This window comes from Tenrec ecaudatus, chromosome 13 (assembly GCF_050624435.1).
Source record: "Tenrec ecaudatus isolate mTenEca1 chromosome 13, mTenEca1.hap1, whole genome shotgun sequence".
NCBI lineage: Eukaryota > Metazoa > Chordata > Mammalia > Afrosoricida > Tenrecidae > Tenrec > Tenrec ecaudatus.
The window spans coordinates 60069747-60125657 of NC_134542.1; the positions used below are offsets into that span (position 1 = coordinate 60069747).

The 55911-nt window shown below is 42.1% G+C and overlaps 2 protein-coding genes across 3 annotated transcripts; one reads left to right on the forward strand and one right to left on the reverse strand.

Moving 5' to 3' along the window:
• Nucleotides 1–7481: 7481 nt before the first annotated feature.
• PJVK (pejvakin) lies at nt 7482–13986 on the reverse strand. The gene is made up of 6 exons (XM_075530005.1): nt 13776–13986; nt 12921–13116; nt 11652–11793; nt 10397–10514; nt 8701–8799; nt 7482–7871 (listed from the first exon to the last, which is right to left on the reverse strand). Exons 1-6 carry the CDS (start codon nt 13984–13986, stop codon nt 7579–7581), a joined length of 1059 nt encoding a protein of 352 aa, XP_075386120.1. The 3' UTR covers nt 7482–7578.
• A 2704-nt stretch (nt 13987–16690) lies between these two features.
• PRKRA (protein activator of interferon induced protein kinase EIF2AK2) lies at nt 16691–35104 on the forward strand. 2 transcript variants are annotated; one of them, XM_075529198.1, is made up of 8 exons: nt 16691–16904; nt 17448–17611; nt 21896–21977; nt 28951–29029; nt 30469–30586; nt 31819–31913; nt 32666–32840; nt 34447–35104. In XM_075529198.1, exons 1-8 carry the CDS (start codon nt 16840–16842, stop codon nt 34602–34604), a joined length of 936 nt encoding a protein of 311 aa, XP_075385313.1. In that variant the 5' UTR covers nt 16691–16839; the 3' UTR covers nt 34605–35104. The 2 variants fall into 2 exon arrangements, with proteins under 2 accessions (XP_075385313.1, XP_075385314.1); XM_075529199.1 differs by lacking the exons at nt 16691–16904; nt 21896–21977 and having other exon boundaries at nt 17475–17611.
• The last annotated feature ends 20807 nt before the right edge of the window (nt 35105–55911 follow it).

The following is a 55911-nucleotide window of genomic DNA, read 5'->3' on the forward strand; positions in this document are numbered from 1 at the left end:
CGGTGCCTGCCTTGGGTATTGGTTCCAGAGGGGAATGCTGAAAAGGTATTTGGCCAAAGACCTGGAGCCCTGTATCTTCTAAGAGGTACACATCTACACTGCTCTGGTCTTAAACTCATTCAAGCATTTTTATAATTGCCCCTACTCCTCTCATTCTGTAGGCATTGGTAAGAAACCTGCCACTACTAACATTGCTGTTGTGGTACCTTTAAAGTGATGCTGTGGAATTTGCTTAGTTTCTAGCTTCCTTTATCTAATCTTCCTACATCATTCCATTTCATAACACTCTTACAATAATGAGTGATCATTACAAACTGGTATGCCATTGAGCATTTTGATGAGTGTGTCATTTCTCATTTCTGTATACTATAGATGAGCAAACTAGTGCCATGGCAATTTTATGACCGAGTTGTGAAATCATGGCCCGGTCTAATTTGCCAAGAAAAGGAGATAAAAGATCCTGTAGAAGTTCAAGTTGGTACCAAAGAAAAGGTATTTATTGGAATAGGACAGATTTTGCCTACTTCATATGACAGTATGGTCAGGTAAAAAGTAGCTTTGTTCAAAGCAATTGAGTTCAAAATTAGTAAAAATTTTTCAATTAGTAACTTTTTTCCTGCTGTCTGAAATTTGCTCTTTCAAAACCATTAATCTTTTCAACCTTTTTAGATACACTTTCAGTACTTCCATTTGACGTAGATATTACATATGTGTAGCACAAAATTTTAAACTTAGGGAAACAAAAACCTCTTACTCTTCCCCCAGCCTTTTCTATATTTCTATACCCCAATTTTATAACATCTCATTCGCATAATCAATTTCATCCCTGTTACTTCCCTTTGAAAAAATCTGCCCAGTTGAAGTAGAGTAAGCAGATAATAATGCAATCTTGTTATATTTTGGTTTGAAAATTGTTGACCAATGACTTTTTTTAATCAATACACTCCTAAACAGAAGTATATTAATTGAAAGTACACTCTGACCAGAATAATGCAAAAATACAGTAAAAGAATATATGGAAATTACTCTATAATGTAAACCATATTTTCTACAATAAAGTATACTTTTAAAGATCTTTTTATTGGGGCTCATAAGGCTCTTATCACAGTCTGTACATACATCAATTGAGGAAAGCACCCTTATACATTCGTTGCACTCGTCATTCACATAATTCACCTTCCACTTGGGTTCCTGGAATCAGCTCGGTTTCCCTTTTTTTCCTCCGTCCCCCTCCCTCCCCGATCCCGCCCCTGGTCCCTTGATAGTTTATAAATAATTATTATATCTTATCTTACACTCCCCGGCGTCTCCCCTCACCCGCCTCCCCATTGCCCATCTCCCAGAGAGGAGGTTACACATAGATCTCCGAGATCTGTTCTCCCTAAAGTATACTTTTAAACTTTCTGTCCCATTGCTTTTTATACAAAGTACATCTTTTTTTAAATTATGATTTAGATCAATAGGGAAAAGATTTCCACTGTTTGCATTTAAGTAATTAAAATAAATGAACTGTTCTATACACATATTCAAAGAGGCATTTTGTAACTACCTTATTGCTTTATGCATTCATGTGCACATATGAGAGTATGTAAGAAAACATTGCTACAAAATCATAGAAACACTATTAAAAATAGCAAAATGTGAAGCTGCTGATTCTTGCCAGCATGTCCTTCGTCTAGGTCTCTACCCTTCTGAAGGTGGTATTTCCATCTCTCTAGCCCTTCCTCAAAGAGCTCTGCACGCTTCAGTTCCCACAACAGCAATACAGCAGTTTCTGTGTCCCTGGAGGACTTAAATCATGTTCCTTGAGCTGTAGGGTATCTGGGGCAAGGTTTCCCAATGAAATTCTCGTCGGAGAGCCTTCAGCTACCTTCCAGGAATGAGCAGCTATTTTGTCAGGATGCAAAAAAAACCCGACATACCCTTGGTCCAACTTTTCTAGCCACCTTCTCTCTTCAAGCAGTTTTCAATTTTCTTAAAACTTCTTCATAATAAGTTCCCATAATCATCCTGTATCCTTCACAAAACTTATCAAGATTACCCCTTGAGAATTCCCCACAATAGTTGCCCTAACCTCAGTTGATCTGCCTTCAATGTAACTGACTCAGCTGATCCTTGCACATGGTATTCTTCTGACTGCACTTTTTTTTTTTTTTGGAGCACATCCTAATGAGCACATCCGCTTATTGAGACTTGTCTGCAGCCAGCCACTCATGTTAGGTATGTTTAAAAACATTTTGTTTGGAATGTGTCATGTGTGTTAGGTTGGGTTCTCTGGAGAAAACCAGTGACGTGTGTGTGTGTGTGTGTGTGTGTCTGTGTCTGTGTGTGTGTGTCTGTGTGTGTGTGTCTGTGTCTGTGTGTGTGTGGGTGTGTGTGGGGGTGGGTGTGAAGAGAGATTTATGTCTAGAAATGGCTTATATTGCTTTAGAAGCAGTAAGTACAGTCCCGTTTCAAGTCCTTAGCTCAGATGTAAGCAGAAGGCTCTTCTGACTTGCAGCAATGGAAACTGGTGAATAGGAAGCAGGATGATGAAGCAGGAGGGTCACAGGCTGGCGGATGCAAAGGTAAATTTATCAACAGTCAGCTAAATAAAGACTGGCAGTCCACAGACAGCTCCAGGGATTGGCAAGTGACATGACAGGAGATCAAACCAGATGTAGGATCCAGATCCAGCAAAAGGCAAAGGGGCAAAAATGCTCAGCTTGGCTCCACTCAAGCTCTCCGCTTCACCAAAGACCCCACACCCTCAAGAACATCACCCCCTGCAGTCTGATTAACAGACGGGGCTCCCCCACTTTCACGAAGTATGTCTACCTGCCAAACTCACCCTCATGCATGCATGATGAACTGGAACAATAGTAGCGATAAATTTTAACATGTGGTAATGTGTACTGTTTTGAGTTTTAGAATTTCATTATTTAGTTATTTTGATGTGTATAGTAAATTAATCGTTTAGCTTGTTTTGTGTATGAATATTCAAAGGTTCTACAGAGTAGATGACAAAGATCTTTCAGAACTAAATATGTTTTAAAAAATGCTTTACCCATATTCAGAAAAGAAAGGATATGGACACGTCCTGCCTGCCATGCCTTTAAAATGGCAGCAGTCTGCAACTGGGAAGGGTACACACACAGGTGAACTGGAAATTGAAAAATGGGATCTAATAAGAATAAAGCAACTGTACACCTCGAAGGACTTCACCAAGTGGGTGACAAGACAACCCACAGACTGGGAGAAGATTTTTAGTAATGACACATCAGACAAAGGGCTCATTACTAAAATCTACAACACCATCATGACCTGCAAAAAGAGGAAAACAGTTAACCCCCTAAGGAAGTGGGCAAAAGAACTGAAAAGAACTTTCACTAGAGGGGAGACCCATATGGCCAATAAGCATATGAGAAAATGCTCGAAGTCCTTAGCCACAAGAGAAATGCAAATCAAAACAACTATGAGATACCACCTAACACCCCTGAGGCTAGCCCAGATCAGCACACCAGAGAGCAACAAGTGTTGGAGGGGCTGTGGTGAAATAGGAACCCTCCTCCACTTCTGGTGGTCATGCAGATTTGTACAGCCACTGTGGAAAGCAATCTGGCGATACTTAAAGAAAATGGAAATTTGATCTACCTTATGACCCAGCCATCCCTCTACTGGGCATATACCCGGTGGAAGCAACAAATAAAATATGACAAGTCATATGTGCTCCAATGTTTATTGCAGCACAAATCACAATCGCAAAGACTTGGAAACAGCCTAAGTTTCCATCAATAGACGAGTGGATTAGTAAACTTTGACACATACACACAGTGGAGTACTATGCAGCACTGAAAAGCACAGAGGAGCACATGAAACATGTTATTTCATGGGAAGAGCTGGAAGGAATTATGTTAAGCGAGGTAAGCCAGACTCAAAGGGACAGGTACAACATGAGTCCCCTGAGGTAAGTACAATCAGCATGACAGAAATAGAAGACTAAACATCCATCTCACAATAAACAGGGGAAGCATAGATAGTTGGAGGGAGGGCAGGCCACACTTAGGGAAGTACATGGGAGCCCAGCATAAAGAAGGAGAAGTGGGGCAGGGGGAGGGAGAACCGGGAGGGGGAGAATCCGAGTGGATGGTATGGGGGGGGAACAGGGTACTAACCCACCTGGGGGAGAGTATTGGTGTGTCCCCACAGAACTGGAACATGCATACGGACAGCCACCATGACACACCAAACAAGGAGGGCAACGTAAAGTACGGAGGTCTACACAGAGTCTGGACCATACACTGGCCCAATCCAGAATTAACCCGACCCCCACATTTGAAGGGAATACCACAGAAAAGTAAAATAGATCGTCTGGTATGGGAAAGGAACTGACCCACCACACCACATCCAGAAGGAAGCTGAAACGAAGGAGAAAGGACGTAGTGGAGTACACCTGGGCCCACCAAGCCCACAGAATGATAGCCCAGCTCGAAGGACCCATCGTACAGAGAGGACCATACAGCTGGCCACACTGCGAGATGCGACATCCTGCACCAACCCATGGCCCTACACAAGACAGCACCTGAGACACAGTGGGGGATGTGCGACTGAGCTGACCCCACCACACTGAGATAAACACTGGGGGCATGCAATGGAGCAGCGGGGGAAGCAGAGCAAAGAGATCCCGAGGGAGTATAAAGGATGGACTTTGGGGCCAGGACGTGGCACCACACAATTTTCAACTGGAAAACACTCTTAAAGGCCAACAAACAGATCTTGAACTACTAGCAATTTTTTTTTGCTATCTTTTTGTCTTTTTTTTTAACCTAAATTTTGTATGTTAGTGGCTTTTCTGCTTATCAGCGTGTCGGTGTTGCTGCTGTCGAAGCCATGTTCATATGTGCCACTTGGGTGCTGTCAAAGTCATCTGCATTTGTATGCACATATTGCTATATCAGCAGGTCCACCTAGACAAGATAGGCTAGACAAACAGTGAGAGAAGAAAATAACGGGACCAATGGTCCTGGAGGGACATGAGAGTGTGGGAGGTAGGGGAAGGGAGGAGGTGTTGGCCAACACAGGGACAAGGGAACAGCGAGTGGTTCAAAACCAGAGCAGGGAGGGGATGGGAGGACTGGTAGGGAGTGACCAAGGGCAAGGTAACTGAGAGGAATTACTGAAACAAGAATGAAGGCTGAACATGGTAGTGGGACGGGAGGAAAGCGTAAGGAAATAGAGGAAAGGAGTAGGAGGCAAAGGGCATACACAGAAGCCCAAATACAGACATGTACATATGTAAATATATTTATGATTATGGGGAAAATAGACTTATGTGCATATATTTATAGGTTCAGGAGTAGGGTAGCAGATGGACACTGGGCCTCCTCACGTACCTCGCCCAGATAAACAGTCATTGCATGATACCCACCTTCCCGACATGATCACTGAAGACAGACGTGTGCATAAGCAAACGTGAAGAAAGCTGATGGTGCCCGGCTACCAAAAAGATATAGCGTCTGGGGTCTTAAAGGCTTGAAGGCAAACAAGTAGCCATCTAGCTCAGAAGCACCAAATCCCACAGAGAAGAAGCACACGGCCTAAGTGAATACAAGGTGTTGAATGGACCAGGTAGCAGACACCAAGGAACAAAAACAATCATTGGGTGATCACCTTCCTCACGTAAAAGCTGAAGACGAAGTTGTGCATAAGCAAGTGTGGTGAAGAAGGCTGATGGTGCCCGGCTACTGAGAGATATAGCGTCTGGGGACTTAAAGGCTTGTAAGCAAACAAGCGGCCATCTAGCCCAGAAGCAACAAAGCCCACACGGAAGCAGCACACAAACATGGATGATCATGAAGGGCCGAGGGGACCAGATTTCAAACAACAAAGGTGGGGGGTGGGGGGGAATTACATCACCATGAATGAGGGGGAGTGCGTGATGGGGACCCAATGCCCATCTGTAGACAGCTGGACATCCCTTGCAGAGGGTTAGTGGGGATGAGTCACTCAGGGTTCAGTGTAGCAACAATGAAACTCAAAACCTTCCTCTAGTTCTTGAACACTTCCTCCCCTCCCAACTATCATGACCCTAATTTCTACCTTGCGGACCTGGTTATACCAGAGGATGCAAAGTGATGCAGTAGGGATCTGGAAACACAGGGAATCTAGGACGGATGGACTCCTCGGGGCCAGTGGTGGGAGTGGCGACACCTGGAGGGAAGGGGGTGTAGAAAGGGAGAACCGATCTTGGAGATCTATGTGTAACCTCCTCTCTGGGAGACGGGCAATGGGAAGGTGGGTGAGGGGAGACGCCAGGCAGTGTAAGATAAGATAAAATAATTATTTATAAACTATCAAGGGAGCAGGGGGAAAGGGGAAGCAGGGAGGGAGGGGGAGGGGAAAAAAAGGGAAGCCGAGCTGATTCCAGGAACCCAAGTGGAAGGCGAATTTTGAGAATGACGAGTGCAACGAATGTATAAGGGTGCTTTGCTCAATTGATGTATGTATGGATTATGATAAGAGTTGTATGAGCCCCAATAAAAAGATTTATTAAATTAAAAAAAACTGAAAAAATAAATGGCAGCAGTGAGTTTCACGGAGACTGGAGCACATCGTGACCTCACAGAGCAGCAGCCCGTTGCTGTCAGTCATCCTGTGACTGCACACAAGCCTCAGGCTGCCTTCCATGCGCTTTTAATTTGACACTGCAATTAAACATTTAGGATTACATTAAATTTTTAACACATTTTTCTCATTTTACCAGACCACAGGGCAAAAGTTAAAGAGCCATAAAGTCATCACCTTGGCATTTAAGTCATCTTTCAATGTTGATTTTAAGCCATTTCTCAAAAGTGTTTGGCCAACTTCCCGCTTTTCAGGAATTTTTTTTTACTCAGTATCCCCCTGGAAATTAAAAACTTTGGTCCAGGATAAAGTGTAAGGATCTGCTTTGCAGTCCCCCTTGGCTCATTCCTGAAGGAACCGTGCTGGTGGAGTGGACACACAGTTCAGAAACCAGCCACTCAGGGGAAAGAGGCGGCTGTCTACTCCTGTAAACAGCTACAGTCTTGGAAGCCCACAGAGACAGTTCCACCCTGTCCTATCGGGTTGCTATGAGTTGGAACTGATCGAATGGCAGTGGTTTTTTATTTTATCATTCCACCCCCCACAGTGGGTGGTATCATCCACTCTGGGAAATGCTGAATTAAAAACTGATTAGGTAATAAATGAGTTGGAACAACATGATGAAAATCATGGTCACTGGACTGTATGTACATATGAAGACTTGACAAATGGTTTGTATAAGTCACAATAAAATATATCACGTTTATCACAATAAAAAACTGATACCCAGGTAAAATCTCATACAAGTCATTGTTGAAATTGATAGACCCAATCCCCCCAAAATGTTTCTAAAGTGATTGTCACATGTTATAAATTCCATGCTTTGAACGTTATACTTAAAATAGTTTAAAGTAAGTATTATTGACGTTGCTTTTCAATTTGCCACAGTTCAGTAACATGAACCTCCACAGTTTGGAAAAGGTTTATGGTACAACTTGCATTTTAAACACCAGCAGGGCATAGTAATTTTTCATTTTATTTCATTCTCTTATGCCAAATGTCAAAGCAGGGAACTGCGTGAAGTCTCACATATTTCTGTCCATCAACAGAACACTGAAAGCACCCGTAAACTGTCTCTCTCTTAAAGTTCCCCATTCCACAGAGGATGCACGGCCCTTTTGGGATGTTGTGATTGAGCAAGTTGACTCGGATATGAGTCCCTTCTTTGAGTGAAATATCAGTCATACTGAGAGGTTTGTCATAGAAGTCTGAAACGAGATCATCCAAGTAAAGTTGTGAATGAGAAATGACATCCATCACTCTTCTGTCTAAAAGGACAAAGGCAGAAATATGTTGGTCAAAAATTAAAAAGCTTGATTCTGATTTCACTCCTAAATGAATAATAATTTGACGAGGATACTGACTTTTAGGTTTAAATTCTTCACTCAGTCACGGCCATGGAGTTGATTCCAATTCAAAGTGATCCTATAGGCCAGAGTAAAACTGTTCCTGGGGGTTTCTGAGACTAACTGTTGGGGGAGTACAAAGCCGCATCTTTCTCCTAGTTGGCTGTTTTGAACTGATGACCTGCAGTTATCAGCACAACTCGTAACCCCGAGGTCCACTGTCAGAGGTAGGTCCACTTTGTCACCAAACTCACTGCATTGAGTCAATACTGACTCATAGTGACTGTAGGAAAGGGTAGAACTGCCCTTGTGAGTTTGCAAAACCATTTCCGGGAGTAGAAAGGCCCAGTCTCTCCCACGGGGGCGCTGGTGGTTTTGAGCTCCTGATCTTGTGAATCACAGTCCAGCGCATAAGCACTATGCCACTAGGGCCCCTTAAATTCTTTCTTAAAAAAAATAAAATAAAATAAATGGAATTCTGCGTCCGGATGGTGCTGTCAGGTGACAGACTGCTAACCACAAGGTCAGTGGTGCGTTCACCCTACCAGCCCCTCTGTTAAAGAAAGATGAAGCTCTCGGCTGTGGAAAAGATTTACAGTCTTGGAAACCCTAAGTAAGGTCACTATGAGTTAGAACTGACACCATGGTTATGGGCTTAAGGGAGTTCTAAGAAAAGGGATTACTGACTAGGAAACTTTATGCATAAGTTCAGGGAGAAAAATATATTCAAAGCACTCTTCACTTGACGTACTTCTTTCAAACAGGATGTTTCTCAGTCTGTAGAGCAGGGCAAACGTTGCTGTCTCTTCCCTTTCAAAGCCTCCTCTTGACACAGACGTGACACAAAGGTCTGAAAGGAAAAGGTACTGTAAGACAGTATGATCTGAACAACTTGCTTTACTGAGGAGTTTAGTTGTGTGAGGTAAATGCTGGTACATGCTGCCATTACATTTTTAAAATTAAATTTTATACAATGTCTTAAACATAATATTCACACATTACAGAGAATATGAAAAGGGGATATGTGGTTTTTCTTTATATGAAAGACAGGATAGGCCAACCTATAGAGACAGTAACTGGATTCATAGTTTCTTGGGGGTCGGGCAGGGGAGGCAGGGAGGAAATGGGGAGCTAATAATAATGAGTAGAAGAAAATGCTCTAAAACTGTTGGAGTTTTTAAAAGGAGGACACACAAAACACTTGGTATCCGCACAGCTGGTGTGCAAAGTGAAGGCCCGTCTCTCCGCATCTGTCACCGTGATGGCCAGGCAAGCCCTGTGGAGCGGCTCTGCTCTGGAACACACGGCATCACCATGCACTGAAATTGTTGGCAAGTTTGGTTTGGCACGCACTCTTATGTACGTAGTGTAGAAAATTATTTATACCCAAATAGCTGCGTGGTGTGCACTAATCACATTTCTTTAATATAATGACTTTATTTCATGACTACACGATATCCTATTGTGTAGATGTATCATTACTTAACTAGTCCTGGACAATAGATCTTTGATTTTTTTTATAAGTGATCTTTAAAGTAATTTACAATCTTTTGCTATTAAAAGTTGAATATCCTTACATCCATGTCCGTTCTTGTATGTTTAAGTGTACGGAGGATAAATTCCTAGACGTGCAAAGTTAAAATACAAGTACATTTAAATTTTTCATGGATATACTTTATAGCAACCCTGTATAGAGCAGAGTAAAACTGCTCCTGTGGGTTTCCAAGCCTGTAATTCTTCACCGGCATAGAAAGCCTCGTCTGTCTTCTGTGCAGTGATGGGTGGTTCTGAACTGTAACCTGGTGACACAGTGGTTACATGAAGGCCTGTTAATTGCAACATCGGCCATTGGAAAACATGAACTGCTCTGCGGCGGGAGAAGGAGGAAGCTTTCTGTCCCCGTAAATAGTCAGTCGTAGAAACCCACAAGGTCAGTCCTACCCAGTGCTACAGGGTTGTTGTGAATCGAAATCAACTAGACACCAAAGAGACTGGTGTGGTTTTCTACTGTTAAGGTTATTTGAAGGGATACGAAAATGGGATTTGGGTCAATGAGAGGCAAAACTAAAGAAAATATTTTCAGATTAAGACATTCTAGTTTGGGTTCTTGACACCTCCATACATCTGTTAATGACTTCTCTATTTGCCCCAAGGGAAAGACTACCTATTAATAGGACATTGATTATCCCCTGGTAAGTCAAGGAACACGGTGTCCGAGGACTGTATCTCAGGTGGCAGTGGTGGGAGTCCACAGAAAACACCGCTTGGGAAGGAAAGCAAAGGTGTTTCCCGGGTGCTTCACCCATGCAGGAGACTGGCAAGGCTGAAGGCAACACTCTTGTTATTGCATACACTTAGAGACAGAAAGTGGGTGGGGCAGAGAAACAGGGTCCGTTTAAATTTAAAAATATGTAATTTTCAGTGTTTCATGCAAATCATTTACTCACCAAAGACACCATCCAGGTAGATGAAAAGTTCAAAAACACTGAAAGCTATGGTTGTGTGTGCTGGAAACACAATAGCTTTGTCTCTTCCTCGGGGATTCTGTTCATCCATAAAATGAAACTGTAATAAATAAATAAATAAAGAGTAAGGACCATCACGTGTAAGGTTTAAAAAGAAGCAAAACATCGCCTACAAGTCTACCAAAACAAACAACTAAATTAAAATTCAATCAAAGTGTCTATAAGAGAAACTCAGTTGGGACTCATGATCTACATTAAAGGAATTCCTCACTACTGTCTCACTTACTTTGATAGTGGAAGCAGTGGTATGAGTGCTCTTGGGATGGAAAGTAACTGCACTAGGAGCTACAGTAGTAGTTTTCCAGCACTACCATTCCCAACTCAACTCACTGCCATCAAGTGGATTCCAACACAGTGAGCTTGTCGGGCTGAGAATAGCGCCACCTTTGAGGGAGGCAGCCGCCTCTTCAAGGTAGAGCAGCTGCTGGGTTTGAATCACGATTACGGTTAGCAGCTCAATGCACGGCCCACTCGGTTACCAGGAATCTTAAAGAAGACCATATCTAACGCTCTTTCAGCAGCTTCCCAAAGCAACCACCAACTTATTTTCAACTAAATTTCAATTCATGCCGCTCAGAAGTTGGTGGGTTGCTGAATGTAGCGACTGTCCAAAAATATTTATCTGTAGAGACTTGGAGAAATTATCATTGAGCCCAATTTTTCTATTGCTTTTAATAAAAATCAAGACATTATTAGGTGTCATGGGCTGACAGAGGCAAACAATATAAACATTGAGTTGAAAGTTACACACAATATTTTAAGATTTTAAAAAACTTAACATTAAATGAAAGATGTTTGACCACTGGCAATATTATTTTAGAATAATTGTTTAATGTAAAAATAAAAATTCACCTTAACAGGATTTAAAGTATGTACCCCATCACTTAAAAATAAAATAATTCAACTAAAGCACTCAACAGGGGCCTCAAGTACACACATTATTTCACATTGCAAGGATTGGTGGTTTGCTGCAGTATATCACATAGTCTGAACCCAAGCTTTTTGGACCCATGTTTCATAATCTGATACAAAACCACTACTGGGGAAAACGCTGTACTGTTGCGGCTCTTTAATCTCAACATTTGTCAAAATACATGCAGTTGCACGTGTCATTAGAAACTGAAGAGCAGTCTGAAATGTTCTCCTCGTTAGCCGAGAGCCTGCAGAGTGGGATTACCCTCATTGAGTCCCCTCGAATCCCAGCATGCACGGACAGAGAGCATTGTCGTGTGGTTCGAATACTTTCCATGACCACACACAGTACTGCCTTTCTGCTGCTCCTTGACTGACGTATTAAGCTGTGGTCACAATTAATTTTCCTAAAACAAAGAAGAAAGACGTTCACAAGAATCTGTAATGTGTAAGTACAGAGGCTCAAGTCCAGTGTTTGCTGTCATGTGCTACTTACACAGTCTACTTTTATATTATTTTATTCATAGTCTACTTTAACCAAAAGTAAATTGAGGCAGAGAAGGGAAAGCAAAGACAGACGTGTACACCTAGGTTGATTGCAGCACTTTTTACCATAGCTAACAGGTAGAAACAACCGAAATGTCCATCAATCGGTGGACAGATCAACAGAATGTGGTACCTACAAACAATGGATCACCCTTCAGCTATAGAGAGAACTGGAGTCCTGATACACACCTGACCAGGGAACAACCACCCTGACAGCATAGGAAACCAAGCACAGCAGTCACAAAGGAACAAACTTGCGTGGTCTCATTGTATGAGAAAGACTGGACTTTCTACTCCCATCAACACGAGTCGACATTGACTCAATGGTAGTAAGTTTGGTGGTGGGTTTTTGTACACAGAAATCAAAATGTATTAGTCGTTACCAGGGGAGGGAGGGAGGGAAAAGGAAAAGGAAGTTTTTGTTTTGTTTTCCCATGGAGAGCGCTGAGTTTGCATTAATGGTGACAGAATTAGGAAAAAGGCAGGGAGAAGGTTCCACAAGGTGATAAGTTTCATTGACTTGTTTGTTGTAGACTGATTGCTGTATTCTTTCAATCACATGATTAAACAAATCAGTGTAGAGGAGCGGTTCTCAACCTGTGGGTTGTGACCCCTTTGGGGGTTGAATGACCCTTTCACAGGGGTCGCCCGATTCATAACACTAGCAAAATGACAGTTACGGAGTGGCAGCAAAAATAATTTTATGATTGGGGGTCACCACAATATGAGAAACTGTATTAAAAGGTCACGGCATTAGGAAGGTTGAGAACCATGGGTGTAAAGCCAATGCAATTTTGAGGAACATTTGAAAACTTGACAAGTGAAACCATTTTAAAAATCCTACCTTTATCCAAAGTTTGGGTATGCTATGAATCTGGAGTCTTTTTTTTTTTTTAAGATCTTCTAAATACATCCAAAAATTTTAAATCTTTTATAGTTAAACAAGTTCATGGAAACATTCAAATATATGAAGGAGTATTGTACTGACCGTGTGGTAATTTCCTTGAGTAATGCGGACACTTCCACTTCATGTTTGGTTACTACACCAAAGGAAGCTTTTACAGCAATAGAATCGGATCCGGCAACATTGATCCCAACATCATTCACAATATGGTTGCCTCGCCGTCCATAGAGGGAAACGTCCGACTCGTCTTCATAATTCAGTAAATGATAAGAGGAAATACCTTCCGAGAATGGAAATCGGTATATGTTAAATATCTTCACAATTGTAAGACTCAAATACCCAGTGTTAATAACAATGTAAACCAAGATTAAAAATAGAAATCTAATTAATCTGGCAGCCAAAAAGAATAAACAGCCAAAATGCCCAAGATGAACTTTAATTCCCTTTACAGTCAACAGCAACTCATAAGCATAAAGATTCACTGGGTGGTTAAAAGAAAAACAGGGATTCCAGAGAAATAACTTCTCAAGATGTCAACATCCAGTTATTTACCAATCTAGCCCATAAGATAGATTTCAGTTAACCAGTGGTAAATAAATGAATTGCAACAATCACCGATTACTATATCACCAATACTTCATTTGACCTGGTGAGCTAGGTAGACCAAATAATACCATTCAATAGAGTGTGTCACATTTTACATTAACTGATTAAAACAACTTAGAAAATAATTGATAGACTAGAAGTTTATCCAACAAATACGAGATTTGATATTTCTATTAAACTCAGACATTACTAGTGTGAAGATTACTACTATTGTTATAATAAAAGTTGCTTTTATCATTGACAATAGATGTCAGTAATACATATACAACCTAAGTTTAGGTTACCAGCAAGACAGTTGAGGGAGCAGTCACTCCCAAACACATGCAAACTTACCAGCCGAAATTTCTCTGTCACCTAGGAGAATATCTTTCAAGGTAAAAGGCGTTGAGGTAAATTTATATCTAGGAAACAGAAAGCATCGCTTTTTTTTTACCACCAGACTTAGGGGCTGATATTTGTCAGCTTCACTGAGGCTCGGAACAGGAACTAATCTCCCTCCATCTCCAACTTGCTTGACGAAGCTCTTGGTAGCAGCAGCAAACATATTAATAGCAAAATGTCATCAGCTGCAACCTTTAGATAACAAATCCATATTTTCAAGGAAGAAAATTAGGCACAAGGCCAAGCCTGGCCTGATTTAAAATATAACTATATACAGACGGAATCCAAAGCATGGTTTTCACCCAGTAGTTGGCCAGCACAGAATTCACAACTCTGCCTCGCCTCCCAGCATGTGCTCAGGTCATGAATTATAGAGCAACAGTGTAAAGTGAGACACTAAAAGCAAGTCTAATTTGGAATGGCAGTCTGTAGCTCTAAAATATATAGGGGAAGACTCGTCGTTTTAAAACGCTACCGATGTTCTTGGCCGGGGTCACAGCTAATAAGGATTTAGCAGTGGGTCAGTTTGGAGAAGAACACACAGCTCTGTGGAACACAAAGGATGTCAGCGCTAACTTTAGCCCCCGGAACACTTACAGTGTGCCTCCTTCAAAAGGAATTCCTTTATTCAGTTTTGACCACAGTAAATTACTGTTTTGCATTCTTTTGATATATAGCCTGTTGTTTCAGCAATTCATTCATTTTCTTTCCCTTTTCAGTGGTTAAGCCCCAGGCTACTAACTGAAAGCTCTGCACCTTGAACCCACCTACAGATGGGGGAGGTGAGAGGGAGGATGGGGAGGGTGGTTTGAGAAAGGGTGGCAGCAGGCTTTCCATAAACATGATTGCCTTGGAAACCCCATTGGGCAGTCCCACTGGGTCCTGTGAGATTTCTCTGAGTCAGCAGGTTTATACCTTCAAAACCATGTACTTGTTACTAAATATAAGTTCACAGTATATAGGCAAACGATTGTATTTCAGTCTTTTTAAAAATATTGAATTAAAGCTACAAAGCATATATGTACTTGTATATACACACACCAGTATTTATACTTCTAAGTACACATGAAATACATGTGGACTACATCTCTTGATAATACTGTATGGTCCTGCATTCCTTTCTCTGTGCCCTCTTACTACCCCACTTTCTTTAAAGAGAGAACTAGGTGAGGTTTGGGTAGGGTTCTCTGTGGGGTGAGGGTCCTTGGAGCAACTTTGAGATTGTGGGAAATAATAGGCAGACAGCGAGCCACAGGGACTTCTTGTCCCTATGTCAGGACTAAGCAAGGGAATGTATTTTCCAATGAGTACATATTATGGGGCTTACAGATCTTTCAAAAGGCATGCGCATCATACAGCAGACATATTACATAGTCGATGAGTAATATAATCGGGTAGCAAAATAAACCAGCAGTGAGGTGAATCATCTTGACCTAGTGCTAGTTGACCTCAAAAAACCCTGAGCCCTCCCCAGGGGTTTGCTGTATTTTGCAGTGGATTCGCCTATAGAACCTGATTGCTCTTATCTACAGATAACCTCCAGGCACAGCCAGACACGGGAATGACTCATCTCCTATGGTAGCTCCCTCATTTATGACAGTTCCTTTATGGGGGGTTATTGGAGGGACTGTGCCCAGTCATGAGAATGAAGGCTGAGATTTGTTTATGTCTCATAACCATGAGGGTCTTCCCCCACTGGAGTCGGCTTTCCAGACCTGTAATTATGAGCAGAGAGGATTTAGCTGCATTGCACTCTCATCCGGTCCCTCAGTTTACCACTGTTCTCAAGGAATCTTGAGGCTACAGATTTTATAAACTATAAACTGGTTGTTGAAATATTGCATCACTATGGTTGTTATGTGGATGGTAATGCATTTTGAAATAGTGGCTTTTAATATTGTTTATAAATTCAAGAAAGCATATCTTTAGTGAATAGCAATTAGTACATACATAATAACGAGGAGGGGGTAGAACAGGCTTAATTCAAGCCTGAAATAAGGAAAAATCCGTCTGACAAGATTCTGGTCATTGCATGTTTTTAAGTGTCCGGGACTCGAATGCGACCTGAAAAGTAGACGGCTTTTCTTGATGCCGCGCTTTGTGAGGGCAGTGTTGTCCAAAGCAATCTTCCGAATACAAAGTAAGCACGGGGAGTGATTTCGGCAAGTGGCTAACGAACAACTAGAGAAGCAACGCTTCTAACGTGATTGTCTGGCCCTCATCAAGACTGGCAAACAAAATTACAAACTGAAAGGTTGGTAGAAAATGCGTTTAATTGGAATCTGGTCTATAGAATAGCCTACAGTGGCGCCAAACATGGCTCACTGCGGTCCCGCGCACCAGCATCACCACCCGAACCTGAAGACAAAGGAGACGGCGAAGTGACGGGTGGGTGGGCAGAGGGGTGGTCTCGGGGCGACCCTGCTGCCCCTAAAGACATGATGTGGGAACCAAGAGAACGTCTTCCGTGAATCTGACGCCGGGCTCGAGTCCCGGGGTTTGGGGCCTTGGCAATTGTGCACTCCGGGACAGGCACTTTCTTAAAGTGCGCTAGCGCCAATGCTGCGGTGGGGGCGGGAGTGGAGGGTGTGCTTCAAGCGCCCAGATCTGAGCCCACCAGCCTAGGCTCCGAGCAGGACCTGGCCTCCGGGTAAGGACAAAGCCCTGGGCCAGTGCGGATGCAGGCGGGCGGAGGTGCGCAGCCCAGGTGAGGAGGCACCGGGCGAGGGGCGGGCCGACGGGAGGGGCGCGGACCGTGTGCAGCCGCGGGGCGGGGCCTGGCCGGAAGAAGGGCCAGGAGTGGGGAGGCTTTTCGGGAGGCGTGGCCGGGGGGGCCGGCCCTGAGCCGAGGCTCCGCCTCCGCCCGTGTCCGCCCATCGCCACAGGGCTACCGGCCAGGCAGGGCGGAGGCGTGGGGGACCCGGAGGAGGAGGAGGGCGGCGGCGCCGGGACGCGGCTCTCGGGTACCGGCGGACCCTCGGGTCGAGGACGTCGTTGAGGGGCGCTCTTTCTCGTCATGTCCCAGAGCAGGCACCGCGCTGCGGCCCCGCCGCTGGAGCGCGAGGACAGCGGGACCTTCAGGTCAGCTCCAGCACCGCCGGGGCCTGAACGGGAGAGAGGGAGTTGAGGGAGGGGGGGGCATCCGGCTCTCCCGCGGCATTCTGGGAGAAGCCCCTGGGGCGCTCGCCCCTGCGTGGCCTGCTCGCGCGCTCGGCCCCGCCCTCTCACAGGCCCCGCCCCCTTGCGGTTGTGGACCACCTGGGCGGGGCTGGAGGCCAGAGGTGGCGCGCGGCCGCCTTACCTGAAGGCCCCAGCTCCGAGCCAGCCAAGGATTGCAGGCTTGGTCCTCAGTCTGAGCACCGGCCTCCGTCAGGTTCCCATGAGCACCCCGTACTGGCACTGAAGCTACCGCCCTAAATACCTCCCGCGCCCGCCCTGCCCCTGCGTGCGTGCCGCCGCGGGACCGGGAGCCTAGAGCATCCGAGCCAACTCTGGCTGCCAGGAAGCAGAGGCCCCGCCCCGGCCACTCTTGGTGGCTGTCAGGCTGGCCTCTGTGCTTATGCTACCCTCTCTTTCGCTGTCGCCGTCGTAAACAAAGCACACCTTTCCCCCTGTGTTTTGCAGTTCGGGGAAGATGGTTACAGCTAAGCCGGGGAAAACACCGATTCAGGTATTACATGAATACGGCATGAAGACCAAGAACGTCCCGGTTTATGAATGTGAACGATCCGACGCACAAGTGCCCACTTTCACCTTCAGAGTAACCGTTGGCGACATAGTCTGCACAGGTCTGTATGCACAGTTCACCCCATGCCCATGCTGGCTGGCAGTCTCAAGGCTTGGTATTGCTTTTCAGGTCGGAAAGGGGCGGTTTTTGCCAGAAACGGCCATGAGGATAAGGCACTTTTGAAACTGACACCTCGTTTCAGGTCACTGAAACATTCCAACTTTATCTGATTTTGTCCTTGATATGCTTTTCTTTAGGATTCCAAGGAAAGCTTATAAATGAAATTATGTTATCCAGGTCTTTGCAAGGCACTTCCTACCTTTGTTTTAGGGAGCAGCAGGAAGGGTTCTTGGGGCAGCCGTAGCTGGGTGATAGGTGTATTTGAGGCAATTTCCGATTAGAGGCGTAACTCTGGAATGTTCTGAGCATCTCACCCTCTCTGTTGTTCCTTTGCTATTTTGGACTACGTACATCTGATTTTGTATCCAACCTGAATGAGGAAGGCCACAAATGAATGAGAAGCTTCACAAATTCAGCAACTTCTAGTTGGGTATAGGTGTTTTACATGTTATCATTTTCATATATGAGGAAGCCAATTAAAGAGTTGATGAGTAATATATCCAAGTTCACAAAGCAATGAAATTTCAAGAGTTTAGACATACACTTTATAATAGTCTGTGAACCTGAGCAAATGATAACTGAAGTTACCCATCTATAGGTGTGAACATGATCTATTACAAACAAAACATTTCATCGAAATTTCGATTTGGACAAATCCCAAGAAAAGAATTTTTCAGTAAGAAGGCTGAAATTCTACCATCTGGTAATGGGTAGGCATCATTTGCTTTTGTCACTGTGGAAGTCCTGTTAAAATGTAGACGCTTTCTTGTCTGCGTGAGGTAGGTGGATTGTCGGCGCTGGCTGGAAGGTACCTTGTGTGAACTGGAGAGTCAACATGTTATTACTGCTTCATCTAGTCTTTGTTTAAATACCCACACCCACTGCTGTGTGATAGCGACACTATAGGATAGTAGCAGTACTCTATATGGATTCTGAGGCTGTCAGTCTTTATGGGAGCAGAAAGCCTCTTCTTTCTCCAGTGGAGCAGGCTGGTGGATTTGAACCTCCAATCTTATGTTTAGCAGCTTGACACAACCTAGCGTGTCACTAGGGCTTGTTTTACATACTGCACTGACTTCCTTTACAAGCTTATCTGCCTACAAGGCTTCTTATACTATCTAAAGCATGATAATTGTGAACTCTCTTTCTTTGGTGTAGGCCCAGTTACAGTGTTGGCTAATGCTTGATAGACACTGTCACATGGATACATCAAGGGCACCTCAAAATCACATTCTCCCAAATTGAACCTCTCTTTTTTTCCCCAAAAAACTTATGGTCCCAGCATTCCTTATCTCAACATAAGCAACTCCACCACCTGGTTGCTCATACTAGAAATAGGGGTTTTATCTTCTTAACCCTTTCCTTTACCGCTTGTCCAGTCAGTAACCAAATCCTACCATCTAAATATCTCCTGAAGTTGGTTTCTGTTTTTTGGATTATCTTCTGCCTACATCAGAGCTATGGTCTCAAAGATTTCTATCTGGTCTTGTAATATCCATTTCATTCTCCATACTACATTCAGTGTTTATTTTAGAATTCTAAGCTGTTCTTAGTTTCTCTGCTTAAAATCCTGTCACAGGTTTCCCTGTGGATAAATACAAATTTCATAACATGGCTTCCATACCTTGTTTTCTCCACGTGTGGTCAGCAGCGGCACTGACAGCAGGTGATGAACATGCAAGACGATCAGGCCCCATCCCTGAACTTCAGAATCAGAGTGCGCAGTTGAACTAAATTTCCAGGTGGTTCCTATGTACATGAAGGCACAAATTCACAAGATCTTTCTCTTCTCCAGGTGTCTAGCCTTTTCCCTCAAAATCTTGTCTCTCAGCCTGTTAGTCTTAAACTGTGCCCCAGGACTTAAGACTCCTGAGTACACTGTTTTGTGTTGCCTTTAAACTTTTGCAAGTGGTCTTTTCTCTGCTTAAACTGCTCTTTCTAAATCTCCACTCTCATCACCTTACTCCTTTCTACTAATCTTTTCAGTTTCTGATAGTTATCTCTTCCTCCTTGAGACCTTCTGTGTCCGTCCAAGAGGAGAGAAGCTGCATGCTTCACATGCTGTTTACAGGTGGAGCTCCAGCCTAGGCTGTAGTCTCTGTGCAGGAGCCTCAGTCCCGGATGACTTTGATAGTGGACTCACAGACATGGTCTGTGTGTGCCCTGACTTGGGCTACTCCTCTACTGTGCCCGCTCTCCTTCCACAGTAGAACTCATGTCAGCACCCTGAAACCACCTGGAAAGGTTCTCACTATCCAGTTGGAACTCAGCAGGGAAAAGATTACACTGATAATTCACAAGGTGCGATTGGTGACTGAAATTTAGACATGAACCTTAATGATTAGTGAGTTTTGTCTGTCCTCATCTATCCGCGAAAGGGATAGAGATGATATAGGATATATATATATATAAGTTGTCACCTTCTGTAGGAGTCCTGGTGGCGTAACGGTTATGTTTTGGGCTCCTAACCACGAGACTAGTCATTTGAAGCCACCAGGTAGCCCTTGAAAGAAAGACGAGGTTTTCTGCTCCCTTAGAGAGTGACAGTCTTGGAAACCTACAGGGGCAGTTCTCCCCTGTCCTGTAGGGTTACTGTGAGTCAGAATCGATGGCACTGAAGTTGGTTTCTGTTTTTTGGATTATCTTCTGTATATGACCTTCCCAGCAACCTGCCCCGTGTGCAGGCATGAGTGCTGAGAGGTTTGCTCCAGCCCAGGATGGGCCGTCAAAATAATTCGGCCCATTTTGCTGTCAAACAGCTTTGCTTAAAGTGACTCCTTTAAAATGAGCCCTTTGTTGCCGTCCAGAAAGTCAGTACTTACTCAGAGGAAGGAAACAATCACTCCCTCTACAGGAATAAAAGAATGAAATACTAACTTGTATTCTAAGAAAAGGTGACGTGGTCTGCTTTATCACAATTTTATTGTGTGTGTATGTATATATGTAGGGACAATAAAGATTTTATATAGGTAGGCAGAGAACCAAACGTGTAACTTTAAGATGTTTTTCCTGTGAGCAGCATTTTATTATAATGAGAACTGCATGCTGTATATGCTTCTATCACCGGATGTGTGTGTATGTGTGTGTGTCTGTGTGTGTATGCAGTCCCTAGGCTATGAACATCCAACTTAAAAACAAATTGCCCTTTATGGAGTATATCCTGGATGTAGGCTCTGTTTCAAGGGTTTCTCCTAATCCTGATAGCCATTTATCAGTCTGCCTCAAGCAAAGTAAGCATCGGTGCATATAAAAGCCAAAATATCATGGTAGCTGAGTTTTTCCAGAAGGAAATTTGGGCAGGACCACATTTTAATGCTTCCAGTTGGCACTAAGTCCATGACTAGCTCTAATTCTGTAAATTTTCCCTGACTTTGAAACAACTGAACCAACCACTCCAAAAAGCAACCTCACTACCAGCCTGAGATTCCCACTCATAGCAACCATATAGGACAGGGTAGAACTGCGCTCTGTGAGTTTCTGAGACTGTAACTCTTGGTGGGTTCGAGCTGGTGGTTTTAAGTGGGTTATAAATAGCAACCCAGCAAGCCACCTACACCACCAGAGCTTCTCATATCAGCCATTACTCCCAACCAATTCTTTTCTTGCCACACATGGCAGCCTAATCTTGCACTTCTACAAGAAAGACTCATTGCTACTGAGTTGATTCCAACTCTTAGCGAGTCTGTAGGACAAGGTAGCACTGCCCCTGTTTCAGAGACAAAAGTCTATGGAAATAGAAAGCCTTGTAACAGGTGTTGTTTCAAACTGTTGACCTCCTGGTTAGCAGCCCAATGCGTAAGCCCTACCACCAGGACTCGTCTCAGATTACAGTAAGGCAAGTAAGAACCCTAGGGATCTGCCCACCTCAGCAGCCTATCTAGCACCTGGCGAAACTAAAGCGATGTCCCTCTCCAAACATTCTCGCAGACTCCTGTTTGGCTTTTTATATGCATTGGTGTCTACCCGGCTTGAGGAAGGATGGGCTCTTCTACCACATCAAGAGAAACTGCTCGCTTGGGGAGTGAAGCGACTTAAGCTGTACCAGGGCATATGCCCCGCCCGCCACACTCATCACTGGCGGGCCATCAAATACAGCTCCATTCGAAACCAGGGACTGCCTGTGTGTATGTAGATCCTCTGGTGATTTTGTTTTGTGTTAAAAAAAAACAAACCATCTTTTTTATAATGGTTTTTCTGATTGTTTGCTTTTGTAACCATAATTCAGGTGAAGGTACAAGTAAGAAGCTGGCGAAACATAGAGCTGCAGAGGCTGCCATAAACATTTTGAAAGCCAATGCAAGTATTTGGTGAGCTCAATTTCTTTGTTCTGCAGCTCAAAAATATGGCTGAGGCAAGATCGAGAGTGTGAACATACCCACAGAAGCAGCAAAGTAAACTGTTGTTAAGTGTCTTAGCCCAGACATCCTGTTTCCCTATGAGAATCTGCGATACATTTGAAGACAGTTTAATCTTTAAGAAAGCAGGTCCAGCAAGCAGCTATTAAATGAAGAGTCTCAGGAACTAGGCTGTACTTATTTTTAAACCAAATAGAAGTTAGCTATAGAAAATTAGAGTTTATCTGGCTAATGTCTTTATTAAGATCTTGATCATTTCTACACCAAAGAAAGCAAGGCACGGGACAGAGAAAAGATCAGCTAAAAGCAGTGTTGTAGCTAAAAGTATAATTCATAAATACAGAAGAAATGAGGGAAATAAAAAAATCATCCTTAGCCAAGAAACAAAGTAAAAACATGGGCAAGAATCACCGGTGCATGTTAAAATTGGACCAAAGTATGATGAAACCAAAGATATTTGCACAGTCTCCAAATATATTCCCTACAAAATATTTATTTACTGCAATGCCAACAGTAATAATTTTCCAGTGTAAAAATCTGACAGGCACCGCCGTAACCATGTGGTCAGAGCCAATAGCACCAGTAAGGAAACACCGGTGTCACCCTCCCCTTGACGTGACAGGCTGAAAACTGTCCCATGGACTCCTGCCAGAAGTACACAACCTCAGACATGTCCCAAATTGGAGACCATTCTTCAAGATAGCTGGCTGGTGTTTTTTAAAATGTCAGGGAAATCACTGAATTGCAATTCCCTTCAATAAATCATGGCTGAATCTGGTACCAGTTGAAAACGGAAAAAAAAGTCATTGATTTATAAATTCAGACATCAGTATTTTTTTATACTAATATCATGCTTTATGCCTTACTATAATGCCAGTCTTCACTGCTTAATTAATATTCAAAGTGTTTTAGTCATATAGCAATACTGTGGGCGTTAGGTCCTCTTTCAGCGCTCCTCTTTCTAAGTCATTCTAAAGCTTTTGGATAGTTTAGATCAGCCCTTACCAGGGCTGCTGTTGCTGCTGCCTAGTCCGTTCTACCTTGTAGAGACCCTGTGCACAGCAGAAGGAAACACTGCCTGGTCCTGCACCATGGTTCTGATGTCTGAGCCCATTGCAGCCACCCAGTCGATCTGTCTTGTCTAGGGGCCTTTCTCTTCTTTTGGCTGCCCCTCCATAAAGCCCGCCTATAGGGACTAGTCTCTCCTGATAACATGTCCAGAATGCATGAGACCAAGTCTTACCATCTTGCTCGTAAGGAGTGTTCTGGCTGTTGTTCTTTCAAGACAGGTTTGTTGTTATTTGGCAGTTCGTGGTACTTTCAATATTCTCCACCAGCAATGCATAGTTCAAATGCATTGATTCTTCACAGTTTTCCTTACTCGATGTCCAAATTTCATATGCATATGAGGTGATTGAAAACACAAAGGCTTACGTCAGACACATATTAGTCTTCAAAGTAACATCCTTGTTTTTCAGCACATTAGAGGGGTCTTGTGTGGCAGATTTACTTGATGCAATGCATTGTTTGATCTCTTGACAGCTGCTACCAGGAGCATTGATTGTAGATTCAAGAAAGACAGAATCTTTTCAGTCTTAATCTTTTCTCCGTTTATCATGATGTTACCTGGATGGCCCAGTTGTCAGGATTTGGGTTTTCTTTACATTGAGTTGTAATCTGTGCTGAAGGCTTCAATCCTTGATCTTTATCAGCAGATACTTCAAATCCTCACTTTCAGCAAGCAAGGTTGTGACCTCTGCATATCACAGGTTGTTAATAAGCTTCCTCCAACCAATCCTGATGCCACATTCTTCTTCAGATAATCCATTTTCTCTGATGATTTGCTCAGCCTACAGATAGAATTAGTGAGAGGAGACAACCTTGGTGCCACCTTTCCTGATTGAAACCATGCAGTGTTGCCTTGTTCTCTCTGCACAACTGCCTCCTGATCTATGCACAGGTTCCACAAGAGCACAATTAGGTGTTGGTATTCCCTTTCTGCTCAAGGCTGTCTGTAGTTTGTTATGATCCACATAGTTGAATGCCATGGCATAGTCAATAAAACACAAGTAAACATCTTTCTGGTATTCTCTACTTCCAGCCAAGATCCAGCTGATGTCAGCAATGACATCCTTTGTTCACATCCTCTTCTGAACCTGACCTGAAACTCTTGCAGGTCACTGCCAATGTACTGCTGCAAACATTGTTTGGATTATTTTCAGCAGATTGTACTTGCATGTGATATCAATGACACTGTTCTATACTTTGGACATTGTTGGGTCACACTCTTTACAATGGGCACAAATACAGAGCTCTTCCAATCAGTTGGCCATGCAGCCGTCTTTCAAATTTCTTGGCATAGATGAATGAGTATTTCCAGTGCTTCATCAGTTGGTATACCATCAATTCCTGGAGCCTCATTTTTGCCTCTTTCTTCCGTCACTTCCATTGTTTCTTGCTTATGTGCTGCCTCTTGAAACTGTAATGTAGACTAGTGATTTTGAGTAGAGTGATTCTGTGTATTTCCATCTTTTGGTGCTTCCTACATCATTCAGTATTTTGTCTGTAGAATCTTTCAGTGTTGCAACTTGAGGTTTGAAAATTTTCTTTAGTTCTTTTAATTTAAGATGAAATTTGGTTTTTGGTTTTCTAACTCTAGGTCTTTGCACATTTCATTATAATAATTTACTTTGCCTTCTCGAGCTTCCCCTTGAAATTTTATATTCAGCTCTTTAGATTTATCATTTATTCCATTTGCCTTAGCTATTCCAGGACTGAAAATGAATTTCACAGTCTTTTCTGACATGCACGCTGATCTCTTCTTTCTTTTCGGTCTTTTTCAGGGCCTTTGCTTTCTTCATGTATGAGGTTCTTGATGTTGGACCACAGCTCCTCAGGTCCTGAGATGTTGTCTAAATGTGTGTGATATATTTTCAAGGTCGTATTTTAGCTCTTGTGGGTTGGTTTTAATTTTCTTCAGCTTCAACTTGAACTTACATTTGAATAATTGATGGTCTCTTCCATAGGGAGACCCTGGCCTGGTTTTATCTGCTGATAGGCTTCTCCATATTGGTCTTACAAAATTCTATCTATTGGATCTCCTACTTCATGTCTGTCACCAAGACCCTATTTTCCATCTACTCATCCTTGCTCTCTGTGTACAACTTTTGCATTCTAAATCACCAAAAATTCTCAATACATCTTGATCACGCATTTTCAGTTTCATTTCTTTTATCACAAACTTTCATGGTCAGTGCATAAATTTGAATAGTAGTTATATTAATTGCATTTCCTTGAATTCAGATAGATATAGTGCTATCACAGGTTGTGGGGGTACGGTTCCCCACACTCAAATGGGTCCTCAGGAGCAACTTCGTGATTATGGAAAATAAGAAAAACAGACTGCAGGGCACAGGGGCTCCTTGTCCCTATGTCAGGAGCAAGAGCATGAATGTATTCTTCAGTGGGTATATATAATGGGGATTACTGGTCTTTCAGAAGGCATCCACATCATACAGTGAACATATTACAGTCAACGGGTAATATAAGCTGGTAACGTAATAAATTAGCAGTGAAGTGAGTCATCATCGTGACGTAGTGCCAGTTGACCTTGAATGCCCTTGATCCCTCCGGGGGAGGGGTGTGTGTGACATATTGTGGTAGGTTCGCCTATAGAACTGGATTGCTCTTCTCTACAGAAAACTTTCAAGCATAGCAACTAGCTAGGCGCTAGATGTAGGACTGAGGCATCTTTTATGGGATCTCCTATGACTGTTCCATAATAAGGCCTATTGGGGGCGGGGGGGGGCACACGTTCAGCCTGGAGAATGTGTATTTGAAGGCATTGCTATTTCGGAACAGTGGAGCTCTTTCTCTAAATAGGACCAGTTTTCTAGGCCCGTGGTTGTGAGTTACGGAGTAAGGCCAGATACACTCGTCCAAGTCCTCAGTTTACCACAGCAGACGACATCGTATGTCAAGATAGTTCTTGAAACGTCCTTTTTTATTAAGAAGGCAATGCCATTCTTGATTGTGTCATTCCTGGCACAGTACCCTGATCTACAGTGGCTTATACCAGTCCGCTTCACTCACTAAGGCCTAGAAGATCCATCTTTATACATTTCATTTCATTTTTAATGCCTTTCCATTTTCTTAAGTTCATACTTCCTAATTTTATATTTGTAGCTCATCAGCAAATGAAGTTTGCAAAGGCTCACTGCATCATGTCATTGTGACTGACTCGACTTTGAGCAGGGGCTTCTCCTCAGCCAGATGTTCCACACCTTCTGCCCCGAGGGGCTCACCGTCTGGCTCTGTGTCTGCTGCTGTTCGCGAGTGCCTGACAGTGTCTCCATGCTGTCCATAGGGTTTTCTGTGGCTAATTCCTCTGAAGTGCACAGCCTAGTCCTCCCGCTGTCTGTCCTTCATCGGGGAGTGCTTCTGAGATGTGTTCGCTCTGGGTGACCCTGCTGCGATTTGAAACGCCAGTGAGATCGCTTCCAGGACCACAGCAACACTCAAGCCCCCAGGAGACAAGCTGACGGACAGGAGGTGGCCTCTGTGTGTGTGTAGCATGGTAACCCTATAGATAGGCCCTTGGCTGAGACAAGCCTGATCCGCCGCATGTGATGTTTGATTCCCTAGGGTCATGCATTGTAATTAGTAGCTTTCAAGATGTGCCAAATGACATAACAGGTATTGGGTTCTCTACTCTCCCACCCCTTCCTTTCCTCAGTGATGGTCACACTGTGGGTGTGTCCATACAAAGTGTTGGGTACATTTGTGAAAATGAGCAGATGATCTGAATGTTCTTTTCACACATGAGCAATTAATTTTGTCAGCAAAAAGATTTATAGACCTTGCAAATATATTTGCTTCTCGCAGGTAAGATGGGGATTACTAAGCTGTAATCAGGCCTAGGGTGATTGAATACAGAGGCTTTCTCACTTCTCCATCACAGTTACTTGGGTAGCTTCGGCATGCAGCGGAGTAAATGAATGCTCAAATAAGGTCCGCCTATGTGTAAAGCTTGGCATTCTGGCAGTTAAAAAAGGACTTGAGGAAGTGGCAAAAACTAAACTTCATTTGTCACGGATAAATGGTTTTCCAGTTACCTCAGAGGTAGTAGCTTGGAATGTAGCTTTCTCGTGTCAGGCACTGAATTCCATAATAGCTAGTAATTTCAAACCACCTAGTAGAAATGGTCTCTTTCCTTTAACCAGAATATCTACATGATGACACCTGATTCATGCAGGCCATCTGTTTGTAGCTTACTATAAATCTTAGTGGATTATCCCAGAACTACCACACGGTAGATCAAAGTTACCTTCCCCCATGGTTATTTAGATGGAAAAGCATTTATGATCCATGTTATCCCCTTACCAGGCTAAACTTAGGCTTCCTGGATAGTTATTGGTCTTCTCCTGGTGCAGTTAGAACAATAGTATAGTTTAAATACATTTTTATTGAACATCTGTGGTACAGCTCCCCACAGTGCTTATGAAGCTAAGTAACGCACAGTCCCTACCATCAATGAGCTTACAGTATGGACAGTAGAGGGGAGATGATGGTGGACAAATATTCATAAGCGTGTATAATTTGTGATCAAATAATTTCCTTGAGAACCACTGATTCAAAGAAGAGAAGCTTTCTTCCACTGGGGTATAAAAAGAGAAGCTGCGTTTTTTTCTGTTATTTTTTGGTTTTTGTGAAGATACACAGTATACGAGGTACTCCCCCACTGCCACCAAAAAAAAAAAAAAAAACTGGAATTGCACTGGACAGAGCAGAGCTTTCATAGTACACATTTTTTTCCTGCTAGGAAAACATCGAGCAACTCGCTCTGAGTTAGTGCACCCAGTAGTGTCACTTGGGAAGGTGTGCTACAAATTTTTTAGTACAAGTTTTAAGATAACAGCGTGAGACTGAAATTTTGTTTCCTGCTCAAGAAAAATGCTGCAGAAACTTGTGATGTTGAATACAGCTGACAAGGACACTGCTATGGAAAAAAGTCATGTGTACAAGTGGTTTTCTCATTTGAAAAAAGGTGAAATATCTATTGATGACAAATCTTATTCTGGACATCCGTCAGCTTCCCGAACGGATGAGAATATCGACCCATAGTGCATTTGAAGTTCATTCCACCAGGTCAGACTATTTAGAGATTCTGAAAAGATTGCATGACAACGTGTGACAAGAAAGGCCTGATTTGTGGCCGATGGGGCCGGGGGACTGGTTTTGCCACCATGGCAATGCACCTGCTCATGCAGTAATCTCAGTGCATCCGTTTTTGGCAAAAAACAACATTCTTCATTTGCCCCACACCCCTTACTCACCTGACCCCGCTCCATAAGACTTCTCTTTGTTTCTGGGAATAAAGGGGCCGTGAAAGGACGGCGATAGGAGGACATGGAAGAGGTGAAGGAGAAAACGAGGGAGGTGCTGTCAGCCATCCAAACAGATGTTTGAAAAGTGTTTCCAAAATTGGAATTGCAGATTTGATAAATGTTATTAAGTGATGGAGAATACTTTGAAGGTGATGAGTTTGTTTTGTTAAAAAAGAAAAAATTTAAATACATAGCTTTGAAAAAATTCCAGGTTTTTTGGGGTACCCACTCATACACCGATTTCTACGTGTGCCATTCTGGATACTGGTCCCATTCTTCAAGTGCATCCATTCCCACCCTCCTTTAGCAAATTGGCCTTCCTTTACTAACACACTCACTGCCCTCTTAAGTTTCATAGGGGCCTGAGGTACTGTTTGGATGATGAGCAGATTGGATGCCCAGGGAAGAGGTTTGCGAAGAGGGGATTCCCAATAGAAGGAATGGCAAGAGTCAAAATGCCACTTTAAAATACGCATCATTTATATAATAATTTGTTTATAACAAACTATTTTGTTTTGTAACCTTAAACAAATGTTTAGCTTTGCAGTTCCTGACCCGTTAATGCCTGATCCTTCAAAACAACCAAAGAGCCAGCTTAATCCTATTGGATCCTTACAGGTAAGTCATGCAATTTTTCCATGTGGAACATTTTTCTACTGATCAGAGATTTTATTACAGGAGTTACGACAGAGAATTAATATTTTAAAGATAAGATGGTGAACTATTTTGTTTTCCAAGTTAAAATCATTCAATATTAAAGAACTAACTTTAAATTATATTTCTATTTACATACGTTTTGGATTTTCATCCATATATAATATTTGCTTTGGGTTTGTGGAATTCTCATTTGAGATCAACAGGACCTCAGTGCACCCAAGTGTTTTATACATTAAGAATATATATTTTTTTAATTTTTATTAACATTTTTAGAATTTTTTATTATCTTTATACTGGGGGCTCTTACAGCTCTTTAACAATCCATACTTCAATTGTATCACATTTGTACATATGTTGCTATCATTTTTTAATTAATCATTTTATTGGGGGCCTCTTACAAATCTTATAACAATCCATCATTCAATAGTATTAAGCATACTTGTACATATGTTGCCATCATCATTTTCAAAACAATTTTTTTCCTGCTTGAGCTGTTTGTATCAGCTCCTCTTTTCTCCCCCCCTCCCAACCTTCCACCCTTGTAGACCCTTGATAAATGATAATTATTATTTTCCATATTTTACACCATCCGCTGTCTCCCTTCGTCCACGTTTCTGTTGTTCGTCCCTTAGTGGGGAAGTGTTTATACCTCGATTATTATAATTGGTTCCCTGTTTCTCCCCCATTTACCCCCAACCTTTCCCCTACCCTCATGGTATTGCTACTCCCAGTACTGTTCCTGAGGGGTTTATCTGTGCTGGATTCCGGGTGTCGAGAGCTCAGAATATTAGTACTTCTGTTGTGACAGAAGACTTTGTAAGGAACTCATTTTGGGTAACCTAACTCAAAACAAAGGCTGCTCATTTGCTTATTACAGATACATTTTTTTCCAGCTGTGAACTTCTGCGTACAGAATCGCCTTCCTTGCAGATTTTCCACATGCTTTGTTATCCAGCTAGTCCGTTGGTCTCTTTCCTGCTTTGTTTTTCTATGTTTTCTTTACCTTCCTCAACCTAATCCGAGTCTCTGCAGTCCCTGCTCCTCATAGTTAGCCAGCTGTGGGCATGGACGTCTTTAGCAGAGGGAAGGCCTTGAGCAATGACACCTACAGATGTCCTTTCTGGTGCTCCTGAAGGGGGTAATGGCAGCCTGCCATTTGAGCTCTGTGATGTCAGCTTACTGTGGCCTCCTGGAGCAGTGCCATTCTTCACTTGGCATTGTGGACTGATAAAACACAAACATTTCTGGAGCGTCTCTGAACACTGTAGGGTCTTTCCTCACTTTTCCACTGTCTAAAAGCAGTATAATAGAAATGCATTAACACTCAGGAGAGAGTATCATGTCTGCTTGGGCCATTACATAGTTAAAATCATTACTGAAGCCTTATGTTGATTTTATAGGAATTGGCTATTCATCATGGCTGGAGACTGCCTGAGTATACACTTTCCCAAGAGGGAGGACCTGTTCATAAGAGAGAATATACCACAATTTGCAGGCTAGAGTCATTTATGGAAACTGGTACTTTTTTTTTTTCCCTCACCTTCCTACAGTTAGAGGCATTTGAAATGTTTTCAGATGAGGAATGACTCCGGAAATTTCTTTTGTAATAACTTTTCAATTCTGTGGATGAAAATTTTATATATTCCTGTTTTAATAACTAACATTGAATTTAAAAATAAGTATTTAGCTTAAGCATATTTATATGCTTTTAATATGCTATTAAAAAATAAGAGTTTATTAATGGAAAGATAAGTAATTGACCAAACTTAGAAGGAATCTTTGCTGTATTAGTGATTAAAAAAACAAAACTCATTTTGGACAACTAAGTCCTTAGGAGTTTAAACATCTTTTGTTCTGGAAGATAAGAAAACCAGAGAGAAAATGCGGTTGAGAAGAAGGTGACTTAATAAAAACTAGATGGCAAAAATTAGCACTGAATGAAAATAAAGTGGAATTGCCCTTTTGTATTACAGCCACTTCAGGTTTGGTTGGTTTGGTTTGGTTTGGTGTGGCAAAGGCCCTAAGCTGAGAAAGAGTAGTCACGTAGAAAAGTACTATGAATGACAGTTCCTGTTTACTCTCTGGCATGTTGTTTTTACTCTTTTAAAAGTGCACTAGGAGAAAAATTTTACCATTGGCCAAATCGTTTCAAGTAATAAATTACATGCCTGTGAGAAGAGCTTGTAGCACAGGCTAGTGCAGAGAACACTGGGCCAACAGCAGGCTCTGCACTTCCATTCTTGAAAGAGTCCTGCGTTGTAAATTTAGGCAGAGATTTCTTAAATCTCCCTATACCTCAGTTTTAATGCATAAAAGAAAAACATTGAAGTAGATTATATTTGTGGTGTATTTAAATCCCAGCATCCTCTGTAGCCTTATTAGTGCTTTAGAAAAGAAGTCCCACCTCGTTGTCTGTTTATAGAAGACAATAAGCAAAAAATCAGCATTGAAAGATAAGGGGTTGTTATTCAGTTGTACCTGGACACATTTGAGTATTTGGCCAAAATTAACACAAAAGTGATTCTTTAAAGTGAATATAACTGTGTTGTTGTTTGTTTTTTTTTAAAAAAGTATAGCTATTTCCAAAAAATAGTGAGGACATAGCTTCAAAATCCTAAGAATGCCAGGTTAAGAAGTGTGTTAACACCATGAGGTTATTATCTGATCTGACACAATACTTTAAATATGAAATCACCCTTTGTGAGCATTCATTTCTCTTCTAACATCCACCATTTCTTTCTCTTCGTTAGGAAAGGGGGCGTCAAAAAAACAAGCCAAGAGAAATGCTGCGGAGAAATGTCTTGCCAAATTCAGTAATATTTCTCCCGACAACCACATTTCTTTAGTAAGTAATGCTCAAAAGTTCTATTGGTGTAATTAAACATCTTTCCTCCAGGAAACCATCTGTAATTTCTTGTTGTCTGGGTCCTCCCAGTGTCATTTTAAACATTTCTTCATGTTCAGTGTCCACTACTACAGCTTTATCTGGCTTCCAAATGTCAGTTTGGGCCACAAGGCTGACAAGGTAGGGGAGGCTTTGGGAAGATGAAAGACCTCTCCCTTTGAAAAAAGCCACCTGGCACCCTGCCATTCATTTGAGTGGTGATAGCTACGCATTCTTCCCAAACAGCACGTTTCAGCTTTTCGACAGTTTCACTGTTTTCTTTCTAAATGTCGGTTGATTGATAGGGAACACAGGACCTATTAAGATATTGAAGTTATTTTATATTTTGATTTATAATTGCTCCAATAGGCAAATTCAATTGTTTTCAGATCTGCATATGATGATCTTAAATAGATTGTACTTCTTACATGACCATCAGGAAATTTCACTGAGACACCATTGTATTAAGAGTATCCCTAAATACTTCTATTTTACTGCAAGTACTTCATTTAATAAAAACAAAAACAAAAAATGTGTGGTATGTTTTTAATGAATATCCTTGTTAATGTTGTCTAGTTTAAATTGAAAAGTTAACCAAATGGTATCCATTTAGCCATGTTTTAGAGAGTTCTAGATGTGCATGTACTTTTAATGATAATAGTGTTGGAACTCAGTGGGAGCTAAGAGTGGAGGTCTTAATCTGTGTTTTCCAGACAAACCTCGTGGAGCACACTCTAGGTTGTACTTGGCATTCCTTAAGGAATTCTCCTGGTGAGAAGATCAACTTCCTGAAAAGAACCCTTCTCAGTATTCCCAACATGGATTATATCCAGCTACTTAGTGAGATCGCCAGGGAACAAGGTTTTAATATAACATATTTGGATATAGGTATGATTTTTCCCTCTTTCGCTTATCTCAAGAAATGTTGTTTCTTTAAAGATAATTGAGAATCAGAAATTTGTATTCTAATATATCTTTTTGCTCTGGAGTGCTGACTATATGTAATTATCAGAGTATATATTTACAGAGTTATTAATGCCCTATTATTTTGAAAAATAATAGTTAATGTCTATACTGTTACAGTAGCAAATATAATAATAGCTAAGATTGACGGGCATAGTTCTAAGGACCCTCACAGATCAACTTACAGAGTCCTCAAACGAACCTCGGTGCCTCAGAGGCTCAGTGATCCTCATGAAGGAGCCCTGGTGACATAGTGGGAACACTTTAGGCTGCTAGCCACAAGGTCAGCAGTTCAAACTCACCAACCACTCCAAGGGAGGGAGATGAGGCTTTCTACTCCCAAAAAGGGTTACAGCCTTAGAAACCCAAAAGGGCATTTTTGCTGTGTCCTGTAAGGTAGGTAGCTGTGAGTCAAGTGACGCAGTAACAGTGGATGAAGAAAGTAAGGTAGAGAAAGGCTGAGAAATGTCTCCCAAGATTATATAGTTAGTCAGTGTGGTAGCGATGGTGAAGCTAGGTTACAGAAGAGCCCTAATTAAATACACTGCTACCCTAGTCCTCATGTCTAGGTTGGTAAATGAGAAAGCGTTCTACAGCAAGGGCCAAGTGTACGGAGGCCAACCCTCTTCTCTGCTCTGCCACTGTCCCAGTGCTGGGAGAAGGCGAATGCAGACAAGTTCATTCATGGCTTTTCTGCCATTATCTGCCATCGCCTAGATTCTCTCACCTCTGCTCATAGAGACAAATGGCTCACAGATTGAAAATCAGATCCATGTGCATCTTACATTACTTTAGTTGTAAAGCTGACTGATTGGATGGGGTTTGGTTTGGGTTGTTAATTGTTTTGGTGTACCTCCACCATGAAATGCAAAGTGTTGGGCAGCTGTATTTTAGCCCTGATGAGAAGAGAAGTAAGGGTCTCAAGTGTCAAAGCCATTAGCACTGGGAGAAAGGGGTATTTTAATAGCTGGAAGAGTTGCTTGTTTTTTGAATTTTCTCTACTCTTGGGGATTGGATATTGGATCAAGGGTACTATTTTAATATATTAAGAGTGATGCAGCACCTGAGAATTTACTGCAGGTCGACAGAAAGGATGACTGGAGGGAGACTCCTTGTCAGTAAGTAACTACAAAAGGGACATGTGTTGAATGCTTGGGAGGCAGACATAAGTCACAAATATTGACTTTGAAGAAACTTCCTGTGGTCCAGGAACTTGCCAACGCTTTCAACTAGCCACATTAGAACTGCCGCCTTGGGAGTTTTTAAGAAAAGTTTAGACTCCCACCAGCTCTGACCCCCTCAACCCCGTGTTTCAGGTGGAATAGGTTAGGGTGTGGTTTGCGCAGCTGTATTTTTAACGTCCCTCGAGGGACAGTTCTGGAATCACTGCCATAGCTAGACACGAAGTTTTGTTTCTGTTTGTGGTCACGTGCATGACAAAGCGGATGAGTAAGTAGACTAGTCTTGCTTTCACAAAAGACCTGCCTATTGATGCTTGGCATTAACTGTCATGTTTGCTCTGTCATTACAGAAGAGCTGAGTGCCAATGGACAGTATCAATGTCTGGCTGAACTGTCAACTAGTCCTATCACAGTCTGTCATGGCACTGGGATCTCCTTCAGCAATGCCCAGAGCGACGCAGCGCACAATGCCTTACAGTACTTAAAGATAGTGTCTGAAAAAAAGTGAATTGGGGGCAACTTAGAAAACCCGCCAGTAGCGCATAGAAAGCCCTTGCCCCCTTCCAAGTGAAGTGTTTACTGTGCTGTATGAGTTTGTGAGCTGTTTTTAAATGTCTCCATAGATTCCACCAGCATCCCAGACTTAATTACCCCAGCAGTTGTCCCTAGCTCTTTTTAATGGCTTCAACTTTGTATGGGTGTATTGTATTTATAAACGCTGTACCACACGGCAAAAAGCTCCCATTTTACAACGCCATGCACACAGGAGGATGAAAATACATGTGTTTTGTTTCTGAGGTTGGTGACAATGATCAAAAGAAACTACAGATAGCAACAGTTTCTTACTGTTTGTACCCGGTTTTGTAAAGGGAATTCAAAGGACGCCTTTCAGAATTAAGTGTTGAGATGCCGTCCATAACAGGATTGTATTGACTGCAAATTTTCTGGAAAATGACTCGTCTACTGTGTATTTGAATCCATGTAATAAAAAGCTGTTGTTTTACTGAAGTTTTGTGAATTTTATTAAAGACTTCATGGTGGGCCCTTTGTATTTTGTATTTTTTAACAGTTTTCTTGGCACATAATCCACATATCATACAATTCAATAATTCAGTCATATCAAGAAGAATCATACAACCATTACCACAGTCAATTTTGGAATTCTTTTTTCATGGTTAAATCACTTAAAAAATCATTTTATTGGAGGACTCTTACAAATCTTATAACAATCCATCATTCTATAGTACTTGTACAACACATACTTGTACATGTGTTGCCATCATCATTTCCAAAACAATTTCTTTCTAATTGTCCCTTGGTATCAACTCTTCTTTTTTATCCCTCCCCCCATCACTTTTAAAATGAGTTGTATAATCACAATAAGTTATAGTGCTCTCTCCCCGTTCCCACATACATTACTCCCCATATCCCCGCATCCTCCTTATTGCCCACCCTAGGTTAGTCCTGGTAGACTAAGGAAACACATTCCAAGAGCAATTAAATATTGAGAAAACAGCCCAGTCCAGGTCAAGTCCATTATGAGCCCATATGGCCAATACCAATCTATAAATTCCTCTTCAGGCTCAAGAAACACATGCAATGATGCTGAATGCAGGATGATCCCAGGCCACTGCATGGAAAGTCTTGTGGATCCAGTGGCGGTAGAAGCATGTCAGCACTGACAGAGGTCTCTACAGAGTTCCTCCAGCTCAGGGCACTAGCATAGCTCCATGTGTCTTGTCACCCGCAATGTCTCCCAGGGGTGATCCTGTGTACTGCCTCCAGTCAGCTATTTATCTCCTTTGTGCCTCCAAATGAGGTCATCAAGCTGAGACCTGATTGACAGGCTAAACTTGATCCTTTCACTCCTAAGTCTCAAATTGACAACAAATTATGGAACTGACACACACACACACACACACACACCCCTATAAATCCTTGCATCAGTTACCTCTATGCATCTACTGTGCTTCACAAACTGGAAAACCATACAGAATAAATAAAGTGGTAAGGGTAAAATAATCATAAAGATAACATTTAAAAGCCAGGGAAGACATTTTTATCCTGGAACAATCAAGAAATACTTGCACCTGACTTAGAACTTTTAAGCCAGGGACTGCCTACATTGGTGAAAGGCCTGCACACTACGTAGAAAACTGTTGGTGGAGGTGCTCCTCATGTCTGTACAAAACACACCGTCTCTCCCCTGTAGAATCAGTTGAAGCATATCAGTACAGAGTTCAGAGAAACACTTGGAAGAAGAGAACTATAAATGGTAGGTTTTTGCAATCTCGGTCAATAAGTGTTGATCCTGAAAGAAATTGGTAATATATATTTTTCTGCTTGGAAAACATATGTGGTTGGAATCATTTGGGAATAATAAACCTAGAGAGCAAAGATTTCATTCAACACTAAATACTGAGGGAACTAGTAAGATGCCATGACCATTTTGTGGAGTTAGGAAATTGGCTTACAGGACAGGAAGACTGCCAGGGGAGAGACGGTGTGTTTTGTACAGACATGAGCGCCTCCACCTACAGTTCTCTACGTAGTGTGCAGGCTAAGGGATTGTAGTGCCCTGCCATGCAAACCAAGAGATTGTGACCCAGCCTGTATTATTGCTAAGTTTGGGACTTTTAATCAAGAATAAATAGTAAATTGATGCACATTCTGGGGTAGTAAGTGGGAAAATCAAATCCCCACTACTGAGACAACTGTTGATCAAACCAACATGTGATTAGTGTTGTTCCACTTCAGTTCTGACTGCAGCTGTCCCTACAAAAGCTCTTCCTTTAACGTTGCCACCTGGAGCTAGCTCAGGTCACAGAAAGCACTCAGTCCTCTGGACTGCCAAGTCTGCCTGAGGCCTCAGACACCAGCTGTAAGCTCAGGAGTCTATGAGAAACCTTCACTTTGGATTTGATGCAAATGTGGGTGTTCCTTTCCTCTCTTGGCCTAACAACCTTAAAATTAGAGGTCTCCAGTCTCTCTCACTTTTGACCTGCTGGCCCCCACTACTCTCCTGGGTTTCATAATTCACTAGTGCCGAGACCACTTCCAACCATGGGCCTTGACAAAGTCAGCACATGGAGCAGGAGCATTCAAAGAAGGCTCCACCAAGGAAGGTCTCTTCCGTGAAGTCTTTGAAATTATTGGCCTGATATCATTATTGATAATTATAGCTGCTCTCTGGTTCTTGATAATCTTTATCACTTCCCTTTTTATGAAACAACTGATGTCAACTGAGGAATATTCCCCAGAAGTTGAGGTTATTCCCCTTCCTATGGCTTTGAAAGATCCATGTCCTGATTGCGTGCAAAGTGTATTATGTAATAAAACTAGAAACTGGAAGCCAGAAGCCCCCCTTAAGGAATTTATGTTAGATCTTGAGCAGGCTGAGCTATTGTAACCGAAACCCATGGAAATCTCAGAGGCTCGTTTGGAAGCTTTTGTGCAAGACTCTAAAAAAGTTCTCCATCCTCTTCTCACAGGTTTCCCCCCTCCTTCTATTGGTTACCACATAGGGGGTAGAATATGGCATCCCCCTCCAGGAAATCACCCAAAGAGAAATAGAGTTCCTGACCCTGATTTACCTTATAGAGGGGCTTGTAATGAAAATGGCATAAGAATAGTTAACAAAGAAGGTGTACAAGTTCCTTTTAGTAGTTTAAGTTTTATGGAACAGTTAGCAAGAAGAAGGCCTCCGTGATGTTTGAAGTCCACTGAAGCAAAGCTACCTATTGTGAGGCAACTCATGCCTTGGGAGTTTAATTTTTGGGAACTTAGTGGAAAAGTAAGAACAAGAAAGTCCTAGAGGAACAGCCTAAGAAAGAACAGCCAAAGCCTGTCAACTAATTTTTTATAATGAAATGTATTAATACTTTATTGATTTCATAGTTAGAACAATGCGCCTTAGTTGGATGAAGTGTGCTCAGTTATTGTTAGAAGGTTTATGTCTATCACCTTTGTAGTTGAGAAAATTTTAGTTTCAAGATGTACTAATTTTTAACCAAGAATCATGATGTGATTATGTAACCTGTCATGGTCTTGTGGTCTGAGAATTTCCTGATGTATGATCTCAGGCCATAAGCTTTAAGGCAAGAAAAATAATATATAAGTTGAAGCTTTGCATGAATAAAACTGGAACAGTCACCTGGAAACTTTGAGTCGTGAGGTTTCTGTCACGTGTGGTTTCTGTGACCCACCTTGAGGGACCCCCGGACCTTGCTGCAGCTGGACTGCGACACACTAGAATGACTCACAACTTGTGGCAAATACTATACTTACTGTTAAAGTTCTATCACAATAAAAGGAATCCATTAGGTTGGGTTTTCTAAAGAAGCAAAGCCAGTCATGTTTAGATAGATTGATAAATTTATATCAAGAAAATGGCTCACGCAGTTGTCAAAGTGGGTACCACCAATTAGAGTTCCATGAGTCCAATGTTAAGCGGAAGGCCTCTGCCGACTCGAAGCTGATAAACCCAGGATCTCAGGAACACCACAAGCCACCAATATTAGGCTTCAGAGCGAAATGAATCCAAGATCAGGAGGCTAGGTTTGTGACTGAGGAGGGGAATGCATTGGAAGTTAGCAAGTCAACTGGCAGGCTACTAATGGCTCCTAGAATCAGCAGACAATTTGGCAGGCCTTGGCTCAAGTCCAAAGAACCAGAGGATGATGACAGCCTGATGCAAGATTTAGACCCAGCAAAACGCAAGCATGTTTTTCCATCGTGTCCACTTAGATAGGAAGTAGGCCACATAGCCTAGGAAACTCCCTTTTGATCGCATCAGAGTTGTAGCCTGATTAAGGGGTTGCACTCCAACTTACTATTCGTGTAACTGCTTGGCTGCTCATAGCAGCCATTATGTTACGCCACGTCACGGGGCGTTACTAGGCCACAGCTGCTAAAGCACTGAGAATCCTGGCCCATTCGGGGTGACACAAAACCTAGCATAAATGCAAATGAAGAGACTTATTGGCCTGGGAAAATTCCAAAAGGCAAAGCATCCAAGTCCACCATGCATCTGGGTCTTGCCCACCTGAAACACCTACAGTGTCTAGAGCCTTTATTAGGGCCTCATGAAATAGTCATGTTTGATTGCAGTCAGTTGATATCATAAAGTGGTCTTTCTCGCCTGGCTAGCCCCAACCTCATTACTGTATAAGCATACCTCCGATGTGGACTGGAGGCCACCTTAAAGACAGTATAATCACAGGAAATTTCAAGGATTTAGACTCTCAGGAAGGAAGGACAAAGACTAAGTTCTGGGTAAATTTTAAAAACCCATAGATAACACCTATATATAATTGAAAGGCACAACATTCACCCTTTTTGCCTTATTTCCATTTCCTCATTTATAAAATTTAAAAAAACAAACCATAGCTGAGTCAATTCTGACTCATAGTGAGACAGAGTCATGAGGCAGAATTGATCCAATGAACGGAGCCTTGAGTACAGGCGTGAGAGATGGGTAAAGAGAGAAAGGCTGGCTCAAGCGCTGTGTCATGAGGTCATCTTAGTATCTTCTGAATCCTTGTAGCACTTCTTGTTAAAATCTGTGTAATATTTCTCGTGACTAGCCTTTTATCTTAAATAACACCCTGTCTTCAGAGGGTCTCTATGAGTCAGAATCAGCTCAAAGGCCAGTGTTCGATTTTTGAGAGCAGGTTAGTGTTGCAAGATTTGCTTCCAAGCTCACTAATTTAGCCTTCATTAGTTCAATTCTACTCCTTTGTACTTTCAATGCATTATTTCTGAAGTCCCTTGTATTACACTGCTGAATTTCTATTTGCTGTTTTTGTATAGTTTCCTAATTTTCACTTTTTTTGTTGGTTTGCTCTTCTACTGTTTTCATGGAGTCTTCTAATATTTGTTTTCCTTGCTTTTTTCTGTAGTTTTCTCAATCTTTCTCTCAATCTGCTGAAAGTCTAAATACCACTCATTTGACTTCCTTCTTCCACTGCCATTTCTTCCGAAGAAAGGTCTTCAGTATTTTTGGTTACTTATTTGAGTCATTCTGTCTTGTTTCTTTGTGGGAACTGAAATGGTGTGTTGTCTCTGAGACATTGTGGTGGTGATGTAGTATTGGTGTTTAATCAATGATTATATGGTGGTTAGACCTTAAGTCACCTGTCTCCTGGAGGATGTGATAGAGAATGTGAGTGTGTGCAGTTCTCGCTTCTCTATTTGTATACCATAGTTGAGAATGGGGTTGGTTAGTGTTTTCTGCTTTTTATCAAAGGTCAAGTGGTATGGGAGTGGGTGGTGGCCGTTGACTAGAAGGCATGGCTGCAAGAAATATGGATATGCCTTTGTTGAGTAAGCATGGTTGCTGTCTCCCACTCTGTGAGAAAAGAAAATCAAACAAACAAAAGAAAAATGGTCAAAAACAAGCAAACAACAGCAAGAAAAAAATAAAAGAGTTTAATGACAGGAAAGGAAAGGAAAATCATGGCTGTGGGACAAGAAGAACAACATACAATGTGTTTGTCTGGGTAGACTGGAGAAACAAATCTGAGGAGACTCATGTGTATAAGAGCGAGTTTTATATGCAAGAGCAATTGGAGATTGAGAAAACAGCTCAGCCCAGTCCAGATCAAGGCCATAAATCAATATTAGCTCATATGTATGATACCAATCTACAAATTCCTCTTCAGACTCAAGCAACACATGTAATGACACCAAGTGCAGGAAGATCACAGGCCAGTGGATGAAAAGTCTTTTGGATCCAGTGGCAGTGGAAATATCTCAGCACTGGCAGGGGTCTCCACGTGGCTCCTCCAGCTCCAGGGCTCTAGTATAGTTCCATGTGTCTTGTCATCAGGAAGATGAAGCAGAGAGCCTATGTGGATCTGGGCTCCAGTGAACTATTTATCTCTGTGGCACCTCCAAATGAGGTCATCAAGCTGAGACCTGATTGACAGGTTAGACTCCACCCCTCCACAAGTTGACACCAGATTATGTAACCACCACATACAGTAACCAAAACCAGTGTGTGGGAAGAATAAAAGCAAAAAGGGAAAGTGAACAGTACAGGAAAATAAAAGAAAACAGAAGGATAAAAGCAGAAAGAGTGAAAAAGCAAAGGAAGCAAGGAAAGAAGAAAAAGCCCGGGGGGGGTGGGGGCAGGATCCCGAGAGGAGGAAACTGTGGAAGGCAGGGAGGGGGCCTGGTATGGGTCGGAAGCCTCTGCCCACCAGGAAGCTTAAAGATTTGGTGGCTGGAGTAATCTGGAGTCCAGTGACCTCATATCAAGGTGTTAATTCCCAGAAAGACACGTCTAGGTCCTGAGTGCAGCTGAAGCAGTGGTTCTCAACCTGTGGGTCGCCACCCCTTTTGGGGGGGGGGGGTGTTGAACGACCCTGTCACAGGGATCTCCCAGTTTATAACAGTAGCAAAATTACAGTTATGAAGTAGCAATGAAAATAATTTTATGGTTGTGGGGTCACCACAACATGAAGAACTGTATCAAAGGGCCTCGGTATTAGGAAGGTTGAGAACCACTGAGCTTAAAGGCAAGATGGATGATTATAGAAGGAACTTTTGCCCACCTGGGTGGCCAGACACCGACTACTTGTCCAGCACTGTGAATTCCTACCAGACACGGAAGAGGTATACCTGGAGCTTGATCCATAAGGATGATGCTCTGTTTTAAGGTAGAGAACAAGCATGTGCAGGAACAAAGAGCAGTCACTGGGTTGTGAGATTGAGAGCTGGATACTCTTTTGATCACCAGGAGGGTGTGAAGAACAAGGAAGATCCCACCTTCCTAGTCTTGACCTGATTTTGAGCCAACAGAGCTGATTATGGCTGTATCACAAGTCAACAATTCACCCACCTGTCTTCTCGCCTGCTGCATGTCTTCAGCTCATTGCCCTGGTTGGTATCCAACTTCTTTCTCTTCCCTCGGAAACACTGGGTTCCAGGGCCCTCCTCTGTGTGAGCGTGTTGGCTTGTGTTCTTTGGAAGATCACTGCAGTGTCTGCTTAGTCCACCATCTTCTATTTGATCTCATCTTTTTGTTTTTTCCTGACTTCCTCAAAATTTCTAAAACCAGTTTTTCAGACTTCTGTTCTCTGAGACCCTCAACTCCCACTTGATGGCCCACAAGCTCTTCCATTTTCACAGTAAACTCAGGGAACTTTTATTTACTCTCTCCCATAGAACTGGGCTCTACAGAACTTGTGAGACTTGTATGCAGGAGGTTCCAGGGCAGGGTTTTAAAATCAATATTTTAAACAAAAACATTTTTAAATAGCTGCTCTGGCCACTCATATCCCTTTCACCATTTGAGGAACTCTTAGAAACGTCTCTCTTTTTTACTCTTTTTCTCTTGACTCAGAGAAACCCGGCTGAATGACAGCCCCTCTGCTCTTCTTTCACGGACCGTATGGCCTCAGTGAACTCTCCTTTATCTTCTACGTCTTCGATTCTTCCGTCTCTCCTCTGCATAATTCAGTTTTTTCTCCTGGCCCAATAAAATAAACATCTTGAATTTCAGCCTCATTTTTTTCTTTCCATTCATTGGAAATCCCAGAGAACATTATAATCATTTCCCCCTTAGTTCCCCACCCTTAATCTAGTTTACTTAATAACCTGTTTTTTTTTTACCACCACCCTGCTGACCTATTCTAAGTCACTCATGATCTTCTCACCTCTACATGGAATGGTGATTCTAAAACAGTGTTCTAGAACAAAAAACATTCTGCAGGTTGTTTATAGCTTTAAGGACACTCAAGTAAATCCCGTTTTAAAATATTCTATGATAAGTATGTTGCAAACTCTAGGTTTAAAAAGTTTTTATTTAATCATTTTATTAGGGGCTCATACAACTCCTATCACAATCCATACATATATCAATTGCGTAAAGCACATTTGTACATTCATTGCCCTCATCATTCACAAAACATTTGCTCTCTACTTAAGCCTCTGGCATCAGCTCATTTTTCCCCTCTCCCCACTTCCCCCTCCCTCATGAACCCTTGATAATTTATAAATTATTATTTTGTCATATTTCACACTGTCTGACATCTCCCTTCACCTACTTTTCTGTTGCCATCCCCCAGGGAGGAGGTTATAGGTAGATCCTTGTAATAGGTTTCCCCTTTCCAACCCACCCTCCTGGTATCACCACTCTTACCACTGGTCCTCAAAGGATCATTCGCCTTGGATTCCCTGTGTTTCCAGTTCTTATCTGTACCAGTGTACATCCTCTGGTCTAGCCAAATTTGTAAGATAGAAGCATTTAGGAACTAGAGGAAAGTTATATGTTTCATCATTGTTGGCTTGTCTCCTTCCAACTACCCTTCCTTAAGCGGAAGTTCAGTTGCCTACAGATGGGCTTTGGGGCTCCACTCCACACTCCCACTCATTCACAATATGATTTTTTTGTTCTGATGATGCCTGATACCTGATCCCTTTGACACGCACAAGCTGGTGTGATTCTTCCATGTGGGCTTTGTTGCTTCTGAGCTTATTTACCTTCAAGCCTTTAAGACCCCAGACCAGGGGTCCTCAAATTACAGCCTGCAGGCCACATGCGGCCTGCCGAGGACATTTATCCAGCCCACCAGGTGTTTTTGCGCAGTTTGTTTGTTTAATTCAAAATAAGATATGTGCAGTGTGCATAGGAATTTGCTCATAGTTGTTTTTTTAAAAAACTATAGTCTAGCCCTCCAACGGTCTGAGGGATAGTGAACTGGTCCCGTTTAAAAAGTTTGAGGACTCCTGCCCCAGACACTATATCTATTGACAGCTGGGCACCATCAGCTCTCTTCATCACATTTGCTTACGCACCACAAGTTTGTTTCTTACAGGAACTATCAGAACGGTGTATAATCTTCATGGTGGGGTATAGTGTATCACATTTTCCACATTTACTTGTCAGAATTCTTTGAATACTTGTGGAATTAGTTCAGAGGAACAAGAGGGGCATGCTCGCTCTGTCTTGGTTTTGTGCTTATTATTGTCCCTGCATGTCTATCTAGACAAGACAGACAGGATAAACAATCATTATGAGAAAAAAACAAGACCAATGGTTCTGAGGGGACATAGGAGAGGGGAAGGAGAGGGAAAAGAAGAGGTGTGTTAACCAACCCAAGGACAAGGGAACAACAAGTGATCTAAAATCAATGGTGAGGGTATAGGATGCCTGGTGGGGCTTAATCAAGGGCAATGTAGCTGAGAGGAGTTAATGAACTTGAATGAAGGCTGAACATGTTATTGGGACAAGAGGAAAGTAAAAGGAAATAGAGAAAAGAACTAGGAGGCAAAGGACATTTATAAAGGTCTAAATACAGTCATGTACATATGTAAATATATTTATATATAATGATAGGGAAATAGGTCTCTGTACATATATTTATATGCTAAGTATTAAGATAGCAGATGGACACTGAGCCTCTATTCAATTATTCCCTCAATGCAAGAACACTTTGTTCTAATAACCTGGCATTCCGTGATGCTTACCTTCCCAACAGGTTTGCTGAAGACAAAATGGGTGCATAAGCAAATGTGATGAAGAAAGCTATTGTATCTGGGGTCTTAAAGGCTTGAAGATAAACAAGCGGCCGTCTAGCTGAGAAGCAACAAAGTCCACATGGAAGAAGCACATCAGCCTGTGTGATCATGACATGTCAATGGGATCAAATATTAGGTATCAAAGACCCAGAACAAAACATCCTATCAATATGAGTGTGGGAAAGGATGGAGAGGAGAATCAAAGTCCTTATGTAGACAAAAGGACATCCCCTTACAGATGAGTCACAAGGAAGAAATACGCCAGTCAAGGTGCAGTATAGCACCGATGAAACATACAACTTTCCTCTAGTTCTTTAATGCTCCCCCCAATTCCGACTCCTCTGCCTTGCTCCACTATCATTACCCAAATTCTACCTTACATATTCTGCTAGACCAGGGCATGCACACTGGTACAGATAAGAGCTGGAAATACAGGGAATCCAGGGCAGATAAACCCATTGGACCAATATTGAAAGTAGCCATACCAGGAGGGGAAGAGGGAGGTGGGGGGAGAAAGGGGGAACCGATCACAATGATCTAGGGTAAAGGGAGGAGACATCAGTCAGTGTAAGACATGAAATAATAATAATAATTGATTAATTATCAAGGGTTCGTGAGGGAGGAAGGGTGGGGGAGGGATGTATGGATGGATTGTGATAAGAGCTGTATGAACCCCCAATAAAATGATTTTTTTAAAAAGGCAGAGAGTGGCAGAAGGGATACAAAAATAAGTTAATTGACAAAAAAACAAGTGTTTTAACCGCCTCAGTGTATGAATCCCGAGCCCTGGTGCCGAAGTAGTTACCTGTTGGCTTCTAACTGCAAGGTCGCCAGTTCGAAGCCACCAGCTGCTCCCCGGGAGATGCAGTTCTACCCTCCCTTATAGGGTCATTATAAGTCAGTATTGATTCAATGGCAAGGAAGTTCAGTTTTAAGTTTTGAACCAGAGGAATTTCAGGGCAGTGGCCACTAGGGGGAGGCACACAAGCGTGTGTGTCCATCGCAGTTCCTCAAAGTCAGCCTGGAGAGCCTGCCATGCCTTTTCAGCGATAGATAACCGTGGCCATGGAGCTCTGGGCAAGATTTTTTTGCAAAGCAGGGCTTATCTAAAACTGACCAAGCCAAGAAAGGGATTCAGGGCTGATTACATTTGACAGATGTGAAGAGCCAAAGCCCTTAGGCTGGTCCATTACTACCTGAGCTTGAAGAGATCCCTTTTTCTCTTGGCAGTTAATTGTAGGACTCTGTACATATAATCGTGTTCTAGATGCATGGCACTCACATGATCCTAAACTAATTTACAAAAGATAATTAGATTAATAAAAACTGTTCCAAGGAGTTTTCCGATCAAGGGCTTTATTTCATTTAAAATGAGGTCAGTGTTCAAGTTTGCAAATTGAATCATTTGGCCATAACTCTCTTAGAGAGCACCGAGGGGGCGGGGATGTTTCAGAAAATCTGTTTCTTACACCCATGTCTGAAGTTCGCTTGTATTCCAAGCTGTGGCAACTAACGTCTTTGTGAAGCAAGAACCTTCTTGGGGCAGGACTGGTGTCGGCCTCTCTCCAGAGAGTCCCAACGATGGGCATGTGCTCCACCGCAGTCGTTTGCTTTGGGCACAGAGGAATCGAAGCTGACGGGAAAACTGGTTGGTATCGCGTTTGAGCCCACTGGTAGCGTCAGGTCATTATCAATATTTACTGCACGCAGAGGGCACTGCTCGCTTCTTTGACATTGAAGATATATATATATATATATATATATATATATATATATATATATATATATATATATATATATATATATATATATATATATATATATATATATATATATATATATATATATATATATATATATATATATATATATATATATATATATATATATATATATATATATATATATATCCCGCACAAGAACCCCGAGACCTCGCCACCTGCTCACGCGCGGTCCCAGCCCGCACTCTGCACGTGACCGTCGTTCGCCGAGTCAACAAAGATGGGCCTGTCCTCAGACGCCAGCAGCCCCACCGAGACCGTCCGCGGGCAACGAGGCTCCCGCTTTTGAGGGTCAAAGCCCCCCAGGGCTTCTGGAGAAACAGGGCAGTCCCCACGTAAGCAGGAGGCGGGACCACGATTCCGGATGGAGCCAGGCGAGGTCAGAGGTCAGAGATCAGAGGGCTCACCCTCGCCGCCGTAAGGACGCATGCGTGAGGAGCTGGGCCGCTGGGGGGCGCCCCTAGGGGGATGGCGGCCGCCACGGGGCCACAGTGACCTCCGGAAGGAACTCACAGTGCCTTCCATTCCTTCCGGGGCGGGCAAGCGGCTAGGTGTATGATCCTGCCTCAGAGCCTGTCGTGGGGCGGTGAGCTGTGTGGGGACTAAGCCTAGACACTGTCTTTAGTTGTAAAAGGAGCACACAGGGTAAGAGGGAGACATATAAATTTTAGAAATGGGTGGGGAAAACCATCAGAAAGTTAGAAGCAAAATAGAGCTGGTTGCTTCAACAGGTAGGTTCGTGTAAAAATGGATTTAAAGGGTAAGGGAATTTCTTTTGCGATCCTTCCAACCACCTCTTGTATTAACTCCATCCCAGCAAAATCAATTGCCATTGATGCCGTCGGAAGGTGGAAAGGGGGAGGGGGGTAGTAATTTTTAAAATGGCAGCTATTGGTGGTGGCTATCAATTAGGCTCTGACACATGACACCTACGTGTGCCACAGAACAGCACCCAGAGGCCTTTCAGGGCTGTGACCTCACTGTTCACACGTAGAGGGCTAGGCCTTTCTAAATGACTCTAGGCTACAAGGGAAGCCTCAATAAATCCCAAAGAATCAACATCATGCAAACCCTACTGTGTGGCCATAGTGTGAAATAGAATTAGAAACCAATGGAAAATTGAGAGATAAATCCCATAAGTCTGGAAATGAAAATATGTAACATTAACCTTAGGTTTAGAAAGACAAGAAAAATTCTATAATATGTAAAGCTGAATGACAGAACATTGTTAAAAGTGCTTGATGTGTGTGGTAGAGTTGATTTTGACTCACAGTGATCCCTTGTGACCGATTTTCTAGGCTGTGGTCTTTAAGAACCACTGAGTCTATAGGTAAAAATCTCGAATGACACAGCATCAAAAGATGATGGAAGGAGTACACACAGTCACTGCACCAAAAACAAACTCATCGACACTCAACCATTTCAGAAAGAAGTATTTAAGCAAGAACCAATGATACTACAGGAAGAAGTTCAAACTTCACTGAAAGCATTAGTTAAAAATAAGGAATTTACGAAATACCAATTGAAATTTCAAGCTGCCGAAACACTGAAAGCACTCATTCATTTATGCCAGAAAATTTGGGATTCATATTTGTTCTCAGTCAAAAGAAAGGCCAACAGACTGCTCAAATTATAGAACACTTTCACTAATATCACATGCAAGTAAAATTCTGCTGAATATCATCTAACTACAGTTACAGTAGTACTTTCACAGGGGACTGTTATAGACATCATGCCAGATTCAGAAGAGGATGTAGAACAAGAGATATCATTGCTGATATCAGATGGATCTTGACTGGAAGCAGGAATAGCACAAAGATACTTGTGTTTTATTGATTATGTCAAGGCATTCAATTGTGTGGATCATAAAAAATTATGGGTAGCCTTGAGAAGAATGAGAATTCAAGAACAATTCATTGTACTCATGCAGAACCTATATATGAATCAGGAATCAGTTGTGCAAATAGAACAAGGGAATACTGCATGTGCAAATGATTGAATTTGCCAAGGAGTTTGTCTTGCTGATTCCACAATCAATGATCATGAAACCATTGGTCAAGAGATAAAATATGCTTTACATTGGATAAATCTGCTGCAAAAGACCTCTTCAGAGTGTTGAAAAATAAGAATTTTACTTTGATGACTGGGGTGACTGGGATTTTAAATGGCCTCCTATACATGGGAAAGTTGGACATCGTATAAGAAGACTGGAGAAAAATGGATGAATTTGAATTGTGGTGCTGGGAAAGAATAGTGAACATAGTGTGGACTGCCAAAAGGACACACGAGACTCTTGGAAGGAGTATAGCCAGAGTGCTCCTTAGAGGCAAGAATGGTGAGACTTCATCCTACCTACTTTGGACATATCAGGTGAGGCCAGACTCTGGAGAAGGACAACATTCTTGGTGTGTTAGTCAGGGTTGACTAGAGAAACAAATTCATAGACACTCATATGTATATAAGAAAGAGCTTTATATCAAAGAGTAATTGTTTATTTAAAAAAAATCCCAGCTCAGGCTGGATCAAGCACATAAGTCCCATATTAGCCCATATGTCCAAGACCAGTCTATAAATTCCTCTTTAGACTCACACAACATATGCAATGATGCCGAATGCAGGAAGATCACAGATCATAGACCAGTGGGTGGAAAATCTTGTGTATTCAATGGCAGTGGAAGCATCTCAGCACTGGCATGGGTCTCCACATGGCTTCTCCAGCTCCAGAGCTCTGGGACAGTGTATGTCCCACCTCCAGGGAGGAAGACAGGAGTTCCCAGAATCCTCAGGAGAAGGCCATGCCCACACTGAAGCCTCATTGGCTATGACATGATTGACAGGCTAGAATCTACCTTTTTCCTCAAGTTGGCAGTAAATTATGTAGCTGACACCCTTGGTAAAAAGAGGAAGGCCTCAACAACATGTGGCCTCAACGACTGTGGCTGTAATAATGGGTTCAAGCATAGGAGAAATTGTGAGCATGATACAGGACCAGGCAGTGTTTCATTCTGTTGTGCTTAGGATCATTATGGGTCAGAACTGACTTGATGGCACCTAACAACATAACAACAACAATCTTTGAGGGATGAAGTCACCAGCTCTTCCTCCTGTGGAGCCACTGAGTGAGTGCAAACTGTCACCTTTTTTCAGTTTGAAACTGAGCTAGTAGTGGTTGCACCACCAAGCTAACTCCCAACAAGGAGAGTAAGTATCCTGCAAAGTGTGATTTAAGTCGCTCTCTTACTTGAAGGGAAAAGTAGAACTGTATACATTTGTATCATAAACAGAAAAGAAGTAAACCAAGAAAAGAGACTAGATAAAGCTAACAAATGTGTCCAAGAAAAAAAGAAAGATGGAAATAAGCATAGAAAAAATTATAAACAAAAATGTTGGAGATTATTAATGAAACCAAAGACAATCTTATTAGACCTCTGGCAGAATATTTCAAGACAAAAAAGTGAAACAAATAAAGCCAGAGAGACGTTTTAGAGAAAAAAAAAAGCATAACCAACAGAGAAAAATTACAGATGGAGGAAAAAAGAAACCAATTTTATGAACAGTTATGCAGCAATAACTTTCAAAACCTAGATAAAACTGACAAGTATTTGAAACATAAAATCCCAGAAATAAAAAAAGAATAACTATAAAAAAACAAAACATTGAATTGGGAATAAATATAGATATGTATTTATGTAAATATATAATGATAGGTGTACTTGTCCATGTATATATGCAAATATAACAAGGAAACAGATGGATTTTGAACCTCATCTTACATTTCACCTCAGTACAAGAATGGTTTGTTCTAATAATGTGGCACTGTATAATGCTCACCTTCCCAACACGATCTCTGAAGACAAAATGTGTGTATAAGCAAATGTGGTAAAGAAAGCTGATGGTGCCCAGCCACTGAAAGATAGTAGGAGGCTTAAAGGTTTGAAATTAAACAAGCAAATGGTCGTCTAGCAGGGAAGCAACATAGCCTGAAGGGAAGAAACACACCAGCCTGTGTGATCATGAGGTGTTGACAGGAATAGGTATCAGAAATTCAAAAACAAGCAACAAAAATGATGTGAAGAAGCATGGACAAAGTAGAGACCCCCAAGCCACTTGTAAAATAATTGGACAGTCCTTCACAGAAGGGTCACACAGAAGGAATGATATTTCCAGGGTACGGTACAGCACTGATGAAAGACATAACTATCCTCTAGATCTGTAGTATTTCCTCCCCCTTACCATTATGGGCTTTGTTTTACCTCACTGTTGTTGTCAGACCTGTGTAGTTCCATTTGTATAATTAAGATCTTTCGATGCTTGAAAGCCAAGATAGACAACCCTTCAGAAACAGTAATGGGAGCGATGATTCCCTGAGGATTTGGGAAAAAGTGGGGTAGGGAAAGGGGGAACTGATAGCAATGAGGACTATATAACCTCACATGAGGGGAACTTAACAGCAGAATTGCTGATAAAAGGATACATGGGAGGATGTACGATATGGCAAAATAATAACAATATAATTAGGGCTCCTGGGGGAAGGGGGGACAGAGAGGGGATAAAGAGGAGCTGATATTAAAGAGTTCAAGAAGAAAGAAAATGTTAAGAAACTGATGGTGGCAGCAATTGTACAATTATGTTTGATCTTATCTAATTTAAGTATGAATTATTACAATATCTGTAAGAGTTCTCAGTACAATGGTTAATAATTTTTTTAAACATGGAAGAAGAAAGTGGGAGAGACCCAGAGAGACACAGCATGAGAAAGATCCACCAGGTCTTTGAAAATAGATCCAGCAGATTTGAAAATGGAGTGAAACTTTACTAAGAGTTGTAAAAGGCAAGGCAATGGAGTCTCTCCAGAGGGTCCACAAGGGACACAGCCCTGCTAACCTGATCTTACCCAGGGAGAGCTGGGTCAGACTTGTCATCTATACAACTGTTTGATAATTGACTGAGTTGGTGTCAGCCCCTACGTTTGTGGTCATTAGTCACAGCAGCAATGGAAACAACCAGCGACCAGTTACCATGGACTCGATTCCAACTCATAGCAATTCCCAGTGGGTCAGAGAAGAACTGGGATCCATAAGGTTTTCTTTCTTTCTTTTTATAATCATTTTATTAGGGTCTCATACAACTCTTATCACAAACCATAAGGTTTTCAGTGGTTGATTTTTCAGAAGTAGATTGCCAGAACTTTCTTCTCAGGAGCCTCAAAAAGCCAACCTTTTAATTAGCAGCCCAGCACATCAGGGTCTCCTGGGAAACTAATACACACTTTAAATTCCTTTGCTTTTGTTGGTGTTGCTGAAGATAACTTAAAAACGGTTATAGGAAACTGCCAGAAATTTAAGCTGAATTCAAAAGAGGGTGCATAACGAAGGATATCAGGGCTAACGCTCCATGGATCTTGACTGAGAGCAGAGATCATCTGAGAGATGTTTACCTGTGTTCATTGACTAATCGGAGCCATTCGACTTGTGAATCACAATAAACTGTGGATCATGTGAACAAAGGGATATCCAGAGTACTTCATTGTGCTCATATAGAGCAGAATGTGCTCAGAACCTGCTCTGTTACACAGGGTCCTCTAGAGAAATAAAACCAGAACACTTAATGATTTTATATACACCGTATATACTTGAGTATAAGCTGACCTGAATATCAGCAGAGGCACCTAATTTTATCACAAAAACTGCATTAAAAACGTGCTGAAAAACTCGGCTTATCCATGAGTATATAAGGTAGATAGATAGATAGATAGATAGACAGATAGATAGATACAGCACAAAGTAATGTAACAGCTAATTAGTCCATGTAGTAGTACATAGGGCTCAGTTCACCTCCCTTTTGTGGAACAGTTAATATACTAGAAGTCTTTCAACTCACCAGGGCTGCTGGGTCCAAGGTCAGGGGAGCAGACAGTTGAGTCTTCAGTAGGGCAATGTGGTCAGTCCAGCCACAGGCAGCAAACAGCAGGGCAGGTCACCAACAGTCAGCCAGATGACAGGATCCAACGGTCCCAAGTTCAAGCCATGCGAAACAGGTCTCAAGGAACCTCAAGCTCTAGCAACATGATCCATGGGTTGGGTGTCTCACAGATAATGGAGCTCTTGAGTTAAAGCACAGAACTAGCTAAGGCAGCTGCGCATTGGTCTGATCACCCGAGAGCAAGAGTGAGATAGGCAGGGCTTGCCGATGTATTTATCTCTTTGCCCTCCAAACTGTGACCTTATTAATCCCACATGTTCTTATTGGCCATGTTGGTACAATAAACTTACCTATCACACCTGCATACAGGCCAAGAGGCAGTTGCTTGAACCAAGCAAGGAGATGTTACATGGTTTTAAATCAGGAAAGGTGTGTGTCAAATTGTTTCCTTTCACCGTACTGATTCAGTCTATATACTGAACAAATAATCTGAGAAACGATTACATGTAGAAGTACTAGCCCTCAGGATTGGAGGAAGCCTCATAAACCACCTGTAATATGCAGGTGTTAGTTGTTCCTTAAAGTGAAGAAGAAAACAAACGGATGCCTTTGAATTAACTGTAAGGACAGTAAATATTCAGAAGTATGACTAAATCTGTCTTAGAAGAATGATAGCCCAAATCTCCATGGAAGCACAGATGGCAACACTTCATCTCCAGTGCTCTGGAGCATCATCAGGAGGGACCTTGTGTTTAGTGAAGCAGGTCATCAAGTAAGAAGAAAACCCTCAACAAGACGGGTCAACACAGTGGCTGCAACAAGGGGCTGAGACAGAAACAGTTGTGCGATGGTGCAGGCCCAGGCAATGTCTTTTTCTGTTATACATCGGGTAGCATTGTGGTGGAACCATTGGCAGAGGTTAAGGGCACAACAGTTACGGGCTTGGTTTCTAACTGGAAGGTGGGAAATTCAAACCCACCCGGCGGCTCTTTGAAGACCTTTGATCTGCGCCTGTAAAAACGACTGCCTAAAAAACGCTATGGGACAATCCGACTTTGTCACCTGAGCCTAGGATGAGCTGAAATCAACTAAATGATGTCTAACAACAATGTTTAAAATTTTTGTTAACTTCTGTACTCTAAGGAGCCCTTGTGGTGTGGGGCAAGTTTGGTCTGCTAACTGCAAGGTCAGTGGTTCAAACTCACCAGTTGTTCTAAGGGAGAAAGTTGAGGCTGTCTGGTCCTGTAAAGATTTATAGCCCCAGAAACCCAACAGAGGGACACAATGAGTTGGAGTAAACTCCATGGCCATGCGTTTGTTTTTCTTTTGGTTTTCCTTTCTTTCATTGCTATCATTTCCATACTATCACCTCTTAATCATATTTTCCTGCATTTCTGATCATTTTTGTTTCTTGATGAATTTTACCCCTTTGTAATTTTGGGAAAGTTAGTTAATTCTTCTGAGCCTCAGTTCCTTTCATTTGAAATTATTAATACCTTTAGGAGCCCTGATGGTGTAATGGTTATGCATTGGGCTGTGATCTGAAAGGTCAACAGTTCAAAACTATCAGCTGCTCTGCCAGAGAAAGACAGGACTTTCTAATTGTATAAAAAGTTACAGTCTTGGAAACTCACAGGGGCAGTTCTACCCCGTCCTATCTGGTCACTATGAGTTGGCTTTCACTTGATGGCAATGAGAAGCTTGTTTGTTTTAATGTTTCCTTTGCATATATTTGGAGGATTATAGGTAATGTTGTAAAGCACCTGGTGCATAGTGTCACTTCCAACTCATAGTGACCCTATATGCAACAGAGCATAGTATGATCTCAATAAATAATCATGTTGTATAAATACTGAATGCTCTTATTTGGGGCACATTGGTTGGTAGATGGAAACATAAGTAAGCCTATTTTTCATTATTGCAGCAGGCCCTAAAATGCCTTTTCAAGAAGTCTCATAATATTTATTACTGAACAATTTTACAAGAATTACACTTTTGCTTTTGCTTCTTGATCATACTTTGGGTGTTGCTTAAATTTTCAGTACATGATATGAGGTCAGATGAGAGAAAAGTCATTCCTTTGTGTCAAGCCTAAGTATCAGGTGTTAACAGGTCTCTCTTTTGATGCTTGTGGAACAGCCCTGGTTACTAAAGATAATGGGAGGCTGTTAAGAAGAGATCTTCCACTAGTTTTCTCTGTTATTTGACCATACGTGAGAACTTTTTTTTTCAGAACCAGGCAACCAGAATTATTTCTCCCAAAGGCAGTCTGCCAGGGAGAATTTTGGATTGACTCATAGATGATCAAACCAGATAAAATCACGGACATAATTTTCAACCTTTCACTTGAAATTTTGGGATTTGCCATCTACGAGGATTGGCGATGGTGACATATTTGTGACTCAAATGTTTGGATCTCAGTTGTGTATTGGAGGTAGGGCAGACTGAGGCTTCTCCAAGGAAAGAAGGTGTATCTCATGTGTCTTTGAATTATCAGTTTGGGCTGGGTCAGACACAAGGTTAAATCATTTGTACCTTCATGGTGTGAAGCTGAGTGACACATAGAGAATCTGAATTTATAAAAATGATGTATCGTTTTGGGGAAGGAGGGCACACAGTGAATTGTTATAGAGGACTCTGCTCAACAGTAAGACATTACTAAGCTCCCATGTCAAAGGGGGCAGCTTGTTAATTCAACTTCCTGTGAAGACTAATACCTTGTCATGATCATTATAAGGATTACTTGGTCCTGCTGGGTCCCAGCTTGTGAGATTCTTTCTGATCAAAGTTGTTCTCCTGAGCACCCATGGTTAATCAGGCTCTTTCATCTCTGTGGTATTGGAGTTCTGTTATCCTGGTCCAAGAAATTGAATTGGCTTTAGTCTCTACCCTCCTCCTCTTAGAAAAGTCCACCTTTAAAAAATCTAATTCGTGGCTGAATTGATGGCTACAGTATGAGGAGGTCTTTGAGGAATCTAATTGAGGGAAAGAGAGGGATATGAATACATGAGGGTAAATGAAAAAGTATTCCCATTGGGGCTCCAGTTCATAATACATGCACGAGTTTAAACGTCTCTGAGATCAGTGGATGACTGCAGACAAGTTCTCTCGGTGATAGGCATGTTTTAGTCATGTTAGGGTGACTTAAAAAACAAAGGTCCAAGCAAATGAGTGGTTTCTGGGAAATCTACGAGGCCAGATAAATTCAAGGCAGAGAGGCCAGCTCAGAAGGTGATGGCAATGGTTTCTGAGGACCCCAGGGTGGAGGGTGGGGGGGAATCTTGATAGATTTTCTGGAGGATAGAGGGGCTTAAAGTGAGACGTTTTCTGTTTTTAATTGGAAACTTCTCCCATGAGGAAAAGGGAAGAAAAGTTATGCCAAGGAATTGTTTTCCATTACAACGATGCACCGATTTGTTTTCGGGAGTTTTCAAAAACTCTCCCATGAGAATTTCCTTGGGAAATCTAAACCCATCCACCCTTCAGCTATAATCTTGCGTTTTATTTGTCTCTGAAAACTCAAAGAACATGGAAAAGAACCATGAATTGGATCCCTTGATGATGACCAACTGCTATTTTGAGGTCATG

What these genes read in the sequence shown, in the direction of transcription:
- PRKRA (XM_075529198.1), top strand. Translation starts at nt 16,840, where the DNA reads ATGTCCCAGAGCAGGCACCGCGCTGCGGCCCCGCCGCTGGAGCGCGAG. An exon ending in AAAGCCAATGCAAGTATTTG is followed by an intron (nt 21,978 to 28,950) that starts GTGAGCTCAATT and finishes ACAAATGTTTAG; the next exon opens with CTTTGCAGTTCCTGACCCGT. An exon ending in TATAACATATTTGGATATAG is followed by an intron (nt 32,841 to 34,446) that starts GTATGATTTTTC and finishes CTGTCATTACAG; the next exon opens with AAGAGCTGAGTGCCAATGGA.
- PJVK (XM_075530005.1), bottom strand. Translation starts at nt 13,986, where the DNA reads ATGTTTGCTGCTGCTACCAAGAGCTTCGTCAAGCAAGTTGGAGATGGA. An exon ending in CTACCTGGATGGTGTCTTTG is followed by an intron (nt 8,800 to 10,396) that starts GTGAGTAAATGA and finishes TTTTCCTTTCAG; the next exon opens with ACCTTTGTGTCACGTCTGTG. An exon ending in AAACATCCTGTTTGAAAGAA is followed by an intron (nt 7,872 to 8,700) that starts GTACGTCAAGTG and finishes TTGTCCTTTTAG; the next exon opens with ACAGAAGAGTGATGGATGTC.